Source organism: Schistocerca americana, chromosome 4 (genome assembly GCF_021461395.2).
Source record: "Schistocerca americana isolate TAMUIC-IGC-003095 chromosome 4, iqSchAmer2.1, whole genome shotgun sequence".
Taxonomy (NCBI): domain Eukaryota; kingdom Metazoa; phylum Arthropoda; class Insecta; order Orthoptera; family Acrididae; genus Schistocerca; species Schistocerca americana.
In genome coordinates this window covers 595237330-595309418 of record NC_060122.1, presented here as the reverse complement: position 1 = coordinate 595309418, position 72089 = coordinate 595237330, and positions in this window count along the sequence as shown.

Genomic DNA, 72089 nt, shown 5'->3' with positions numbered 1-72089 from the left:
AAAATTAGAACGTGATCGAGTAAAAGCTGAGAGGGATAGGCAACTGTTATCACAGTTACCTGAGCGAGATGACGAGGTCTCATACTCCAAGGAGTGTAAGGGACGATGCGGGAGACCTGCACCTCTGTACTAGGCGAGGTCCTAGTGGAGGTGGTGTGCCATTGCCTTCCCCCGACCGTAATGGGGACGAAAGTTGATGATGCAGACGACGCAACACCCAGTCATCTCGAGGCAGGAAAATCCCTGACCTCTCCGGGAACTGAACCAGGAATCCCCTGTGCGGGAAGCGAGAATGCTACCACAAGACCACGAGCTGCGGACAACTGAGCGAGAACAGACTAATGAAAACATTTTATCAGATAACCTTGAGAAAATTTCCTCAGAGGTAAATGAATTAAAGAATTCCTATCAGGGGCTGCCTGATTTAGTCAGCAACTTAGCTTTGGAGTTAGAGGAGGTAGTTTGTCACCACTCGCATGGAGCAACTAAAAGTTTCATAGCAAGAGTTTATTGAAAATAACATAGCCGATCAGGCTAACAAATCCAGAAAGAATTCCAGGAATGAGTGGAATCGAAAGAACAAACAATAGTACAACAGGTAGGCGAAAAAGTAAACAGTACGATACAGCGTGTGACTAGGGGCATTGACCTTGCTAACAACAGAGTAACGGAAGCGCCGCTAACGGAAGTCGCACAGGCGCAAATTGAGACTCGTATAGCACGTGTGATGTGACACGACTCTAGAGCGCGACATGCACGTGCCGCACGAGTCGTGCGGGTGCAGCGCATATTGCGACGCGTACACCATACTTCGCACGCGCCGTCTGGCGACGCTCTGCGCTGACAGAACCGAAGCCCGTGAAACCTGTTATCCTCCTCAAACGATTTTACAGAAACTATTCACTGAAAACATATGATTTTTGCCTTACTTGCAGCGTCGTATGTCAGCTTCGTGGCGAAGTGCCCATCACCTCGCTAATGACCATTATTATTGTGATGTACACATTTCAGTAAGACACTACTCAAAACTCAAAAAGTTTGCAACGAAAATTAGGGGTCGCTATGATTTTGCGTTTGGTGCGTATTACACCATATGCTGCCGCGTATGAAATTCAGCTAACATGCTGAATTTTTTATTAGACTTGGGAGGAGGTCTCTGTCTGCCTCCGCTCTCGAGAAAATGGATCCCATGTAGCGCGCTCACTTCCGATCTCACGCCTGCAAGAATGAATACTCGCAACATCTCTTATATCTCCTAAACCACTCGAGACATCGAAACGAAAGTTTGGCGAATGATAGTACACAAGGAGGAGAGTGTTTTGCCAATTCTTAAACATACGGAACTTTCTTATATATGGCGATATATCAGTACTTACACTTCAAAACGTTCAAATGTGTGTGAAATCTAATGGGACTTAACTGCTAAGGTCATCAGTCCCTAAGCTTACACACTACTTAACCTAAATTATTCTAAGGACAAACACACACACCCATGCCCGAGGGAGGATTTGAACCTCCGCCGCGACCAGCCGCAACTTACACTTCCCTTTTTATTTATTTCACTCCAGTGACTGCAATTTTTTAAGAGTTATCGACAGCTAGCAAAACAAGATCTTCCTAGTATGAAAATAAACATGAAATTTCTTCTTTTATGATACTGCAAACCGACACTACGAGGTTTTTCGTAAGCTATTGAGCTCTGTGATTGCCAATTACTTGTTTAATGTCCGCAGCTCATGGTCTTGCGGTAGTGTTGTTGCTTCCCGCGCACGGGGTCCCGGGTTCGTCTCCCGGCGGGTCAGGGATTTTTCTCTGGCTCGTGATGACTGGGTGTTGTGTGTTCTTCATGATCATTGACTCGCAAGTCGCCGAAGTGGCGTTAACTAAAAGGGACTTGCAATACGGCGGCCGAACTTCCCCGCATGGGGCCTCCCGGCCAACAATGCCATTCAATCATTTCATTTCACTTGTTTAATGAGGCTCTCCGTTTCGGAATTCTGTCTCAATAGCTGCTGTGAGATGAGTTTGAAAATTACACTGTGACAAAGGAAGTACAATTAAAGAGAATGTGGCCGTTACTGAAAAACGGTGATGTTTCTTCGAATGACAAAAGGTTAATAACTCGCACAAAAATAGATTGCCAATTCTGTTGAAATTTTGGTGGAATCCCCATAAACCATCGTATTTTTAACACTGAGCGACTGGAACGGAAACTTACCAAATGATTTCATTCCTTCTTTTGATTTGAGCAGTATTAAAATAATGACAAGCGTTCCTTCAGGCGGAATGAAAGGCACATACCAGATACTGGTTACTCACCTACGGCTTGCCAAACAGACAATGTGTGATCACGAATAAAATAGTTGTTATTGAGAAAAATAAACAATTGCTCTGTCGCACAACACAATGGTCATTGTATTTTCAGCAGCGGAGGATAATGCGCGTGACAGGAATGCACAAGCTAGCCATGTGTGCCTTGTGAGGTGGAGTTCGAGAAACATTGTCATGAAAGTAGATCGGCCTTTGTCAGCAGTACATTTCATCAAATTAAATATATCTAATCATAACACTCTTTTAGGATATTCCTACTTTCGTAATAATACCGACCATTTTCTTCATTTGTGTAGCCTGTTGTATAATTAGTTTATTAATGCTGATAATATGCATGCAACAATTGAAATGCTTTTTCTCATCACAGCGAACCAATTAAAACATTGTTATATGTGACTGCTTTTCGAATGTTTCTAGCTTGCAGTGGAAATGTGATGTTCACATGCATGTAGTTCAGTGTGTAGTATTACATTATTACATCCATATCAGAGTATCACAGTGAGACTTCTATAGTTCAGACTCAGACTCTTTTTACCAGGAGCACAAAGAGATCACACCTGTGATTATCCCTTTCTAAATTTTTGTAACAGGTCGTACAGATACGCCAGCGTACTAGGCAGCGAGAAGATAACCTTGTTTTACTTTCCTACCTTGATTCTTAATTACATGATTTTGTAATATTCCTTGCTTCCTTATTCACTACCGTCTGTCAGTTCTTGTGATCTGAAAACATCGCGGAGGCATATGACGCAATTCCAGCGGCCAATGCATGATCAATTACTGAAGCATGCATTTTTCTTGGCAGAAGAAAAACAAAACAAAACTATACAGATATTAATAACAGAAAAGTATAATGTACTAACGAAGAAAGCTGGAACGTTTAAATGGCAATAACGAAACACTACCCAAAGGCAATAAAATTTAGTACACAGTAAGGCAAAAGTTATCGCTTGGGCAATACTACCACTGCTCATATGCGTCGTTCCGATGTGAGCATATGGCCGGGCTACTTTTCCGCCCCCTGCCTCAAATTTCCCACGGTGCTAGAGAGGCACGAGCGACGCGCGGCGCGAGAAACTGTGCCTCAACCACAACGCCGCGCGACCTGGTGCAGGCGCGTTCGCGTCCCAGTCGCGTCGCGTCGCAATTTTGCGCGGCCCCATATGAACTTGCGATGTTACAAAAACGCGCGCTGCGCTGCGTCGCGCCGCACGCGCTATACGCGTCTCAATTTGCGCCTAGCCTAGGCTAGGCCAGGCCGCGCGGCGCGGCGTTGTGGTTGAGGCACAGTTTCTCGCGCCGCGCGTCGCGCGTGCCTCGCTAGCACCGTGGGAGATTTGAGGCGAGGGGCGGAAAAGTAGCCCGGCCATATTCTCACATCGGAACGGCGCATGTGAGCAATGGTAGTATTGCCCAAACGATAAATTTTGCCTTACTGTGTACTAAATGTTATTGCCTTTGGGTAGTGTTTAGTGTTTCGCCATTTAAGCGCTCCAGCTCTCTTCGTTAGTACATTATACTTTTCTGTTATTAATATCTGTATAGTTTTGTTTTGTTTTTTCTTCTGTCAAGAAAAATGCATACTTCAGTAACTGATGATCCATTGGCCGCTGGAATTGCATCATATGCCTCCACGATGTTTTCAGATCGCAAGAACTGACAGACAGTAGTGATAAGGAAGCAAGAAACAGTATAAAATCATGTGATTAAGAATCAAGGTAGGAAAGTAAAACAAGGTTATCTTCTCGCTGCCTAGTACGACCTGTTACAAAAATTTATAAAGGGATAATCACAGGTGTGATCTCTTTGTACTCCTGGTAAAAAGAGTCAGAGTCTGAAGTATAGAAGTCTCACTGTGATTACTCTGATATGGATGTAATAATGTAATACGACACACTGTACTACATGCATGTGAACATCACATTTCCACTGCAAGCTAGAAACAGTCGAAAAGCAGTCACAAATAACAATGCTTTAATTGGTTCGCTGTGATGAGAAAAAGCATTTCAATTGTTGTATGCAGATTATCAGCATTAATAAACTAATTATACAACAGGCTACACAAATGAAGAAAATGGTCGGTATTATTACGAAAGTAGGAATATCCTAAAAGAGTGTTATGATTAGATATATTTAATTTGTTGAAATGTACTGCGGATCTACTTTCATGACAATGTTTTTCGAACTGCACCCCAGAGGGTACACATGGTTAGCTTGTGCATTGCTGTCGCGTGCATTATCCTCCACTACTGTTAATACACTGACCATTGTGTTGTGCGACAGATCAATTGTTTATTTTTCTCAATAACAACTATTTTATTCGTGATCACACATTGTCAGTTTGGCAAGCTGTAGGTGAGTAACCAGTATCTGGCATGTGCCTATCATTCCACCTGAAGGAACGCTTGTCATTATTTTAATACTGCTCAGATCAAGAGAAGGAATAAAATCCTTTGGTAAGTTTCCATTCCAGTCGCTCAGTGTTAAAAATACGATGGGTTACAGGGATTCCACCAAAATTCCAACAGAATTGGCAATCTATTTTTGTGTGAGTTGTTAACCTTTTCTCATTCGAAGAACCATCACCGTTTGTGAGTAGCGGCCACATTTCTCTTGGTGACTGGTTTAGTTGTACTTTCTTTCTCACAGTGTAATTTGCCAAACTCATATCACAGCAGCTATTGAGACAGGATTCCGAAACAGAGTGCCTTATTAAACAAGTTATTGGCAATCACCGAGCTCAACAGCTTATGACAAACCTCATAGTGTCGGTTTGCAGTAACATAAAATAAGAAATTTCATGTTTATTTTCATACGCGGAAGCTCTTGTTTCGCTAGCTGTCGATAACTCTTAAAAAATTAGTCACTGGAGTGAAATAAATAAAAAGCGAAGTATAAGTACTGATATATCGCCATAGAAAAGAAAGTTCCGTGTGATTAATAATTGGCAAAAGACTCTCCTCCTTGTGTACTATCATTCGACAAACTTTCGTTTCGATGTCTCGAGCGGTTTAGGATATACAGGTATGAGATAAGTTACGAGTATTACATTCTCGCGGGCGTGAGATCGGAAGTGAGCGCGCTACGTGGGATCCATTTTCTCGATATCGGACGCAGAGACCTCCTCCCAAGTCTAAACAAAAATTCAGCATGTTAGCTAAATTTCACACGCAGCAACATATGGAGTAATACGCACCAAACGCAAAATCATAGTGACCCCTAATTTTCGTTGCCAACTTTTTGAGTTTTGCGTAGTGTCTTACTAAAATGTGTACATCACAATAAGAATGGTCATTATCGAGGTATGAGCACTTCGCCACGAAGCTGACATACGCTACAAGTAAGGCAAAAATCGTATATTTTCAGTGAATAGTTTCTGTAAATTCGTTTGAGAAAGATAACAGGTTGCGCGCGCTTCGGTTCTGTCAGCGCAGAGCGTCGCCTGTCGGTGCGTGCGAAGTTAAGTTAGGCTAGGCGCAAATTGAGAAGCATATAGCACGTGTGACGTGACACACTACAGCGCGACACGCACGTGCCGCACTGGTCGTGCGGGTCCAGCGCATATTGCGACGCGTACACCATACTTCGCACGCGCCGACTGGCGAAGCTCTGCGCTGACTGAACCGAAGCACGAACAACCTATTATCTTTCTCAAACCATTTTACAGAAAGTATTCTCTGAAAATATATGATTTTGCCTTACTTGTAGCGATATATGTCAGCTTCGTGGCGAAGTGCCCATCACCTCGCTAATGACCATTTTAGTAAGACACTACGCAAAACTCAAAAAGTTTGCAACGAAAATTACGGGTCGCTATGATTTTGCGTTTGGTGCGTATTACTCCATATGTTGCTGCATATGAAATTTAGCTAACATGCTGAATTCTTGATTAGACTTGGGAGGAGATATCTATCTGCCTCCAATCTCAAGAAAATGGGTCCCATGTAGCGCACTCACTTCCGAACTTACGCCCGCGAGAATGACATACTCGCAACATCTCTCGTATCTCCTAAACCGCTCGAGACATCGAAACGAAAGTTTGGCGAATGGAGGAGAGTGTTTTGCCAATTATTAATCACACGGAACTTTCTTTTCTATGGCGATATATCACTACTTATATGGCGATATATCACTACTTATACATCTTTTTTTATTTATTTCACTCCAGTGACTAATTTTTTAAGAGTCATCGACAGCTAGCGAAACAAGAGCTTTCTAGTATGAAAATAAATATGAAATTTCTTCCTTTATGTTACTGCAAACCGACACTATGAGGTTTTTCGTAAGCTATTGAGCTCTGTGGTTGCCAATTACTTGTTTAATGAGGCTCTCCGTTTCGGAATTCTGTCTCAATAGCTGCTGCGAGATGAGTTTCACAAATTACATTGTGACAAAGGAAGTGCAGTTAAACCAGTCACCAAGAGAAATGTGGCCTTTACTCGCAAACGGTGATGGTTCTTCGAATGAGAAAAGGTTAACAACTCACACAAAAATAGATTGCCAATTCTGTTGGAATTTTGGTGGAATCCCTGTAACCCATCGTATTTTTAACGTTGAGCGACTAGAATGGAAAATTACCAAATGACAAGATTTTAAACATGGCTGCAGCAGCAACTGTTAAAATTCTTCACAATAAAGGATGGCAGCCAAAAACAGTTGCAGGGTAGAATTTTTTTATTAAAATTCTTGACCAAGACTCGTGTCTCAACAGTTCATAGGCGAAGTAACATTGTTAAACTGTTCGCTTTGATCCTGTACCCATTACACATGTTGTACAAATGGAGATGATATTTTAATTACTGACGACGCCTTTTGGCATAATTGTTTCATTATTCTCCAGTGCATGATGTAATTTTAGAAATGTACTTCTGATGAAGGTATATTTATATGTACCGAAACCTTGGTCAAGAATTTTAATAAAAAAATTCTACCCTGCAACTGTTTTTGGCTGCCATCCTTTATTGTGAAGAATTACCAAATGATTTTATTCCTTCTCTTGATCTGAACAGTATTAAAATAAAGACGAGCATTCCTTCAGGCGGAATGATAGGCACATGCCAGATACTGGTTACTCACCTAGGGCTTGCCAAACTGACAATGCGTGATCGCGAATAAAATAGTTGTTATTGCGAAAAATAAACAATTGATCTGTCGCACAACACAATGGTCAGTGTATTGTCAGCAGCGAAGGATAATGCGCACGACAGGAATGCACAAGCTAGCCATGTGTGCCTTGTGAGATGGAGTTCGAAAAACATTGTCATGAAAGTAGATCTGCCTTTGTCAGCAGCACATTTCAACAAATTAAATATATCTAATCATAACACTCTTTTAGGATATTCCTACTTTCGTAATAATACCGACCATTTTCTTCATTTGTGTAGCCTGTTGTTGTATAATTAGTTTATTAGTGCTGATAATGTCCATGCAACAATTGAAATGCTTTTTCTCATCACGGCGAACGAATTAAAACACTGTTATTTGTGACTGCTTTTCGACTGTTTCTAGCTGGCAGTGGAAATATGTTGTTCACATGCATGTAGTACAGTGTGTAGTATTACATTATTACATCCATATCAGAGTAATCACAGTGAAACTTCTATACTTCAGATCTTGGACGCTTTTTACCACAAGAACAAAGGGATCACACCTGTGGAGATTATCCCTTTCTAAATTTTTGTAACTGATCATACAGATACACTAGCTTACTAGGCAGTGAGAATATAACCTTGCTTTACTTTCCTGCCTTGATTCTTAATCACATGATTTTATAATATTCCTTGCTTCCTTATTCACTACCCTCTGTCCCTTCTTGCTATCTGAAAACATCGCAAAGGCATATGGTGCAATTCCAGTGGCCAATGGCTCATCAGTTGCTGAAGCATACATTTTTCTTGACAGAAGAAAAACAAAACAAAACTATGCAGATATAAATAACAGAAAAGTATAACGTGCTAACGAAGAAAGCTGGAGCGTTTAAATGGCGAAAAACGAAACACTACCCAATGGCATTAAAATTCAGTACAGAGTATAAGGCAATATTTATCGTATGGGCAGTGTTTTCACTGCTCATATGCGCCGTGCCGAAGTGAGCATATGGTCGGGCTACTTTCTCGCTCCCCGCCTCAAATTTCCCACGGTGCTAGCGAGGCAAGCGTGACGCGCGGCGCGAGAAACTGTGCCTCAACCACAACGCCGCGCGACCTGTCGCAGGCGCGTGTCGAGTCCCAGTCGCGTCGCGTCGCAATTTGCGCGGTCCCATTTGAACCTGTGATGTTACAAAAACGCGCGCTGCGCTGCGTCGCGCCACATGCGCTATACGCGTCTCAATTTGCGCCTAGCCTTACACCCAGATCTGCCACACTGGCAGCGCGAAGTGATAGCGTATTGCCAACGTAGAGCGCGAGGCGTTTGGCTGTCAAAACATTGGAGAAAGTATTATGCCTACTCGTAAAGTGTATGCTAATGCACCGAGTATGGTTACTAATTATGATGAGCCATATGATAATGGCCGTAACAGCCACAGTCCTAATAGTGTACCGACATTGCTACATTTCGGGGCGGCGGTATTGGCAATGAACCTGATGGTAGAAGACAGCCAACTTAAACATAGGCAATTCCAAATTTTTAATAATGAAATGAAATCGGTTCACCCAATCATTTTCATTAAAAATTTTAGGAATATCTTGCCCAGCATGTGGACAGAAAAGCAAAAAGTTCAGTTTATTATATATCATATACTGGACTTTGGGCAAATGAGACAATCGATAGGTGTCACAATACTGAGCAGTTTGAAAAAGCTTTCTTAGGCAAGTACTGGTCACCGAATGTTCAGAAGAGATTAAGAAATGAAGTCTACTGCCCAGAAATGTACAATCCCAGACACGGTAGTCTAAGGAAATATTTTGAGACATACATTAATAAGACCAGTATAACGATATGTTTACGTAATGTGTATACATAAACATACAGTTATAAATGTCCCCGTTCGTAGCCGCTAGTTATAACAATATGTTTACTTTTGTGCTGTAACATATAGCTATAATCAGCGGTGGAAACATATTTGCGAACGCCGACCGTGTGCGGCTGTTTCTTGTTGGATCGTCTGATCAGTCGGAAGTTGCATTGCGGAAGAGAGTAAATGACTATTCAAAATATAATTATTTTTTGATAGCTCAACATGAATTTCCTAAGGGACCGTAGTTTATCATGCATTTACCAATAGAACATGGCGCGGTGAAAATATTTCGCCGCATACAACTTCCGTCCGATTTCGACGAAAGAATTCGTGACTGTGAACTCTCTATTTGGCAGAAACATAAAGAAAATTAAATAACTTCATGAAGGAGTGAGACATAGATTCTATATTAAATAAATAGTCCATACACCAGTTCCATTTAAATCTGAATTTATGGCAATTAATAGACGAACTTACACTGCAATGAAGGATTTAACATGGATGCCGTTTTGACTGGCACTTCTCGTAATGAAAACAATTCCTTCGACGTTTTCACATACACGTCGCACAATAAATCTACTGCTAGGCACTTTTAGTATTACACATTTACTTTACACTAGAACAATATTATTTTTAACAATAATAATACGGCGGCAAGACACGCGCGTCCGACACACGTTACAGGAGACAAGAGAAGAATGAGTAGCTGTTCATCGAGAATATCTCGTACATAAAAAAAAAAAAAAATGTGTAAAAAAGTGTTCTTCTTCTGTCCGTTTTTCGCGCCGCGGTTTTCAAAGTCAATAACTCACAGCATCTCTGACGGCGCTTCCACAATAAACGTCACAGGTCGTTCACCTTTTACATTCTCGCAACATTATTTGCTAACTGTAGCTGTTGCCGAGCGACTGCTCGATTAGTGAATGATTTAAAATGATAAGGCAATCACATAATGTTACACCATTTACTGGGATGAGCCAATGGCTAGTAAAGATGTGATCTGGCTACTTAAGTTATGGCTGCCCAGACATATCAAAGAGAAGTTAATTAATGTTGATGAGGAAGATTTAGACAAATACCTATCAGTATTAGACAAGAATGATTTGGCATTAGAGGAGACGAAGGCAGAAAAAAGTGATACAAATCATTCGCCTTCTCAGAAAATGACAATAGAAGAAACAAACAAGACCACAATAATAACAATGGTAAAGGGTATGATCAGCCAGCCAGTAATGGAAGGCAAGCGAATGGCGAAGATTATCCGCAACTGAATAGAAAAAGAAAGTGGGATAACAAACCCACCACTGGATACCTAAGCAATTCGAAGCGGCGAATAGCAACAGTCACAACCAACATCAGTGGTAGGGTAATTTCTCGTCACAGTGGAATCAAAACAGAGGTCCCCCACCAGGACCGAACAGTCAACAAAGAAATGAAATTCGTGGAGAAAACGTGAATCAACAACATTGGGCAGCACAGCAATCCAATGTTAGGATAGTAGAGGTGTCAGACCTCTCAGAGACAGCAAATTAGTTCCGACCGCAATAAGCTCCCCATTGTTGGTCGACGGGCGAAGTGCGGCACACCAAAACAGACTCGAGCAAACGTTGACCTGCTGCGGTATAATGTCGATATCGCAGTGCAGGATGAATTATTAAATGAACCTAGTAAGTGCAAAAGTAACAATCTACAACAGATACAAGCTGTGATTAAAACACAGATAGAAGACATTCCAGTCGATGCGTACATTGATACTGGCGCGACTAATAGTGCTCAGAGTTTGGAACTGTATAATGCATTATGTAAGACAAATAAAATACCGACTTATCCAGTACAAAACTGTCAGATGTCTGAAGCTATTGGGGCACAGGCACAAATAGTTAAAATCCATGTACAGGTTGACCTGAAATTTAGGGAAGGAGAGATCAAATGCACTTTCCTAGTAGTAAAAGTTTTGTCAGTAGCTTGTATCAAATGGTTCAAATGGCTCTGAGCACTACGGCACTCAACTGCCGTGGTCATCAGTCCCCTAGAACTTAGAATTAATTAAAACTAACCAACCTAAGGACATCACACACATCCATGCCCGAGGCAGGATTCGAACCTGCGACCGTAGCAGCAGCGCGGCTCCGGACTGGAGCGCCTAGAACTGCACGACCACCGCAGCCGGCTACCTTGTATCCTGGGTTGTGAGTTCCTGAGGAGCAGGAAGGTAAATACTGACCTTTCCACAAGGGAAATTAATTTACTGTATGGTGGGAGGAGAATTGTACTGGATATGGTCAGAAAGAAGTAAGTACATGGCAAGTATTGCCAGAGTTTTCAAATCACATGCTGCAGTTTAAAGATTGTAGAAGTTAACTGTGATTTAAAAGGGAAGGAATACCATTATCCTGAACAGGGAATAGAGAACACTACGGAAACACAGGAAATGGTTTACAACAAGGTTTGTTTGAACAGTAGCCAGCAACATAAGCTCACTTGTTTGCTGTCAAATCATTTAAATGTTTTTTCGGAGAAACCTGGAGTAATAAAGGGTTACAAACACAACATAGTGTTGCCCCATGAAACCTTCTGTCACACCAGATCATCAAACTATATAAAATGATTCATAATGACAATGTAGATATAAGAATTTCTTTAGGTTTTTGATGTATTTTTCATGTGTATAGTAGTGTAGAAATGTTTTCCATACTATATTTTTCTGTATTTAGGAAATAGAAAATTTCATCCATGTCAGTGTACTTGACAAAAGAACAATATTACCTGCTTTTCAAAGAGTCATAGGAAAGACATTAGTTACAGAACAGTGTTATGAAGGAACACAAGTTTCTGAAATTGAAGTAGAGTAGTGGATATAAAGTGATACCTGTTTTAATGAACATTTGATTTAATCCCACACTGTAGTGTAAAGGTAAGAGTATCATATCATTGGAAGATTCAGCTTGTGAAAGATTTAGTAGAGATGTAAGTTTAATTTTCTCAAATATATAATACCCATTTATTTGGTAACATTTAAACTACTAGAGTAAGAAGAAAGATGACCATAAATAAAACCCATGTCAAAGAGAAACATCATTGGTTATCAGCAAAGCAGATTTCGAAGAAACAATTTTAGAATCAGCTGAGCAAGAATGTCATGCAATTTTACCGCATGACTTTGCTAGATTTCTGGATCCATAGCTAAGCTTAGATGCGGCTTGAGAAACGCTTAGTAGACACCATGTAACACAGGAAAATGCACGGCAGTCCTGCGGAAATATAAAAATATAACCAGTTTGTTGAGTATAATATGGTAAAACCATTATTATTGTAAAGTCAGGCCAGAGTCCGAGTACAAGCCTTGATGATCTATTGGTCAGACAAACGTGACATGGGGTGCAGGTACCCTAAGGAATGAATTGTGTAATTCACAAATTGTAATAACTGCCTCAAAACGAAAGAATAGATAATGTGACAGTATCTGTGATTAAGTTATTCTGTGGAGAAAATTAGTGTAGTCACAGAGACGATGAAAACCGTAACTTGAACTATATGAAACTGTGTAAGACGCAATCTGTATTATGTGAAAGTGTTAAGTGAACGATCGCCGTACTTTGTACAGACTTTGGCGGACGTCCATAATGAACAAATGTTATTACGTGCACACAGTGTGATGAGTATGGAAAAACTGTAATTTCATCTCGTGCGAACGATGTATTTGGAATAGACAGCGTTTCACGCACGACAACGATCAACATTCCAAAGCGAAACGGACACTTGGTCGGCGAGTGACATGCTGCGCTTGGAGTGATGTTTTTAGAACAGGTTATAAACAGTGAACAGTCATCGTTTCTAACACATGGTGAACTGTAGAACCAAGACCACCTACAATAAATCAGACCTTAAGGCAGGTGTGTGTGTGTGTGTGTGTGCGTGTGTGTGTGTGTGTGTGTGTGTGTGTAAAATTGTGTATGTGACGTTCAAGAGAAGCGAAAGCACTTATTACTAGCTGTTATTTATGCTATGTGCTGTGAATGTGCTATCTAGTATTTATTTTGTAGATTCTGTAGGAAGTTCGGCATAATTTAAAGTGTCAACTGTTCTTGCGATGTCGTAGCTGTTGTGTACCAGGATGTAAATCCAATTACAGCAAAACATACGATACCTCAACATTTAAGTTTCCCAAAGAAACAGCATTGAGGAGCAAATGGATTAAACTAATTCATAGAGATAATTTTGAAGTGAACGATAAAGCTGTGGTATGCATTAAGTATTTTGAACCTAAGTTTGTGGTTAGGGGAGACACTTTTCCTGTGGAAAATAGTGAACGAATACGTATGCCACGAAAAATACCGTAACTAACAAATGATGCAATTCCGACTATCTTTCCTAATCAACCTTCTTATCACACAGTACCAGTTCCTAAGGAAAGGAAGAATCCTGAAGATGGTGTTCAACAGCTACTGGAACGTGATGAATGTAGTTTCAGTAAGTGTTGCGAAATTGACAATATACCCGACTTTTAGCATTTTAAAAGCGAAGTGCAGAAAAGGAATGTTTGTCTGTATACACTTTTAGCAAAGGATGATTACGTATCTTTCATTAAATTAAAGGATAATTCAGTCAGTGATGTGCCATTAGTTTCAGTGTGCTTCAAGATATCAAGTTCCTTGGAAGTAAAAGTGTTTCACAAGAATGTGTGTTTGCCTACAGAAACCTTGAAATGGATGTTACGGTCTGGGCTGGAAGAGAACTTGAAATGTGACAAGTGAACGAAATATGACACTCTAGTGAGTCACCTAAATGGTTTCACCCGATAACTCTATTGGCGCCATTGAAAAGATTGTAATTTTAGTCAATATTCTCAAACAAGCACGGAAAGCTGGTAGTGATTTTGACGCTGAAATAACACATAAAATAGAATTTGTTTTGGAGCAATGTAGATACTCTCCTGAGCTTTTGATATGGGCAGCAACCATTTGCTATTAATTTCCTGGTGCCTACCATCACTTGAGAAAAACAAATGTGTTAACATTACCTCATCCTGTCTATTTAAGGCAGTTTATATGGAAAATGGGTCCAAATAAACCTTGTATCGCCCATCACAGGTAGCTTTTTTGAGGGAAAAAAATAAATTTCTTCAGGAAAGTGACAAAGTAATTTCAGTGATGCTAGATGAAGCTCATGTTAACTCAAAATTCTCGTATAAGGCAGGAAAGATACTTGGTGTTGCTGAGAATACTTCAGGTACAACAACATCAGGTACAATGCAGGTTTTCATGGCATCATCCTTACATTCTGATTATAAAGAAGTAATAGCTCTCTTTCCTGTAAAAAATGTTAATTCTGATACACTGCTGAAAATGGCAATTGATCTATTAAAGTTAATGCATGAGCTTGGATTTGATGTTATATGCCCGGTAACAGATAACCATGGCACTAATAGGAAAATGTATCAGCTTATGTGTGGTGGAACTTCACAGCCGTGTAATACATATCCAGTCGCCCCATCCAAATTTCTCTTTTTCTGTTTGACAGTGTGCGCTTGCTTAAGTGTATCAGAAATATCTGGTTGAATGGAAAAAACGAATCCTTCATAATGCAAAATATTGAGGATACATTTGCTTTCATCAATACCTTTCTACGCAATGATAAGGGAATGCTGCATGTGAATATACTGTCAGTGAAGCAAAGTTTTCAGATTTGAGGAACCTGTTTCATTCTGAGAAAAATAAACTGTTTAAACTTGCCCCAAAGTTAGTCAGAAAGGCAGTATATCCAACTTCTATTGAGAGACAGAATGTTACTCTTTGCCTCAGTGTTTTTGATTCTAAAAATGTGGCAGCACTAGAAATTTTGAAAAGTCAGGGGATTGAGATTTCTTATGGCACTATTCAGTTTTTAAAATTAATCAGTAAATGGTGGACAGTTTCTAATGTGCAGCATCCCGTGAAAGGCAAATACACATCAGATACTTCCTGGCAGAGTAAAACATCTGTAAAGTTTGGAAGGTAGGAGACGAGGTACTGACAGAAGTAAAGCTGCGAGTACCAGGCGTGAGTCGTGCTTCAGTAGCTCAGTTGGTAGAGCACTTGCCCGTGAAAGACAAAGGTCCCGAGTTCGAGTCTCGGTCGGGCACACAGTTTTAATCTGCCAGGAAGTTTCATATCAGCGCACACTCCACTGCAGAGTGAAAATCTCATTCTGGAAACATCCCCCAGGCTGTGGCTAAGCCATGTCTCCGCAATATCCTTTCTTTCAGGAGTGCTAGTTCTGCATGGTTCGCAGGAGAGCTTCTGTAAAGTTTGGAAGGTAGGAGATGAGGTACTGGCAGAAGTAAAGCTGTGAGTACCGGGCGTGAGTCGTGCTTCAGTAGCTCACTTGGTAGAGCACTTGCCCGTGAAAGGCAAAGGTCCCGAGTTCGAGTCTCGGTCGGGCACACAGTTTTATTCTGCCATGAAGTTTAATATCAGTGCACACTCGCTGCAGAGTGAAAATCTCAATCTGGACACATCAGATGATAATTCTAGCCTTATCACTGGACCTACTGACTCCAAACTTCTGTTTCTTGAAAATTTGAAAACATGTCTTGATATGTGCATTGCCTACTCATGGAAAATTAACCAATGAAACATGTACTGCTTTCTCTCACACAATTGCAACAACAGTTCAGTTATGCAGACACATTTTTAACACTTACAACTGGTCCTACATTCTTATAGCAAAATTACACACTGATGCTTTAGAAGCAAGATTTGGAGCTTATACAAGGCTAAGTGGCTGCACATATAATGTTTCAGTCGAGCAAATCTGGGAATCTGAGAGGAAACTCAAAGTAATAAGTCTACTAAGGGTAAGATCTACTAAACATGGTGAATTTACATTAAACGATTTTGCAGCAAAAGTAAATTACAGCGTAAAACACCAAGCGTATGAAAATTTAGATAAATTAGAACCTGCTTAGAGGAACTAGCAAACACTCCAATGATGGATGAAGATTTGAAAGTCTTGGTTTGTATTGCTAGCTTCACCAGCAAAACAGTGCTTGAAAAGCTGAGAAAAGGTGGAAAATGTTCAGGCTGTGAAGAAATGTTACAGACAGAGGATGAAATGTTGTTGCAGTTGAAACCAAAGAACTCCTTTCCTATTTCAACCAACTTAATCTTGGGGGATTGGTGTCTTTCTTCTATAATTTCCTTGTGTTGTAATATGTATAAACTTTTTCAAGTTCCAATTAGCAGCACATATGAACCAGAACTTCTCAAACTTGAAAATCAAAGAGATGCAGTACTTGCCTCATGAACTGAATTGTGTAAAAATGCCGTTAGTAACCTCAGTGATGTGTGCAAATGTGGCATTCCTTTAAAGACAATAATCAAGAAAAGTATTAAAGTGCTTTCAAATATTTTTATTAATAATTACATAAAACTGCCGAATGAAAAGTGTGTTTCAAAGGAAATTGTTCGAACATGAGTCAAACAAAAAAGGGGAACACTCATGAAGACATTGCAGCAAAAATAACAAAACGAAAAGTGGCCAAACTGAGCAGCAAATAAATCCAATAGGTACTCAAAATCAAACCACTTCTAGCATATTACATAATGACAGTGACTAGAATCAACTGCATATTGTTTAATACAATTTTGAGCTTTAGTTACACGCTTCTCTTATTATTGCTATGTAGCTTCTATTTTGCAAATTATTATTAGTGTCCAAATATGACATTTACATGTGTTGTGTAGTAGTTGTTTGGATTTGATTTTGAGTTGCATCTCCAAATTTTACTTCGTCATAGTACTTATTACGTAGTTTGTGACTTTAGTGACAACTTTTTATTTAAGTTTGAATATAGAAAAATACATAACAATACGATATTACTTGCGCAATTTAGAATCTAGTTTCCATGTATGAAGGTTGTAAATAATTCGTATTACGGTACCACTGAAATACTTGGCCTAAGACTGCCGCCATCTTGGTTTCTGTATTGTGGTTTGATGTATTGTAGGTGGTCTTGGTAGAGGGTGTGACGACTTTAGGACGCTTATATACCGCGAAACATTAAGAATATCATAAAGTGAAAAAGGCAGCCATGTTTGCTGGACTATGCAATTACTGGAATTATGCACGTGAGGTGTAATAGATAGTTACAGAGCTGGCCCTGACATATACAATAGCAGTGACTAATAATGTGTGCATTTTTTCCCATAGCGAATTCCCATCTGCGTGTTAAACAAATAATCCTGCATAATCGAACTTGTTTCATGGTCACCCCTTGACATTATGAGCAGTTTGGTGAGACAACGCAGGAGGCGACGCCGATGCAGCCTTTGTGGACGGTAGCGTGATTAAATGTCAACGTGGGGAGTAGTGCCTGCCTCCACGCTGGCGCTACGTACGTTCCCACCGGGTGTATCCATGCTGACTCAGCATCGAGTACGCAACGCCGTACCTGCAACGTCCCACGAACATCGGACGGCCGACGAAGGCTCCTACCAGCTGGCGACACCACCGACCAGCGGCATCGACATACAACTGTCAAATTATCTAAACAGAGAAAGATGGATAGTCTGTTTCGCTCCACCCAGGTTTTCTCCGGCTTCCCTTAGGGCCCTCGGCCGAATGGAGAGCGATAAGTAAATGTCCTCAGCTTCAGTTAATAAGACTCTTTCTGATAAAATATATTGCTTAAATACATGAATATGAACCAAAGATGTTGAAATTTTGTAACCTTATTGAACGATGTAAAGTGTATTGATGTGAAATAAAGGTCTCAGTCATAGAAATCTGACTGGAATTATGTTAAATATTGCGATGCGACGTGAAAACTTTAGTGAAAGTGCTTCATGTGATGTAATGTGGAATGCCATGCCCGGACATCAGAACATGTGACCATGGCATTCCAAGGGGCCTTATGACGTCCCTTGCCCCAGATTAGGCAAACTATAAATCATTAAATATTTTTTCATGATATTGAGCAATTATATTTGTCATGCGTAAAAGAAATTATACTGAAATTCAAGGAATAATGCGATTACAAACATAAACTATTATCTGTAACGTAAGTATTATCTTTCTTGTTAGTATCGGCGTGAAACAAAAAGCGCCACACACTCTTGCTTGTTCTTGTTCGTATAGGACGCCATTGTGCGCAATCTCAATAAGGTGTGTACATGTTTTATTATTTGAGCAGTGAGCTCCAATATACGCATAAAATATCGCACCACATATTCCGTTTGCTCGTGCCATCATTTTTAAAAGAATTTCAGAGGTCGCGCTGGTAGCAAATTGAACATCGCTGGACGGCGACAATTGGCCGCCATTAAGAGGCAGTTTCAATTTATCGTAATTATTATCCCATTCTTTCCACAGCTGACGCTAGAGATCGGCGATTTTATTTCGTTCATGATATATAGGAAACTGACATATCAGAGTACTTATTGAATAATTCAGACGATTTTTGTTACGTGCAATAGGACACAGATTGGCCTGCACTAAGACTTAGATAAATCACATGTAGGTCCTTACGTATTGAAAATGGTGAAACGCACACAAAAAAGTATATAGCCTATAATTAACTGTTTTTGGGCATGGATTCGTCCAAGTAATTTCAATAATTGTACAGGATCCAACGCTACATTTTTGTCAGTAAAATCTAAGAACAATCCGTGCCTTGCATATCTCTGAAGTGGAACCAAAATCAAATTAATAATAAAATATAAATTAAATCAAAATAATAAAACACACATTAATAGGTTATATAGATACGCTACAAGAGCTCTCTGATTTGGAGTGGGAAGTAGCATAGCCCACTACACAGAGTGGGGTGAAACTCATATAAGGACTTCCGGTAACACAACGTTGATTTGCTGCCAGGCCACTTGGCAGTGCAAGTTTAGCAATCAATCATCTCGCTTTCTTATTGGCTGTGTTTTCAGCCTTGAATGCTTGTTTTCTCTCGTAGTTAACGTTGGTGCTACCACATTGTGCTTCCAATTACCTCTCGTGTATATTTCACCCTTTAAATTGTGTTGTATAGGTGTTGCTCGTATTCTGGTTGTGTTCTGCTCAAATATGTAATATTGGGTGGGGTAAATAATTCCATATTTGCTTTTTCCCCCCATATAAAACAGAAGCTGCTTTCATTGTGTGGTGTTCTGTGGACTTACGTATATTTGTTGTTGCTTACGAATATGTCTCTCAACTGCTCAGTGTAAACCCATTGTTATTATATTGCCTTTATTCTGCTTTATTTTTGTATGCATCTGTTTTCCATAGTTCGTCGCATTTAAGGGAGAATTGCACATTAGCAGGTTTTGTCAGTATTGCTATTCAACTTGATTACATCTTTTCACGGAATGAGTATGTAATTCTGCTTTGAATAGTATTGCGTTTTCCTACAGGCTGGGAGTGCCATGCATTTGACAGTGGCTTGCAGAGTATGGATGTATATCAGGAATCGAGCATCAAGATCTAAATGAGTACGCTTTGTAATTTTGGTGACTAGAGCATTCTTCCTTGCAATCCCCCTGCGGGTCCGGGGTAAGAATAGGCCCGAGGTATTCCTGCCTGTCGTAAGATGCGACTAAAAGGAGTTTCAACCATTTCGGCCTCCAATGTGATGGTGCCCATTTGGGTTTGACCTACATTTTTCAAAATTTTACAGAAGTAAGAGACTTTTGGGGAAGGACACCTTATGTGGTGTATCACCGGTCCTCAGTGCACTAAGACCTTGGTACTCATCATCGTAACAGCGTCGTAACTGCACCCACTGTTCATCAATTTGGGCCTAAACACCTGATGGGTTGCACAAGTTCCGCCCATAGTGCGTCCCCATCTGCACCTACGATCATGATGGACTGTCCATGGCACCCGAAATCCAGCACTGTAGCCAGCCCGTTGTGGTGGGGTTGTCATGTACCCTCTAGGTTGTAGGCCCCTGACAACACAGGGAGCGTACTGATGATACCTGAGCTGCACCCTCCCCACGTCAGCCAAGGAGTAGATACCCATCTACCTGGGGCATCAAGACTCCTGGCAACGGTCATCCTGCCAGGTGGCCCTTGCTGAGACTGGGTGGCGCCCATGGGGAGAGCCTTGGTTGGAAAGGGTGGTATCGGGGTGGACGTTTGGCAGATGAAACATCAACATACATCAGGTCGCTCTGCGGCCGCATCTTCTAAGAGGAAAGGTCCTGTCTCTGTCTCTGGTACTTCTGCCATCTCACCCTTGGCCACTCCCTGGGAGGACGGACAGGCCCGCTGGCTTTGGGCGAGATACTTCCCCCATTATTTAGTCTGTTCTCAGACCGATGGGGGGACGTTCGCCACCTCCAAGCCCATGTTTTTTATACAGCATATCGAGGATATCTTCAGAGAAATTGAGGCTCTCAGTAAAATGGGTTCGGGGTCGATTCTCATAAAGACCACCTCCGCTAGACAGTTGGCGACGCTCCAGGCATGCAACCGGCTAGGGGACATCCCAGTGTCCATTGTCCCACATCTGGCGCTCAATAGGATGCAGGTGATTATTTTCCATCTGGACCTCCTGCTGCAATCTGATGAGGAGCTCAGGGCCAACCTGGAGCGCCGTGGCGTGCATTTCGTCCGGCGAGTCCAGCGCAGCCCCAAAGACTGTCGCGTCGACACTGGGGCCTTTATCCTCGCCTTCGAGGGGGATGTTCTCCCAGAGAAGGTAAAGGTGATGTGCTACAGTTGCGACGTGCGACCTTACGTCCCGCCTCCTATGCGATGCTTTCGATGTTTGCACTTCGGGCACATGTTGTCACGGTGTGAAGCTGAGCCCCTTTGTGGCGATTGTGGACGTCCTCTTTGTGAGGGACTTACATGCACCCCACCACCTCAGTGTGTCAATTGTCCTGGCCTCCACTCGCCTAGATCTTTCGACTACCTTGCATACCAGGAGGAGAAGAAGATACAACAAATGAAAACCTTGGACCGTCTGTCTTATTCTGAGGCTAGGAAGAAATATGACCGCCTCCATTCCGTGATGTTGACAATGTCGTTTGCTTCGGTCGTGTCCACTGCTTCTGCAGTATCCTCAACCCTGTCCTGTCCCCTCTCCACCTCCTCACCCCATCCGGGATCTATGCCTCCGCCTCCCAAATCCCTCCCTTCCAAATCCTCCTCCCTCGCGGCCCATGCCCCCTCTGCCCCAGGGGCCACCCTTGCTCCTCCTCCGCTGCCACCTGAGAAGCGATCCTCTTCTCAGGCGTCCATCGGGGAAACGTTATGGACCCCGGCTTCAGAGGTCCGGCGTTCCAAAAAGGACCCCGAGCGTGAGGACTTTCTTCAGGTCCAGCCCCCACAGCCCACCATCCCTGTGACTCATCGGTCTTCCAAGAAGGCCTCAAAGAAGGAATCTTTATTCCCCTCTCCACCCCAGCGCGTTTTGTCTGATGCTCCATCTGACAGTCGCTGCTCCCGGCCATCCTCAGTTTTGCCAGGACGCTCTGCTGCCAGGCGCTCAGCTGACCTGTCGTCGGCGGACGATGCTGCCCCTCCTGGGCAACCCAGGAATGTGGCCACAGCTGGCGACGACTCGATGGAACAGGATCCGCCTCCCGACGGTTGTAGCGATGTTCCCTCAAAACCTGGCCCTCTGCGGCCATCGAGGTGACCAGCTCTTCACCTGTTTCGTTCCCCCTTTCTCTGATTCGCGATGGCTCTGTTACATTGGAACATAAGAGGTATTCGATCTAATCGGGAGGAATTAAAACTGCTCCTCCACCTGCACTGTCAACTTGTCATTGGTCTCCAGGAAACGAAGTTACGCCCAACTGACTGTATTGCTTTTACCCACTATACCTCCAAGCGATCTGACCTAACCCCTGTGGACGGTATTCCAGCTCATGGTGGGGTCATGTTGCTCGTTCAGGACGATGTCTATTACCATCCCATCCCATTGCTCACCCCACTCCAAGCAAGAGCTGTCCGTATTAGTCTTTCTGCCTTTACTTTTTCTGTTTGTACTGTCTACACTCCGTCATCCACAGTTAGTTGAGCTGACATGATGCACCTCATTGCTCAGCTTCCTCCGCCGTTTTTATTGTTTGGCGCCCATCATCCCTTTGGGGTTCTCCTGCATCCTGTCAGAGAGGCTCCCTCTTGGTGGATGTTTTCAACCATCTCAATCTTGTCTGACTCAATACTGGCGCCCTGACTTTCCTCTCAGACTCTACTCGTATCATACCTACTCCCACTTGGACCTCTCGATCTTTTCTACCACTCGTGCCCGTCGGTTCGAGTGGTATGTCCTTTTTGACACCTATTCGAGCGACTATTTCCCCTGTGTCGTTCGTCTCCTGCACCACACCCCATCCCCACGTCCCTCGAGCTGGAACATACCGAAAGCTGACTAGGGACTTTACTCCTCCCTGGCGACCTTTCCGGACCAAGATTTTCTCAGCTGTGACAGTCAGGTCGGATAACCCACGGCTGTTATCATCAATGCTGCCAAACGTTCCATTCCTCATACTACCTCTTCTTCACATCGCGTTTCAGTCCCCTGGTGGGATGAGGTTTGCAGAGACGCTATCAGTGCTCGACGACGCGCTTTACACACCTTTCGCCGCCATCCTACACTGGCGAATCGTATTGATTACAAACGACTCCGAACGCAATGTCGTCGAGTCATCAAAGACAGCAAAAAAGCTTGTTGGGCCTCTTTCACAAGCTCCTTTAACAGTTTTACTCCCTCTTGTGTCGTGGGGTGGCCTGCGCTGGCTGTTGGGCATTAAGGCCCACTCCTTGATACCTGGCCTGACTTCAGGTAATGAGGTACTTGTGGATCCTGTGGATGTCTCCAACGCCTTCGGCCGCTTTTTCGCGGAGGTTTCAAGCTCCGCCCATTACCACCGTGCCTTCCTTCCCAGAAAAGAGGCAGAAGAGGCTCGGCGACCTTCCTTCCACTCGCTGAATCTGGAAGATTATAATGCCCCCTTTACCACGCAGGAACTGGAACGTGCACTTGCACTGTCCCGGTCCTCTGCTCCAGGGCCAGATGTCATTCACGTTCAGATGCTGACACACCTTTCTCCGGCAGGCAAATGCTTTCTTCTTTGTACCTATAATCATGCCTGGACCGAAGGTCAGGTCCCCATGCGTTGGCGTGAGGCAGTCGTTGTTCTCATACCCAAACCCAGGAAGGATAGACACCTTCCTTCTAGTTAATGCCCAATTTCTCTTACAATCTGTGTCTGTAAGGTGATGGAACGCATGGTTAACACTTGGTTGGTTTGGATTCTTGAATCTCGACAGTTACTTACCAATGTTCAATGCGGCTTTCGTCGACGCCGCTCCGCTGTTGACCACCTTGTGACCTTCTCGACATTCATCATGAACAACTTTTTGCGAAAGCGCCAAACAGTAGCTGTGTTCTTTGATTTGGAGAAGGCTTAAGATACCTGTTGGAGAGGAGGTATCCTCCGCACTATGCATAGGTGGGGCCTACGTGGTCGCCTGCCCCTTTTTATTGATTCATTTTTAAGAGATCGAATGTTCAGGGTAGGTGTGGGTTCCATATTGTCAGACGTCTTCCCCCAGGAGAACGGAGTGCCTCAGGGCTCCATTTTGAGCGTAGCCCTTTTTGCCATAGCGATCAATCCAATTATGGATTGCATTCCACCTAACGTCTCAGGCTCTCTTTTCGTCGATGACTTCGCAATCTACTGCAGTGCCCAGAGAATACGCCTCCTGGAGCGGTGCCTTCAGCGTTGTCTTGACAGCCTACACTCATGGAGTGTGGCTAATGGCTTCCGGTTCTCTGAAGAGAAGACGGTTTGCATCAACTTTTGGTGATTAAAGCATTCCTTCCACCATCCTTACATCTCGGTCCCGTTGTTCTCCCATTCATGGAGACAACGAAGTTTCTAGGGCTCACACTGGACAGGAAACTTTGTGGGTCTTCACATGTCTCTTATTTGGTGGCCCGTTGTATACGTTCCCTTAATGTCCTCCGTGTTCTTAGCGGTTAATCTTGGGGAGTGTATCGCACTGTCCTGCTTCGCTTATATCGGTCCATAGTCCAATCAAAGCTGGATTATGGGAGCCTCGTGTGCTCGGCCGTCCCTCTTACGCCGTCTCAACTCCATCCATCATCGGGGGTTACGTCTTGCGACTGGAGCATTCTATACTAGTCCCGTCGAGAGTCTTTATGCTGAAGCTTCCGAATTACCATTGACCTACCGGCGCGATGTACTGCTTTGTTGGTATGCCTGCCGGCTGTTGTAAATGTCTGACCACCCCTCTTATCAGTCCTTCTTCGCCGATTCTCTCGACCATCAGTATGGGTTGTGTGTGTCTGCCCTGCTGCCCCCTGGAGTCCGCTTTCGTCGCCTGCTTCTACAATTGGATTTTGCCCTCCCTACCACCTTCAGAGATGGTGAGATCCCGACACCACCTTGGCTCCAGGCTCTGGTTCACATTCATCTTTACCTCAGCTCGCTCCCGTAGGAGGGTACTCCGGATGCAGTGTATTGCTCACGATTTGTCGAACTTCGTGCGCGACTTGCCAGTAACACCTTTATTTACACTGATGGCTCCAAAACTGACGATGGTGTCGGCTGTGCCTTTGTCGTTGGGGATGTCACCTTTAAATACTGGCTCCTCGACCAGTGTTCATCTTTACCTCAGCTCGCTCCCGTAGGAGGGTACTCCGGATGCAGTGTATTGCTCACGATTTGTCGAACTTCGTGCGCGACTTGCCAGTAACACCTTTATTTACACTGATGGCTCCAAAACTGACGATGGTGTCGGCTGTGCCTTTGTCGTTGGGGATGTCACCTTTAAATACTGGCTCCTCGACCAGTGTTCCAGCTTTATGGCCGAGCTTTTTCCTCTCAATCAGGCCGTTCAGTATGTCCGCCGCCACCGCCATTCTCTGTATGTACTCTGCTCTGATTCACTCAGTGATCTCCAGAGCCTTGGAGCTCCATATCCGGTCCATCCCTTGGTGTAACGAATCCAGCAATCCCCCCATTCTTTTGCTGATGATGGCTCTCCTGTTAGCTTTATGTGGGTTCCAGGCCATGTAGGAGTGCCTGGGAATGATGCTGCTGATGCTGTGGCCAAGGCTGCAGTCCTCCTGCCTCAGCCAGCCTCCCTTTGTGTCCCATCATCTGACATTAGTGGGGTTCTTTGTAAGAGGCTTGTGTCATTATGGTGGGTCACTTCAAGAAAATGAGCTCCAGGCCATAAAACCGTTCCCAACAGCTTAGACAACCTCCTCTCGACCATCTCGGTGAGAGGAGGTCCTTTTGGCCAGGTTGCGGATTGGGCATTGCCAGTTTAGCCACTGCTACCTGCTATCCGGTGACCCCACACCGCAGTTCCCTTGTGGTCAGTGTTGACAGTGCGCCATGTTTTACTGTCGTTGTTGTTGTTGTTGTGGTCTTCAGTCCTGAGACTGGTTTGATGCAGCTCTCCATGCTACTCTACCCTGTGCAAGCTTCTTCATCTGCCAGTACCTACTGCAACCTACATCCTTCTGAATCTGCTTAGTGTATTGATCTCTTGATCTCCCTCTACTATTTTTACCCTCCACGCTGCCCTCCAATGCCAAATTTGTGATCCCTTGATGCCTCAAAACATGTCCTACCAACCGATCCCTTCTTCTAGTCAAGTTGTGCCACAAACCTCTCTTCTCCCCAATCCTATTCAATACCTCCTCATTAGTTACGTGATCTACCCACCTTATCTTCACCATTCTTCTGTAGCACCACATTTCGAAAGCTTTGTTGTCGTGTCCCCGTTTTAATCAATCTCGTGTTGTCCTGTCTCTGCCATCTGTTTTCCAGGAAATTTTAGCTGATGACGCTCGAGCAGCTGCTCGTGTTCTTCGTTTTATTACTTCGCAGGTTACTTTCTGGTGGCGATTCCAACACAGCCACCTGTGGTAGAACAGAGCTCCCAGAATGCCTAGGCATTTGAAACATACTCGTTGCCATGCTCTGAAGTGAGTTAGTAGAGTCTTTGATGTTATCCGTTGGCTTGTCCGGAGCAGTGGTAGCTGTGTTACCACTGTTTGCTACTCTTCTTCTTCAGCCTGTGGGCATAGTAGTGCTGGTTCTGTCCGGTCCTCTTGAACTATTTCATTGTCTCGTGTTGGGATAAAAACAGGTTTTATTCATTCGATGGATACCATCTGCTGCTTGCCATTACATTGTATGCACATGGTTTTTTCATTCTGTTGTAACACTTTGTATGGTCCAATGTACAGTGCTTGCAAAGGGGGACGTATCACTTTGGCCCTTGACATTGTGTGTCAGCATGTTCACAAGTTCTTGCATATGAAAATATTGTGATCCCCATACCATCATGCTGGAGTTGGTCATAGCTTCACAACTCCCAATTGCTGAATCAGTCTGGGTCATGTCAAATAGCTCTGATGGTAGGCATAAATTGTGTCCATATACCACTTGTGCTATGAAAACCCTGATGTTTGGTTTGTAGATGGTTCAGAGGCCCAATAAAAGCAACAGCACACTTCCAGGTCCAACTGTTTAAATGGCACGTGAACATGGCCTCTAATGTTCTGTCCCAACACTTCACATGATGGGTGGTAGCTAGTGGTATGCTTGGGTCGAAACCTGCACAGATTGGCAACTCAGGGAATGAGACTGAGACAAAATGCCAGCCTTGATCTGTGGCGCTGAACGATGGGCAGTGGAACTGTGCTAACAAAATTGACAAAAAGGTTATTGCTGCTATTTCCGCTGATATGTCTGCAATCAGAGAGCGGGTATGTCTGTTGGTGGCAGTTATTACAATATAAAAACTAAACAGTAACTCATATGACTCCATTAAAAAGCAACAGAATATAACATGCATAAAAACAAAGAGAAAACGTAAGTCACTGACTGTACCAAAGATAATAATTAAAAATGGTTCTAACTTTCAACTAGCATTACACAACACGTGACACTGCACTTCACCGCTACCCCCTTATTGTCACATTATTTTCTGTTGAATCGGACTTGTCATGTGGACCAGGTAACAATGGACTGTGCACAGGCTGCTGATGACACATTATAGGTTGCCTCCGATTTCGAGTGTGGGCTGATCCGTAATCGGCAGCAGAGTGGCTGGAGTATTTTTCGAGTTCTTGGTGTATGAAGGTGAGTCATACCAATATAGGGTGTGCAGAAAGCTGGTTTAAGCCAGTCAACAGTGAAGGTGATTAGCATATCCATCACATCAACTTTGAATGTCTCATCTTCCCTATTGATGGCACAGTGAGGTCAATCGTAGGATGGCTGCAGTGGCTTGCATATTGTGTCATGCCATATGAAGACATGATGGTACTTCCATAGCTCATAAAAAATAAAACGGCAATGACTCTGCTGCTCATTTGGAGCAATGGCGCAGAGTTACCAGATTTGTGACCATAACGTCTGCACAAAATCTAATGGATCTGGCACATTGGCAAAGAACTTGTCAGGTAATCATATTGGCGGGCCATAAACAAGTTCTGCAGTCATGGCTTTCAGGTCTTCTGTCAGTGACACACAGAGACTCATGATGCCGATGGGCAATGTCTCTGTCCACTGCTCTGAGTCGTGACATCAAAGCAACACTTCCAGTTGGCAGTGCATGCGTTCAACTAAATCATTCGCTGTCAGGTGGTACGCTGTAGTTCTAATCCGCCTTGTGCCTATTAAGATGGTGAGTGCTTTGAACAAATACGACTCAAATTGTCTTTGCAGGTGCCTGGAAGAACGCAGTCACAACAGTTTCGGAGGTAATGTCTCCAATCGGGAACACCTCGTGCCAGCGTGTAAAATAAGATGGCTATAAGGCGGTTGGTGTACCCTTCTGTTGGTGAGAGGTCGTACGAGGTCAAGGTGGACATGTTTAAATAGATGGTTCAGAGGAAGAAACATGCCAAGAGTGACCTAATGTGCCAGCTGCATTTATTTCGGCGACAGGCCACACAGTGTCGCACGTATTGCTTGCAATCTTTGCCCATGTGTAGCCAAACAAAAGCTCACTTCACCGTGTTGGTAGTGGTTCACACTCCTTGATGCGACATGTTGGCGAAAGTCACATTGTCGAAGTTTGTTAGTGGCAATGTCACAATGTATGCAGCGTGGTTGACGTTGGCAGCGTAATAGAACGGAGTTGTAGGCTTTATGGGCTAACAAATCTCGTCAACTCACTATCTGATTGTTGCTCTGCGTCGAGAACTTCAAACTCGACTACACCAGTGATCGCTTCAATCCAAGAGAGAGCGTCAGTTGGCACATTTAGTTATCTAATAACGTGAATATCATGGGTAGTGAACTGACTGGTATAGTCGAGATGTCACATCTGACCAAGTGACGCTTTCTTAGGATGCTGGCAGAAAGCATATGGTAGTAGCGGAAAAGCATCCGGACCAGACGAGATACCCTTAAGATTCTACAGTGATTATGCTAAAGAACTTGCCCCCTTTCTATCAGCAATTTATCGTAGATCGCTGGAAGAACGTAAAGTACCTAGCGACTGGAAGAAAGCGCAGGTCGTTCCCATTTTCAAGAAGGGTCATAAATCAGATGCGAATAATTATAGGCCTATTTCGCTTACGTCAATCTGTTGTAGAATAATGGAACAAGTTTTGTGTTCTCGTATTATGACGTTCTTAGATAATACAAATCTCCTTCAACATAACCAACATGGATTCCGCAAACAGAGATCATGTGAAACTCAGCTCGCCCTATTTGCCCAAGAAATTCACAGTGCCGTAGACACTGGCGAGCAGATTGATGCCGTATTCCTGGACTTCAGGAAGGCATTTGATACGGTTCCGCACTTACGTTTAGTGAAAAAAATACGAGCTTACGGAATATCGGACCAGGTTTGTGACTGGATTCAGGATTTCCTAGAAAAAAGAACACAACATGTCATTCTTAACGGTTCAAAATCTGCAGATGTAGAGGTAATTTCGGGAGTACCGCAGGGAAGCGTGATAGGACCTTTATTGTTTACAATATACATAAATGACTTAGTTGACAACATCGGTAGCTCCGTGGGGCTATTTGCAGATGACACGGTTGTCTACAAGAAAGTAGCAACATCAGAAGACTCGTACGTACTCCAGGAGGACCTGCAGAGGATTAATGCATGGTGCGACAGCTGGCAGCTTTCCCTAAACGTAGATAAATGTAATATAATACGCATACATAGGGGCAGAAATCCATTCCAGTACGATTATGCCATAGGTGGTAAATCATTGGAAGCGGTAACGACCGTAAAATACTTAGGAGTTACTATCCGGAGCGATCTGAAGTGGAATGATCACATAAAACAAATAGTGGGAAAAGCAGGCGCCAGGTTGAGATTCATAGGAAGAATTCTAAGAAAATGTGACTCATCGACGAAAGAAGTAGCTTACAAAACGCTTGTTCGTCCGATTCTTGAGTATTGCTCATCAGTATGGGACCCTTACCAGGTTGGATTAATAGAAGAGATAGACATGATCCAGCGAAAAGCAGCGCGATTCGTCATGGGGACATTTAGTCAGCGCGAGAGCGTTACGGAGATGCTGAACAAGCTCCAGTGGCGGACACTTCAAGAAAGGCGTTACGCAATACGGAGAGGTTTATTATCGAAATTACGAGAGAGCACATTCCGGGAAGAGATGGGCAACATATTACTACCGCCCACATATATCTCGCGTAATGATCACAACGAAAAGATCCGAGAAATTAGAGCAAATACGGAGACTTACAAGCAGTCGTTCTTTCCACGCACAATTCGTGAATGGAACAGGGAAGGGGGGATCAGATAGTGGTACAATAAGTACCCTCCGCCACACACCGTAAGGTGGCTCGCGGAGTATAGATGTAGATGTAGTGGCTTGTGATCTGTGGTGAGTGAATTGCTGTCCCTCCAACATGTGACGAAATTTCTTGATAGCAACATAGGCAGCATGTAGTTCACAATCGTATGTGGACTACCTCTGTTGATATGGCAATAACATTTCACTGGAAAAGGCTAAGGGATGCCAGTGCTCATCTATTTGCTGTTGCAGTGCAGCACCAATTGCAGTGACACACACATCATCCATCTGGGCGAGATGTGCCTGTGGAACTGCGTGTGCTAACAGTGTAGCTGTTGCGATGGCAGTTTATAGCTTGGTAAATGCCATCTCGGTCTCATTATTCCACTGGAGTTTGTCCTTTGGCTTTGGTGAACGATACAAGAATTTATTCATTGGTGCATCTAGGAGGGCGCGAACAAACCGACGGTAAAAATTAGTTACACCAAGAAATCGTCGTAATTCTTTAACTGTCATAAGCTGTGGAAATTAGTTATAGCTTCTATTTTCCATTGCGTTGTTTGTATTCCTTGCATGTTTATAGTGTAGCCTAGGAAATGTACTTCAGCTGTCCCACAGACACACTTCCATATGATGAGTAGGTCAAATGCACATAGACGAGTGAATATCTGTTGTAAGTCTGACATGTTTTGCCTCTGAGTTTGACTTGATCAGGACATCGATATATACATAACAAATATCTAAGATACGTCTGACTTCATCCATGAACGTTGAAATGTTTGGGCAACATTACTAAGTCCGAAAGGTATCCAGGTAAACTCAAATAGTCTGAGCAGAGTGCAGATGGCGATCTTACCAACGTCGTCCGGTGCCATAGGTATCTGGTAGTATGCACGAACTAAGTCCAACATAGAAAAGATATGCTTGCCATGGACATTGGACACAAAATCTTCGATATGTGGTGCTGGATATTGATCTGGAATGGTTCTAGCATTCAGCTGTCTATAACCGCCACATGCACCCAATCCACTGTTCTTTTATGTGACCATGTGAAGTGAAGATGACCAACTACTGCTTGATGGCCAACAGATTCCTTGTGTAAGTATTGACGAGAATTCCTGTTAGACTGTCTTCAGTTTCTGGGTGTCAAGCGGCGCGCTCGAGCATAAGGTGGTGGTCCAGATGTAGTCAACATATAGTGCACCGTCTGCCACACAGGTTCCAGTATGGGAGTCTGGCATGTGATCACCAGTTCCTGTCTGAGGGCATCTATTAATGGAGAATCACCAGTAATCATCCGTACAGCTGTGTGTTCCACACGACACACTCTACCTTGGCTAAATAGGTTGGTAGTAGTGTCGAGGAGAAGTCAGTGACTGAGGTGTAGGAGGAGTCCATTGAATGATAAAAAGTCCACTCCAAGTATGGTGTGCGTCACATCTGCTGCAACTAACTGTCGTTCAAATTTGCTCCATGGGTCTAAGTTCAACACTAATCTGACACAACCATGTGTTGCGATTGTAGAACCATTGACGGTGAAAAGGTGGCAGTCATCACAGCTGCGACGTGTTAGACAGGCAGATGGATAGACTAACCTGACCTGTGTCTACCAAAAACCATACCTTTGTGCCATGTTCCATTGCAAACAGCTGCCATCAGGAGAGCCAATGATCATCTTCACTGACTTCCTGCTGAGATTCCCTATTCGCAGAGTGGGCTACACTTCTGTGCCTCACAACTATACCATCAGTGGTTCCAACAAACTCTTTCTGACGAAGATGAGTGGCTGCACTTTCCCGGTGAGTGGTGGTCATGAGATCGGCGAATGGCTGCAGAAACTTGCATGGTGAGCACAGCGTTTGTGTTACCTACCTGAGGCTGTAGGCAAACAGTTGCTACACATGTGGATGGATTCATTTCTGCTCCAAACCGAGGTTTGTGCAAATGCATCTAAAGTCTATTCACAGAGAGCTGGGACGAAACATAGTGTCACATGAGCGACTACGCTCGTTTCCAGAGAAAGCATTCGGTGTTCACGTGATACGTAGGGGTGTGGAAAAACCTTGGCGCACGCTTTGCAACTGGGGGTGTTCGGCTGGCTACCGAGCTGTCACAGCGGACCGTGAGAAAACTGGGCAACAATGTACGAAATAAATTTAACAATGTTAAACTGAGTGGATTCTGTAGAAGCAGATTTATTTTCATTCCGGCTGCTAACAAAACGCTCCATTCAAACACAATTGTTAATTTTAATAACAATACCAGTAATAATAATGATAAAGGACGAAACAAGGTTCACTCTGTTGAACTTGAACTGTTTTCATTGAGGTTTATAACAAACCGCTCCTCTCTCTCCTCTATAATGCAGTCTAATTTCCACATTTGAATTTCCACTTTTTCTTCGACATGGAAGACGCAGTCACTGTTGTTACTGCTTCTTCTAGCAGTACTTTAAGTTCCGGCATTTTGTATGTTTTGTTTTTCGCTGTAACATAGCCTTTGATTCTGGCCCACACTAACTCTATGGCGTTTAATTCAGTGGTACGGAGGAATTCTGAGAACAGTTTTCTCTGCATTCTTCGCCATTTCGTCTATTGCGTATTCGTTATGCGCTTTTCTGTGATTTTTAACTATATCTTAAAGTTCTTTCTTCAATATACTGTCTTCGAAATCGATGTTTTTTGATTTTAGCCACTCTGATATTTCGTGCTTATTGGAATTCGCATTGGGAACTTTTCTTTTCTCCGAGAATGGTGCGGCTCGTTATCAAGAACAATAACTGCATTTTCCTGAAGCCGAGGAAGAACATCTTGAAACCACTTCTCGAAGGTTTTGGCGTACATTTCACGATAATCTCCACTTGTCTTGGATTCGAAAGTCCATAAGCATCCTTCAATGAACCCTGCTTTGCTGCCAATGTGTGCGATAATCAGACGTTTCCCTTTACCCGATGGGCCCTTGCTTCCGGTGGATAATCCGGACAGAAACGCTTGTTTTGAGGAATTTAGAGTGTCATCTACCCAGACGTAACTTCAGGTATGTCCTGCGTTCACCCACGTCTCGTCGAAATAGTAAATGGGTCTGCCTTCATCTCTCAACCATTTAATGGTTCGAAGATAACGCTGCCTCCATAAAATGTCATCCCTGTCTATTAGCATGCTATCGCGCCCACGCCGGACATATTTGAAATTCATTTCCGTCAATAACTTATAAAATGTAGTTCTCCGAAAACTGCCCAGATCTGCATCTTGGTTCACGACTGTAAGCACTTTGTCAATCGTTGGCAATTCGTTACGAAAAAAAAAATCGTGTACTTTCCTTCGTATCGCATTTCTATCGAAGTCATCAACACTTTCAGAAAGTTTCTGACGTAATTTTCCTTTCTTGGGAGACTTCAAAGAGTGTGTGGCCTTGTACTCACTTATCACACAATACACTGAAGAACGTCTAACACCTGTAGCTGCAGCTGTTTTCGAAACAATGTCACTCATCGACTGCTCTGGATGTAACAGTTCCGTTTTATACACATTAAGCACCATGTGCTTCTCAGAAGAACTTAATGATTTCTTCTTTGCTCACTTCTTTGGTGGACTCAGAACTGACACGTTGACTTCGCTTGCTGAATCTGTGGATGACATAATGAGGACAGCCGTATGTGATGCTAATGAAATAAGTGAATATATAAAATAAGGAACCATGCGATGCTATTGGATGTGCACATAAAAAGTGAATGCTCATCGTGACTACAAACACATATACTTACTCTATAAATCAACAACGAGTCTTTCAAGCGTCTTTACAGACGAACTTAAGATATCCTGAAATCGCCGCTGTACAACACCCACTAACGAGCTCACACCTGCAACTGAGAAGGCCACACTGACTGAGAGCCACGCCTGCGAACCACACAATGCATCGCTCATAAAGGACAAACGGTTGCACTCATCGCATTCGAACAAACTACAAAATTAAATTCAAACCTTTCTGAAACGTTTCTCGCTTACACTCCCACAAAAAAATTTAAAGGGGAAAAGTTTGTCTCTTACTATATTTCGGACGATGATTTGGTAAAAGTTCTGCATCAGACGTGAGATTTTAATTTATTACTCACTATTATGACTCTATTGGGCAGAAAATTTGCAGACGTCATCAACATATAGTACTGAAGGCAATTATAAAATTATTTTGCTGTGTGACACACAGTTTAGGAGATATGGCGTGATAAACATAGAGTAACGCGAAAAAACAACTTTTCCTGAAAGCTTACATATTTCTCTTTTTCACTGACAATAAATTTTAATGTAATGTAAATAAAGGTGTCGGAATGTAGTTCTCGGATCACTTTATCATGTTCAGGTGCCAAATTATAAAAAGCATGACTTTCATTTTCAATTTCTGACGCCCCTGCCTTGTACACCCCTCGACGGCAGCGCTGTGGTCACGCGCCTTGCCGTGTTTACAGTACGCCTCTTGTTCCGGTGAATGGCTTATAGATCCATGGAGGAGTTGTCATGACGTCTCAAACTTGAAGCTGATCCAAGTGAAGATCCGCCATGTTAGCTACCCCAAAACATTCGCTTCTGGTCGTTTGATTCCGTGTAGTCGTGAAGTGTTTTGATAAAAAGTGCTGGCTTCCATCGCTTACGGGTGCACTAATCATTCTGATTGTAGTCTAAAGTTTAAAAAAATCACATTTCATTCGTAAGTGGACTTATTTAAGCGCTATTTTCTTATATATAATTGAAATTCTGATGCACTGTAAAGTTTTACAGTATGGTTTTATTTCTGTGATTTGACGTTAGATTTCCTATCAATCCAATGCGAAGAGCTATCTGGAGGTGAGCAATACACTTGGTTTTCCTTGTTTGGTTATTCACAAGTAACTGAAACGTCCTGGCAAGAAATATCCTGGAAATGGGGACTAATGTTCTAAGATGCAATAATTTAGTATAAAAGTAAGGTAACTACTTGTAGTTAATTAAATCTTCAATAAAATGTGTGGAACACTTCTTATAGTGGCTAAATTATAAGTACTTAAAGGGTTACATATTTGTTAAAGCAAAGTTCTGTATCTAAGTAAAGGCTATTTAGATCATTACATTAATCACTGTGTTCTCGTGTTACCCTGTAAATTGCTGTTATCTCCCACACTGAATGTCACTTGGTAGGTACAATTTAAAAACAAAGCAGATGTGTAAACTACAATGGGTCTGACAATCTTAAATTCACTTCTTTTCCTTCGTAATTTAAAGAATCTTTCACTTTGTTGACGTGACAGTTGACTTGTTTATATCATCCCTGCATACATCTATGGGACACCAAAGGAAATCAGGTAAGTTTCTTGCAAACTTGAACATTTAAAATTTACATTTGACTTGAAAATGCAACGAATACAAATCAGTGCCTCTAAACTATGTATCATTGCTCTTGGAGTTCTGGCTTTATCAATTATCGACACAAACACAGTGAAAGTGAATAGAAATGGATTACGAAAGCACGCTTTTCATAGCACATACTTCTGTTCTCGATTATTCGAAGTGTATAAAGAAAAAAGCGTTACAGTACTGAGGCCAGAAGCGTCATATTTTCGTGTCGTATTACTGTATCGAATATGCATTTAAGACCAGAAAAACGTTTGAAGTTGCGTTCCTTATGCTGTGTTTTTCACTAAAACAGTGTAACATTTACTATATAAAACAAATATCGCATGCACGCGACAGAAGTAACGAACAAGAAGCAATTTTTAACACTTGTCTCCTAATGTTTTCGGGAATCCAAGATGGCGGCAGGCCCCGCCCACTAGCTTCAAAACAACGTACAGCGGAAGTCTGTAGCTCCATCTCCCCTTATTCTACCTCCATGTATAGATCGCAGGCCCACACTGTCAATATCTTCTGGACATCGGGTGGCAGGCGGAGTAACCAAATATTCCGCACAATGTCGTCATTGATTGTCTTACTCGATAACGTTCAGTCAGCGTAAAGGCTGTGATGGATGCAATCGCGTAGCTCTTTGGTGCGAAGTAGTTTCTCCAATCTCTTCGCCCTAGACTGCGAGAGCTGGATAATCAGGACGTTCTCGATGTTTAAGTAACGATCACTATTCGGTGGTGGCGGCAGAAGGTCTTGCACATCTGTGACCACATTGTCACTGAGCTCAGCAACTACACAACTGTACTTTGTGTCGTCTGCAGTTACATGTGCTAGCACAAACTGACGTTCTAGTTCCGCAAACTGCAGCAAGGGATTCTTTTGCCAAAACAGTGGTGGATTTACTGTCACGTGATTGATTTCTGCACCAGTAGACATGTGTACAGTTGGTAGTGGGTCTGACATAGTGGAGTTACAGTGAACTAGGCGGCAGAAGTTGAGCGACGTGGGTGACGCAGATGATCGTACTTAGCACGGTGTGCCAGGATGCGAAGCATTAGTGATTATCGAATTTCGCGTCAGTGACCGTCAGAGAACGGGTCACCAACTATTGCAGAACTGGGTAATTAGCTTTATTGCAACATAAAAACTAAGCCATAACTCATGTGACTAGTTAAAAAGCACATGCAACAACAGAATAGAACACATACCAAACCAAGAGAAAATGTTAATCAATGACCACATCAAAAATAATCATTAAAAACGATTACTACTCGTGCAACGCATTACACAGAACATAGCGATGCCCTTAAGATCCAAACGAAAGCAAAGTCAATATCTTGGTAAAAGAAATGAAGAGTGGCTTACAGAAGGTTTTATTAAAAGTTTTACAGACTTGTGAGAAAACGAAATGTGTGAAGTGACATGTAGCGCTATACTGTAATCAACAATTTTCTGTGTTTCTATAGAATATCAGTGGAAGGCATTCTGAAAATTCAAAGTAGTGTAAAGATTGACAGTTGTATGTGTGTTGAAGTATGTGTTGGCAATAATATTGTTAAGTACTCATGATATGCAACGGATAGAGCCTCTAAACTTGAAAATAACTATGTCACATCTAGAGAACATTCTGCAATAGAAGTTGTGCATTATTGTGTCACAAAACTAAAAATCTGTGTTGCATATTTGGAGGAAACTTTTACTGAAGACAATGGAAATAGCACTTGTGTCAGTCTCTTGTATGAACAGATTGTGTTATGTAGAATGAAAAAGAAAAGGTATTTCATCAATATGTTGCTATATTTTTTTCTTAATATTTCAACAGTATGGTGCAGTATACACTGCTCTTCGTTCAAAGTGTCTTCGATATGTACCACAACCAAAGGAAATACGAAAACTTATTGCTTCCTTAAACATTTCAGTACAAAATAAGTCAAGTAAATGTCATTTTATTATTACTGTGGTAGTCATATTGTCTTAAGAGGAAATAATATGTATTTTACAGTAGGATGAGATTTGTATTAATTCAAAATATCAGTTCAAAGGAAGTGTTGGTGAGAATTCATTAAGAACTTAAGTCACAGCAGTACAGCTTTTTTATATCATCTGCATTTTCCAGCCATGAAGGGAACTGTTTCATTACATCCAATGAAAAACATCCTATTGCAGGAATCACATGAAAAAACACTAAGTTTTACAACTTACAATGTCTTGTGGACTTAAAGTCAAAACTATAATTTGTGACAATCGTACAGTAAATAGAAACTTGTTTATAAAATTGACAGAAAACTGTGAAAGCAGTGATTACTTCTATTTTTCATGTAAAGGTAACAAGACATTTACATTCCCTTCATTTGACAGGAATTGTGATAAGGTTTTAAAAACTATGTTTTGTGATGTGGTGAAATTATACAGGGCAGAATGTAGATACACCCCTATTATAAAAGGAGCTCACAAACTCAATTACAAAAGTGTATATCCCATTGTCATTCAGCATCAAAATGTAAACTTGTCAAACAATGTTCTTCATAACAGCTGTTCCTGATCTGATATGTTTCAAAGTGCACAGTGAGATACATCTCAGCTTGTACAAATAATTATAGGTTGGAGGAAGACGGTGAATTCGAGAAAACCAGTTCACACATCTGTTTGTAATGATTCTAGGCTACAGTTTCTGGAAAGTTCTAAATATTTGTTAAACAGGTCGCAGTTGTTAAATGTAAAGAGTATTATCCCTTTCAAAAGAAATACACAAAGTTTTGTGCAAACAGACCCCTCATGCAGCACATGAGGCATGCCAGCACACCAGCTGACACAGCTACAATAATGCAATACACATACTCGATATTGTAAAGTACACCTTAGCTCTAGCAGATTAGGGACTCTTGATGTCTACTTCATGTTCAGCCCTGGTCACGATTCATTTGATCCGTAGACTTATATGACAATTTTAATTTCATAAAGCAGATTTATTGTTGATTAGGAAGAGTAAACTCTATCATGAATGAACAGTAAGAAAACTGTTAGGTCACTCCATTCCTTTTCCCTTGCTTTAAAAACATTTGTCAACCAATTAAATTCATTTTTGTTCTTTAATAATTCTTCCATATATTTATCATCAGTCAGCAGTGCCACTGAAACGTGTTCAATGCACCCCTTTTTGGTTTGTTCAAAATAAATGAAATTCATTAAATATAGTACCTTCCCTTCAAGTAACTATTGCCAGCCATCATTTATATCTGTATGTGATTCTTAAGGGTGAGAGAGTCATTAATTCAATTTCATGTAATTATTTTGGTTAGTTGCATAATTTTTTAGTAAGTATGAAGGAAGAGATTATTCATATTTCAAAATTCCCAACCGTCAGGGGTAATTTATTTCCCTTGTTATCCAGTATCCTTTGTATAATTTTGTTAGGCATTTAACTTGTTGTAGTGTGGTATTTCACATACACTCATAGAATCCGAAAAAAACTCGAATAAAGTACACTCATGGGATCATGCATAAAAATGACGACCCAGTCAGGATTCGAAATCTCATAGATCTCCTGAAAAACCGTCTCCAAAATTAGCTTTGAATATGCATTCAGATTTGAAATATAAATCTTCAAAATTAACTTCAGTTTCACAACCTTAGTAATGGAGTTATTGCGCATTTGCTTATCATTTGTGTTCTTTTCAGCTTGGTTTTGTAGATTCTGTCCTAGATCCTCTTGTATGTAATTCTTCATTGTAAACTGTTGGTGACAAATATTTGTATAACATGTAAGATAGAAGGGATTTCGGTACAATATGAAATAGTTGTAACCTCCCCACCGTAATTTTTAAAGAAATGAAAGTGACAATACTTAATACAAATGGGAGCCAAGTGTAACCTCCCCACAAAATTTTTAAAGAAAAAGGACGATACTAATTAGAAATGCTGATGGACATGGCTCTATGCGTAACCTGCCCACAATGAAATGTACTGACAATGGCAACAAAAATGTGAAATTCGCAATCTGACTCAAATATAAATCCTTCAAAAAATTAAAGTCCATTCAGTGACAAGAAAATTCAATAAAACCGAAATATCGGTCTTTGGCCCTGTGTAAAACAATCAGAATTAAAGTCTTACCTCAGAATAAATGGATGTCACATATCTGCTCTTGTTGTTGCGCACCGCTTGGAGGAACTGCATTGCAAATAATAATATTCTCTTTTTTTTGTGATTTTAGTGGAATTTTTCTTCAAAAGAAGTGGAATGAAATGGGAAGTGCAACGAAATCTTGAGTTCAATAAAAATTAAATTTTTGAGAAAATGCTTTTGAAATAAAAAAATTATTATTGGGAGACTTGTTGGAGAATAATTACAATAAATAAAATTTTTCATTATCTAATGATTATATTAATTAACAGTATACCTTATTCCTCATCTTGACCATTGTTGCCGACCGCCTACATCACACAACCGCACTGGGCTGCTACTACTGACCGACCGCTCTGCATGACGACTACAGACTGAGTACTGCTCTCAACTAAACAGAGCTACAGACTCGCAACGACAGACTGACTGCTACTCTGCATAGCGACAACTAACTCGCAAAGACCACTACTGACTGAGAACCGCTCGCAACACTCGCGCGGTCAAGCGCATAGTCTCTGGTCACAGATGCTACAATGCCTCGCCATCGCTGCTGCGTTACATACGTGTTTCATAACCCTCCACTCGGGGGGCAAAAATTTGGCAGCGATGGTGAGTCATTTGGACTTGCCAAGCGCGGCAAAATTTTTCTTTAATTAACAAAATCCTACAACTTACAGAATATTTAAATGTTGTGCACACGCACTAAGTACAAAATATATCAGACAAGGACAAAATGTGAATACTAAACATAGTAGCAAATCGGAAAAAAGTATATACAAACTTTTTGACAGATAAAGTGCACAGGCACTGAAAATTCTTTAGCATATGCAGAACAAATAAACAGACTGGCAAGAATAATTAGATGTAGTACATAAAGTAAATGTTGTGCACACGCACTAAGTACAAAATATATCAGACAAAGACAAAATGTGAATACTAAACATAGTAGCAAATCAGAAAAAAGTATATACAAACTTTTTGACAGATAAAGTGCACAGGCACTGAAAATTCTTTAGCATATGCAGAACAAATAAACAGACTGGCAAGAATAATTAGATGTAGTACATAAAGTAAATGTTGTGCACACGCACTAAGTACAAAATATATCAGACAAAGACAAAATGTGAGTACAAAACATAGTAGCAAATCAGAAAAGTATATACAAACTTTTTGACAGATAAAGTGCACAGGCACTGAAAAAATTCTTTAGCATATGCAGAACAAATAAACAGACTGGCAAGAATAATTAGATGTAGTACATAAAGTAAATGTTGTGCACACGCACTAAGTACAAAATATATCAGACAAAGACAAAATGTGAGTACAAAACATAGTAGCAAATCAGAAAAGTATATACAAATTATTTGACAGATAACAAAGTGCACAGGCACTGAAAAAATTCTTTAGCATATTCAGAACAAATAAACAGACTGGCAAAAAATATTATGTTGACAAGTGTACATGTACTGAAAAATGTCTTTAGCATTTTCACAACAAATAAACATAATGGCAAAAAAAAAATTCATGTCCAAAGTGCACATGCACTGAAAAATGTCTTTAGTATTTTCACAACAAATAAACATAATGGCAAACATCATGTCGACCAGTGACATAAGTGTACTCACACTGGAGTTTAGCGAATCGAAAAATGTATAACCTATGAACATAAATGATGTTACCAAAAAAATTTTTTCTTTATGTGACAAGAATCAGGATAGGAAAGGGAAGGATTGCATCATGGTTGTAGCACTTTAGATTGCACACAGCTGCTCTGAAAGTCCATATCTTTCCACAGTAGTACAACACCAAGTGACACAACTTGAAGTTCTTTTCCCATCAGAATTTATCAGTGTAGCCAAGACACTGAACTGTCGTAGTAATGTTCCATGTTTTCATTTTGGCAGTACATTAGGTACACCAAACAGTGGGACCATAATAATGTCTTCATCGCTCATGGTGGTGGACAGCATGTCGTGTCAACACCACACTCTTACAAGGCACACCAACGTAGAATTAGTGCAAAACCAAATATAGTGCTCCATGATCACTGGGATAAACAGGACAAATGGACATTGCAGTAATTCAGGGTAGTCAGCTTATGAGGTGAAGGACATCAAGTCACATAATATTGACAATTACAGTCTTCATTGATAGTTCGTGGCATTCATAGCCCAGTTATTGAACATTTCTGTACCAAGTATGTAGTATTACAGAAAAATGTTCATTAATTGTTTTACATAGAATCAGTAGCCTTCTTTTCCTGGTTACAAAATATTATGAAATAATCGCATTCTTTTCAGTTACAGAGTATAATCAAGAATCATTAACCTTCTCCTAATTACAGTTAATTAATCATTTGTCTTTAATTAATCATTTGTCTAATTACAGTTAATTAATCATTTGTATAATTACAGTTAATTAATCATTTGTCGTTAATTAATCATTTGTCTAATTACAGTTAATTAATTAATCATTTGTCATTTCAATATACTAAGAATTATTAGCCTTAATTAATTACAAAGCATTATTAAACAGTACCATAGTTAACTAATTATGTGTCATTCCAATCTATTAAGAATCATTAGTCTTTTCCTAATTACAAAGCATTATGAAACAGTCACATTCATTTCCAACAACAAAGTATCAACATTGGAAACAAGAGCTAATCAATGGCATAATTAATAACAATTCGTGGAGTGACATTAATTATTGGCACTCAGTGGCCATCAAGTATTGAATAGAATAAAACATAGTTCATCATTCAGTATTATTCAGATCATTACAAAGTCATTATTAAAAATCAGTTAATTACAGTCAAATCATTAGTAATCACAGGCATTACAATAAACAGTGGCAGTTATTAGCTAGTGACAAAGCATTATTTTGAATATAGTCTCATTAAGAGGTCATTACTCGAGTGACATGCTATTCAGAGTTGATCAGTATTATTCAGAATTATCATAAACTAGTGACATTATGTGGGACTGGTAATACATTTTTTTGGTAGCAATGCATTGCGTTGGGATCGATAATTAATTGCCGAGGCATAATACTTTTTGCTTTTGACCTATTGCTGCAAATGAGGATAGGTAACGTCATTCGTCATGAGTCAGCTGTAGCAAGATTATGTAACAAGGCAGTACATGTGATCACATTTATAAATGATAAACACAAATGGGTAAAAAATATAAAAATGCAAGTACTAGAACAGGTATAATAAGTAACAGGTTTAGTAAGTGTCATGAAAAACTTCTCCTGGAAAAAATACAAAAACGGATTATTGACCTGAAAGAAGAAACTCACACTATGCTGAAAAGTAGTGAACGTCGAATTAACAAGTAGTGAAATGTGTATAAAATGTGTTCCATAGCTGTCCTTTCCAAAACTTTCCGTCATCCTACTATGCAATGTAACACCTGCTGTCAAAGCAAACCGCAACAAATACTTAAATAACTACGTAGCATAAAGAAAAAAAAAAACTTCATTATCCATATCATCATAACTTCACCATTATCATCACCTGTAGAGAAAAACTTCATTATTCATAATACCATTTCCTTCATCATTATTCATCAGTATTCACTATCATCTGCAAAAAATCACTTCATTACTCATTACCTAACTATTCCTTATCTCTAGCATATTTCATCACTAAAATAAGATGTGTAGTTCTCTCTGACAGCCTGCATCAATCACCTTGTATTCTGAAAGAAAAAATTAGTTAAGACTGCTATTCTTCGATGAGTATAGTATATTCTTGTTAATGTTTGTTAATCCTGATCCCTTTACTCTTCCTCATAAAGTTATTGCATCTCCTTTCATTTATTCCGTAGGTGAAATTCCCATTTATGTTAAATTTATTTCTTAGAATCATCATTCCTTTCTGAAATTGATGAACAAAGATTAATGTCTTGCATTTAAATCCTATACCCACTAAATAATGACTGGTTTATGGTGACACAATTAACCATACAGCATAACATGACAGAAAACGTAATATGTCCAAGACATTGACAGTGTTCGGATGCGAAAAAATGTACACAGAATAATACAATGCAGTAGCAAAAAAAAATGTGAAACAGTCACGATGTTGAGATGTCATAAGGCAAAAAAAAAATGTCAAAGTCGACTGGTGTGTGTTATATCTTAACTATTTCATAGTGCATACAAACAAAACTGGAGTACAGTCATATACACAAAAAAAATGGAAAATGTGCACGGTCTGATGTGTAACGACAAGAAAAGCGACCTGCTAACCTTACCTTGCCGGGCACTTGCCAAGAAAAAAATACGATAATCATCAATAAGTAGTCACATAAATATAATTGCAGAAATAGTCGTAAATGTGTAAATTCATCTGGAAAAATATGCACGGTCTGATGTGTGACGACAAGAAAAGCGACCTGCTAACCTTACCTTGCCGGGCACTTGCCAAGAAAAAAAAATACGATAATCATCAATAATTAGTCAGGTGAATTAATTGCATTAGTAAATGGCATCATAGTGTGTTGAATCATACAGTGGTTTCACTCAATAAACGGTTTAATGTTTGAGATATGGTGATTGCCTTTCGATTTTCTGGTTCTCAAAGTTTCGACGTGTACAACATTGGGGTGAGGGATGCTGCGAATCCGATACGGACCTGCGTATAGAAGTTCAAATTTACTGCACTTACCTTTTAATTTGCTGGATAAATAGTGTGTACGTACTAATATCTTCTGTCCAACGTGAAAGTCGCGGCGTGTACAAACCTGTTTTTGCTGTCTTCTCCGGCGCTCTGCGGCACGTTTGATGTTGTTCAGCGCAATGTCAATTATTTCGTGGTGTCGTAGGCGACGATTTTTGGGGAATTCTATTAATTCTTTAATTTTGTTCGGTGGTTCAACGTTTTTCAGTATAACAGTCGGAGATAGCATAGTGGATTCATTTGGAATGGAATTAATTACATCTTGGAATGAGAGTATGTGTGTATCCCAATCAATATGTCTTTTGTGGCAGTATATTCTGCACAGCTTACCAATTTCCTTCATTAATCTTTCACAAGGGTTCGAAGAAGCGTGGTACTTGGATATATAGATCGGAGAAATGTTTCTAGCTCGTAACATGCGTGTCCATACACTACTACGAAATTGAGATCCATTATCAGAAATTACTTTCATTACATGCCCTACATGAAATAGAAAATGTTTTACAAATGCTTTCGAAACAGTTTTAGCAGTAGCTTTGCGTAACGGAGTGAAAGTAACAAATTTTGAAGTGAGCTCAACAGCGACAAAAATGTAGCAAAAACCTCTGTTAGTTCTCGGAATCGGACCAAAAATATCTACTGCGGCCATGTGTCTTAATTTAACAGGTATAATGGGATATAAAGGAGGAATATGTGAAGTGGTGTCTGATTTAGCTTTCTGGCAAATTTTACAAGACGCTAAAACTCGTCGTATACGTTTTTCCATGTTGGTAAAATAACAGTTCTGTCTCAGTATAAGAAAACATTTTCGTGCTCCGTAATGTGCGTAACTTAAATGAGTGTACCAAATTAGTTTGTTAACCAGTTCGTCAGGAATGCATAATAACCAATTGTTGCTGTCAGGATGAGAGCGGCGAAACAGAATGTCATTGCGTACAGTGTAGTGGTTTCTAATCGTAACATTTTTCCTATCTTGCCAAAGGTGTTTAATTTCTTTCCACACATTGTCCTTATTTTGTTCTTGTGCTATGTCCTGTAATGACGATGAAATAAAATTTTCAAATGCAACCTGCTGAATGTACATGACACTGAAATTTGCTTTGCAGAAGTTGGTTGCTACGTCTTGCTGATTGTTACTGAGAGAACGCGATAGTGCGTCTGCTATAACATTTTGCGTACTGGGAATGTGAACTATTGTAAAATTAAATTCCTGTAAATATAGTTTCCATCTGCTTAACCTGTCGTGAGTGAATTTAGCTGAAAGTAAAAATTGTATCGCTCTATGGTCTGTGTAGACGGTGGTATGTCTGCCGTAAAGAAAGTGCCTAAATCTCGTGAAAGCCCATACAACACATAATGTTTCAAGTTCTGTGACGGAATAATTTCGTTCAGCAGGTGACAAAATGCGACTTGCAAATGCGATGTTTTTAATTACTATAGAGCCATCTTCTTCTATTTCCTGGAAAACGTGTACGCCTAAAGCGGTGTTAGAACTGTCGGTGGCAATGGAAAAATTTTTAGTAAGATCTGGGTGCGATAAAAGTGGTGCATTCAACAAAGCATTTTTCAAATAACATTCTCGTGAGCAAAATTCTGCGTGTCAAAAGTAATGTTTGCGTTACTGTAATATGCAATCTGTGCTCTATCTGGTTAAAATTTATCGTACGTGTTATTATTTACGGGAGAATGTTGAGGCATATCCACTATATGAACTGTTCTGTTATTTCTTACTGACATGTTACGCTATGGATGACACCTATTGTCTGTTTCATTCCTGATTATTTGTTGTTGCTGATGTTGTTGCTGCTCATAAGATCGACTGTTATTAAAATGTACGCTGAAAATTGTGCTCGTTATTTTTACGTCTGTCATGATAGTAATTTCTATACGGCGCATTGCGATAGGAATTGAAATGGTGTGTCGTCTGTACGTAGTTATTTCTTTGCTGCCATGCGTTACTATTTGTTGGAGCTGGGACTATACGTGCACGCGGCGGAACATTAAAGTTTGGTTGACCTTGTAGACTGCATTGTTGGTTAGGTATGCTAAGCGGCTGACTTTCATGCTGTTGTGGTGGAAAACGTCTATTGTTACCAAAAAATGCGTTTGCTGTTAATTTTACACATACTGATGATTACGATTTTATCTGTAATTAAAATTACGGCGGTAGTTGTCATTACGGGAGTGCCTACTGAAAATTGTCACATTCGGTAAAAGTTTGTCACGTCGGATATTCATTACATGTTTCTTAATACTACAAAGAGCAATAGTTAAAGAGCAGTTTGGATAGATATAAAGGATAGTAGAAGAGAAGGCAGCAGTGCAGAAAACTAAAGATGAAACAGCACTACTACAGCTCGGGGCCCTATGCTCGCTACGGCACATATTCATTAAAGCGTAATGAATCCCCTGAGGTCATTTACGCACTGCAAATAAACTTTAGCTTTTGTGTTACAGGCAATAGCGGTAAAATTTCAAAGGCAAATTGTTGTATTCGTGCTAATTCAAATTTCTTCATTACAGGCAATGCTGTTGTAAATACAAAAATAAATTGTCGCATCTGGTTCAAAGCTAGTTTCTCCATTACCGATAATAGCGGTGAATGTACAAAGATAAATTGTCGTATACAGTGCAAATCGTGTATCTGTGTTCTGTCATTATTAAATTCCTTACATTTTCTTACAAATGCAAACTGCTTATTATCAACGTTCTCGTCACTGAATTTGAGAACACGTTCAGGTTTGTGTGAAAGTCTATTCGTCTGTGTCGTTTCGTACTTCAAGTTACGTAGCTTTTCAGATTTTAAGTCGCGTGGCTTTTCGGATTTTACGTCTCGTAGTCTCTGTAAATTACTCACATTATACGCGCTGCGTGACTCTGACACATGTTCATAAAGTGGCGTCTGTTGTGGTATGTTATTAACTGACATGTTTTTCATCTCTGTTACTTCTTGTTGTAAATTTGATAACTTCCGACGTAACGTGTTGTTAGATGAATCGATTTCATTAATTGTCAGCTGTAAATTTTGAAATTCAGGTGTTTGGATAAAAGAAACCGGTGCAGTATCGTCTGATTTATTGTCATTAGTATTTTCGATAACATCAATACGACTGGCCAATTCATCACATTTTTCAGTCAGTATTTTAACCTGATCATCGGTTTTAGAATCAGACGCATTAATCTGTTTTTGCAACTTGCGCGTAGTTTCGCTCAGTTTTTTAACATCAGCTTTGATGACATCGCAATCCTGTGTTAGATCTAGTTGTTCGAATCTATCTGTCACTGTTTGAATATTTACTGTGTGTGTATCCGTTTTTGCTTTAAGATCAGAAATTTCATCCCGTAATTCCGCGTTCAATTGTTCTATGGTATTAATTTTGTCGGACACTGTAGTAATATTATTGTCTACATACGTCTTCGCTTTCGCGAACATTTTACGTTTGTCCTCTTGTCTTTGTGCAGTGATTGTTTCCATAACCTGACGTTTGACTTTATTTTGATCTTGAATAAATTTGCGGAAACGCGTATCACTGTTCTGTATGTGCTGACTAAAGCGCTCGTTAATCTGAGTGTTCTGCTGTTCGAATTTCGCGTCTATCTTTGCGTCCATAGTGCGCGACAGTTCTACCGTCATTGTTCTAAACTCGTCCCGTAGTTGTGCAGCTTTTTCAGAGCATTGTTTAGCGACTCTGCTAATTTCGTCTCTGAGTGTATCTGTCGCGGCTGTTTGCATTTCCCTTAATTCTTGCGCAACAGACTTTATTTCTTCGCTATTTTTTTGTGAACAAGCCTCAATTTCCACGCGCAACTGTTCCTTAGTGTCATGGCACTGCGCGGCAACGGCTGTAATTTGTTCACTAAGTTGTTTGAAATTTTCGTCATTATTGTCAAGTTTTTCATTAATTTTATTAAATTTTTTATCCTGTTCACTAAATTGTTGATTGGAATGTGCAGTAAGGTCGTTCTTAAACTGTAGCATTATTGCCATAAATTGATTCACATCACAAGTAGCAGTTGCATTCTCAGTGCTCTGTGATGGAGTACATGCAATTGTCACGTTCTGTGTGACCATTTGGTCATTCCGTAACTTACAAAAAGGATTATCAGTCGGACCTACACTGTCACTCACTATTTCGGAATTAAATAAATCCGTCGTACTTTGTGTATCCTGTTCATTTTCATTAGACAAATTTGTCTGTACATTACTTGGATTTTCTGAATCGGGTGTGTTAAGCTCGACAGCGCTCATTACTATAGACCGCTCTGCGTCATCAATTGTCGTCAAGTTAATAGACGAGACAATTGAGTTCGTTTGTTCATCATTAAGGTGAAAGTCATCATTAGTGGTTGTAATGCACTGATTGTTAGTGGACGCAGGATTGTCATCATTACACTGCGTGTCACATGTCCTATCGATAAAGTTGTTTGAGTCGGTAATTTCATTCAAAATACCTCGCGATACACTATTCACAGTCTTTCGCGGCATATTTACAATAGTCACAATTTTTCAGAAAAATAAATAAGCACAATGCAAAAGCAACACACAAATACAACAAAGCAACAAATTGCCGTTGACCTGTAGAGAGAAAGTCACAATATTATTAAAAGCGTTGCGCTAAATCCTAATTATATCTAAGCAAACAAGAGCAGATGTCTGACTGTTGCTCAAAAGACTCTCAACGAAATACGATCCTGGACTGGGTGTCGCCAAGTGTAACCTCCCCACCGTAATTTTTAAAGAAATGAAAGTGACAATACTTAATACAAATGGGAGCCAAGTGTAACCTCCCCACAAAATTTTTAAAGAAAAAGGACGATACTAATTAGAAATGCTGATGGACATGGCTCTATGCGTAACCTGCCCACAATGAAATGTACTGACAATGGCAACAAAAATGTGAAATTCGCAATCTGACTCAAATATAAATCCTTCAAAAAATTAAAGTCCATTCAGTGACAAGAAAATTCAATAAAACCGAAATATCGGTCTTTGGCCCTGTGTAAAACAATCAGAATTAAAGTCTTACCTCAGAATAAATGGATGTCACATATCTGCTCTTGTTGTTGCGCACCGCTTGGAGGAACTGCATTGCAAATAATAATATTCTCTTTTTTTTGTGATTTTAGTGGAATTTTTCTTCAAAAGAAGTGGAATGAAATGGGAAGTGCAACGAAATCTTGAGTTCAATAAAAATTAAATTTTTGAGAAAATGCTTTTGAAATAAAAAAATTATTATTGGGAGACTTGTTGGAGAATAATTACAATAAATAAAATTTTTCATTATCTAATGATTATATTAATTAACAGTATACCTTATTCCTCATCTTGACCATTGTTGCCGACCGCCTACATCACACAACCGCACTGGGCTGCTACTACTGACCGACCGCTCTGCATGACGACTACAGACTGAGTACTGCTCTCAACTAAACAGAGCTACAGACTCGCAACGACAGACTGACTGCTACTCTGCATAGCGACAACTAACTCGCAAAGACCACTACTGACTGAGAACCGCTCGCAACACTCGCGCGGTCAAGCGCATACTCTCTGGTCACAGATGCTACAATGCCTCGCCATCGCTGCTGCGTTACATACGTGTTTCATAGTCATAACAGTTTTTGTGTCAATGCAGAGTGAAATACTGAACAGCTATTTTTACATTTTTAAGTTTGTCATAAATTGATTGTTAACTCGAAGTAAGACAAGGCTCCAGAAAGCTAAATGAGTTGATAGTTCAGAAAACGTCTTGGAACAATCTCTAGACAATGCAGAAATTTAAATGAGAGAGCAGAAATTACTTGTCCCAGCAGACCAGCCAAATTCTAGGGCTTTAGAAATGGGAACATCTCATGTCAAAATGTTGGAAGTAGAAAATGCGAATTGTGTGGACAGTTCTAAATCCATGAATACAATTCCACCACTTGATGATGCGATAGTAACAATCCAAAATTTCAGGGGTGATGAAGCTAAAAGGGTAGCCACATAAATGTTCATAAAGGGTGACAATTATTGAACTATATGAGAACAACATAAATTAGTTACAAACTATGGCGTGCACACACTTCATTCAACATATAAACAAATGCCACTACAGATATTCAGATTTATGTTATGAGATGTTCGATATGCCTGCCATCATTGGCGATTATGTAGCGCAGACGAATAGTGAAATTCTGCATGACCCGGTAAAGTGTCGGGATGTCGATGACTTCCTGAATTGCTGTTTTCAGCTCGTCAATGGTTTTGGGCTTATTGTTGTACACCTTGTCTTTAATATATCCTCACCAAAAAGGAGTCGCATGTGTTCAGATTGGGAGAATATGGCGGCCAGTCAAGGCTCATGTCAAACCTGCACGCACCGTTTGGTACTCACTCTGCCATCAAGGAATATTCCGTGACTGAACATTGCACACCGCCCAGTCACCCGTTAAGAGACTTCTCGATCGCGAAACACGGATTCTCAGTCCCCCAAAGGGCACCAATTTTTGTTTATTGAGGAACCCATCCAAATGAAAGTGGACTTCGTCACTAAACCAAACCATAAATGTGCATACTAATTCCAATCGTGCTTTGCGGCCCAGCATGCAGTTTGAACGTCCTAACGCAAACCGTTCGGAAGTTATGACGATTTTATTTCATATACGAGTAGTTCAATAATTGTCACCCTGTATGACCTCATATGGCTTTTCACCAGTCAAGAGGACTGGTAGTGCACTAAATGAGAACAATATATTCCAAACGTTTTTTGATTTCATGAAACACTCCATTAAGGACCTCAGTGAACAGAACAAATATGTAACCAGTCAAATCGAATGCATAAACACGAAAATAGTAAAGGATCTAGGAGAGCAGATAAAAGATGTAAAGGAGATACGCAGGAATGGGTGAAAAGTATTTCGATGAACAAAAAAGAAAAGCAGTAATAAATGTGGTACAAATAGTAAGAACATCAGACATTTAACCAACACAATGTCTGCAGTGGAATTACAGACAGATTGGATTCCAGCGGTCAAGAAGGCCGGTAGTCAGTTACAGGAAGGGCAGCCATGTCACGAACAACACATTAACGCAAAGGAAAATAAAATTTACCAGACTGAAGAACACACTGAAACCAGAATATGTGGGGCAACAGAACAGTCAACATTAAACAATCGTTGTATTTTGGAGCGAGGGTTTTGCAAGGTGCCAGAAGGCTCAGATATCACTAATCCACTACCGGTAGGCGAAACAGAAGAAGACCAAGATCTGAGGGCATTTAAAATATTAGGGAAAGTGCATAGTAAATGACAAGAAGAATTTATAAAATGTTTCGAGGAACGCATAGCAAACTTGCAGGCCAGGAGTCCTCAAGTGAGGGGCAAGAGTGTAGAAGAATGCATGGCAAACAACTGTACACCATTGCAAAGGTCTGCTGGCGGAATACAAACAGCTTTTGAATTAAATGAGTCATGGAGTTCTGATTCTGTAGTACGACTAGGCGCAAATAATTAAAGACGCAGCGCTGCAACGAAACAAACAGGGGACTTCGACTTAAGACATTTCGTGCCAGTGCAAAACATCCAAAATTACAAAGGCTGTGGAAATGCACTGCATCCGAAGGTTTGTTCTATAATGAACATACCAAGCTCAACGAATATCACTGTTTATGCCTTATTCAGATCCCCTGTTGGATTGATAGGTACAATGCGTGAAGATGTGGAAGAAAACAACTTCTTCTACCCGCGAGAGGTGGCATTTGAAAACTTTATAACAGGCTCTATCCGAGCCGTAGCAAAGGAAGACCGAGATCCAGTCTTATGCTCACACAAGCAAAAGTGGAATGACGGAAGTGAAGTGATGACTCAGCAATTTTTATCCTGTACGAAGAAAAATTTTATTTTACAACAGGAATGCAGAAGACTCTGTATGGGTCTTCTACATCCATGAAGATCTGATAAACTCATATGATACATTAATTTGAGTTAGGCACATTTTGACCCACGAAAGCGTTTCTTAAAATAAAAACGTTATACCAGTTTAAAAATATGTAAAGGAGCATCACGAACGTCCTTTCCATCTGTACGACTTGCCAAAAGACGAAACACAACAATCAAAACTATCACGGGCCTCTTTTCTGAGCATCCCACTTAAATTGAAACAGCTAGGAGATCCCATTTCCAGGACAAGGAGAGGGTACAGCAATGTTCTCAAAGCTATCGAACAAACACCTAAATTTGTGACATCAACAACGTTGTGGAAAGATATAGCACTGTCAGTATCCATGCACCCTGCAAGGACTTTTTGGTGCAAGTAGAGCGCGTTGAGAGTATATTTACTGACAATGGTCTGCACTTCCTCTCTCAGAGATTGGTAGCTACTTCGAAGAGACCTAAGGTTAAACCTATCTTCGTTTCTTCAGTTAATCTTGCGTCGAATCCCGCAGCATGGGCTATGAAGGATCTAGGCAACTTAAGCAGAGTGTATTGTGCAAACCAGCACTTGAACTGGGACATCTTTCTGTCTGATTACCAGCAATCAATGAATGAGTTGTCATATGGCGCAACCAAGCTTCCACCAATTACAGTGTTAAGAAATAGACCACATAAGGATGAGATCAGGGGTGAATCACCATTCTTGACCAGAAATTCTTTAGGTATCATCTCTGCTCTTTTGCTTATATAGTCTTAATGAAATAATGTTCCTAAGCCCAAGAACTTCCCTTGATTTTGGATTGAGTAAGTGATATGCATTAGGATATTCCACAGTCTTGAAAGGGCCGGAGAATATATCAAAGAACTTTTTTAGTTTACTAGATAATAGTTCTGACTTTTCATGTGATTTGATCAGAGTGTACTCTCTGATTTTAAATTTTGTTGTTTTGAACATAGTATTATGCCTCATCTTCCTCAGTCCCCCTGTTGCTTCATCGTATCTTTGACACTTGTTTCACATTCTTGTGCTAGCTTTCCATAGTGGAAATTCTGCTAGTTCAGATATTAAATTTTCTGGTCTTTGGTGAAAACCAATCTCGAAAGGTGAAAACCCTGTAGGGCTGTGTTGCAGACTGTTCATCATGTCTTCAAAATTCTGTATCCTGACATGCCATGTAAGATGCTTATGACTAGAATATATGTGACATAAACGACGAATTTCACGCAGTATCTTTGTGCCAGATTTGATAATGGATTGTATACAGATATTTCTGTGAATAATTTCCAGTTTTTAGACAGAAACTGTGAGCCATTGTCTGATAAAGATAGCTTTTGGTTTCCCAACATGCTTCAAATAATCCTTTTAAATTTTTGAAATAATTTCTTTACTTGTGGCTTTCCTGAGTGGATACAATTTAATCAATTAAGAGAAAACGTCAATCATGAGAAAAATAAAGCAGTGTCCACCTCTACTTTTCGGCAAAGAACCACAAAAATCAACAGTGACCAAGTCCATAGGTTGCTCAAGAATAATGTTTTGCATTTCATCTTGATATGATCTGTTATTTAGCTTGACTTTCTGACATTTATCATAGGCTGACAACTTTTTCTTACTTCCTTGGTCATATCGCAAAGACAGACATATTCCTGTAATTTAGAATGCTTTTTTGGATACAACAATTACCATAACTCTTGTGTATGTACGTAAAACGGAGCAAGTCATTTAGACTTGATTTTGTTTCACTTTAAGATCATAATCAGGTTATCGCACGCTATTATGGGATAAGTTAATACAGTAATTAATTGTGCTACACCATTAAGTGCATATCTTCAACGTTAATGACGATGGTTGATTTGTGGATTTGATTGTGAATGAAGATGAAATCGTTTGCTGGGATTAGCAGTGGGACAAATATAGGTATTTTGCCTCAACAGGGCGAGAAAAGCATTTACAACCCCTAATGGCGCTACTGTAGCCAGGTACCAGAATGCCACCGGCTGCACACATTCTAAAAGCAACAGGGGTTCACTGGACGGAGGGGTGCGAGCAGGCGTTGCGTCTAGCACATTATGAGGTTTGCAATAATGTGGCGCCTTTCAGGCAGGTACTGCAATGCGAAGTTATTCTGTTGTGTTGGGCGGATTTTATCAAACGTAGCCTGGGACACCGGTAGAGAGCCGCCAGCAAAATTTTAAGCGGTTAATACAGGGCTATTACAAATGATTGAAGCGATTTCATAAATTCACTGTAGCTCCATTCATTGACATATGGTCACGACACACTACAGATACGTAGAAAAACTCATAAAGTTTTGTTCGGCTGAAGCCGCACTTCAGGTTTCTGCCCCCAGAGCGCTCGAGAGTGCAGTGAGACAAAATGGCGACAGGAGCCGAGAAAGCGTATGTCGTGCTTGAAATGCACTCACATCAGTCAGTCATAACAGTGCAACGACACTTCAGGACGAAGTTCAACAAAGATCCACCAACTGCTAACTCCATTCGGCGATGGTATGCGCAGTTTAAAGCTTCTGGATGCCTCTGTAAGGGGAAATCAACAGGTCGGCCTGCAGTGAGCGAAGAAACGGTTGAATGCGTGCGGGCAAGTTTCACGCGTAGCTCGCGGAAGTCGACGAATAAAGCAAGCAGGGAGCTAAACATACCACAGGATGGTGCTCCACCGCACTTCCATTATGATGTTTGGCATTTCTTAAACAGGAGATTGGAAAACCGATGGATCGGTCGTGGTGGAGATCATGATCAGCAATTCATGTCATGGCCTCCACGCTCTCCCGACTTAACCCCATGCGATTTCTTTCTGTGGGGTTATGTGAAAGATTCAGTGTTTAAACCTCCTCTACCAAGAAACGTGCCAGAACTGCGAGCTCGCATCAACGATGCGGGATGGGGACATGCTGCGCCGAGTGTGGGAGGAACTTGATTATCGGCTTGATGTCTGCCGAATCACTAAAGGGGCACATATCGAACATTTGTGAATGCCTAAAAAAACTTTTTGAGTTTTTGTATGTGTGTGCAAAGCATTGTGAAAATATCTCAAATAATAAAGTTATTGCAGAGCTGTGAAATCGCTTCAATCATTTGTAATAACCCTGTACATGACGATCCGCTGCAGCAGTAGAACGGGTGAAACTATGAAAATTGGCAGAATAGAGCGGTTCTAAACTGTCGTCAATCCACGCTTGCGCAATAGGCAGCGATAACTTGCGCATGCGTAGAAGGGTGTACTACAGTGCTTTTTGCTTGTTGTTTGGGTGGGTATTGTTAGACGTTTAACCTAACCTAACCAGTGGCTAATTTCATATTTTCGTGTTGAGGATTTTTCGCGTTGGGGATCTTCTGCATTTTTTTTTCAGTAAGCAGATCTCATAAATGCAGCAAAGAAACTTTTTTGTAGTAGACTCTTTTATACTAGCTGTTTGTGAAAGGATTTTTTTTCTGTTGATAGCTTCATATTCTAGAAACGAAATGGAGCAATGAGGCGTTAAGCGTCTTAATTCAGGCATAGAGCAGGGAAAGGCGTACATGTGACTCGCTGTATCATAATCGTCGGCAATCGTTTCTTTCTGAGTGATATGCATATAACGCCACACGGTGATTTTCGATATGTATCGTAATGCCTTAGCTTACGAAAGTTCATGTTTGTTTTGATTGCATCTCTCATTTATTTCAGGATGCCAGAAAAGAGAAACTGGCAGTGATTGGCGACAAAGTCCGTACAGTTTCACCTACTGCGGTAGTCTATATTCAAAACTTGGAGAAATAACACAAGTACACCTTTAAGTATTGGTCCTTTCAAGTGCTGCAAATGGTAGTGCATACTTACACAACAACTTTTGAAATGGTGGGCTGTGCTATCCTGTGGCTAAAAGCCAGACTCTGAAAAATTTCCCCATTCGCCAGGAAACGTAATGTTAACAACCAGCCTGCAACATAACAGGGCGTTCATCAGTGATCTTCGCTGGTATGGTCACAAAACGTGTGAACACAAAATTCTTACTTTCGCGAAGGTTAGATAGCCTCCCTCATGACTGTGTCACACTTGCCGATTCCATCTTCTTATCATAGACAGCAGCTTCTCGAAACAGGCCATGTCCATCCTAACAAAGTTCCGAAATTCTTGCGGATCTACGGGCCTCAGTTCTTTCATTGACAGTGATTATATTCCTCTGCCTTCGCCCCTTCTTTTCAGCCACGGTTGAACCCAACAACGTCTGACTTTTGCTTTTCGTCGCCGTACTGTCCTAATCCGAAGATATACTGTCACTGCCAGGGCAATAGCTACGAAAGAAGTGGATTCTCCATGTGCAATATGCTGTGTAAATGTAAATTTCGATATACATGTACCTGTGTAACCAAGTGTCGTAATATAAAATTGTTGAGTCTGTAATTCAGAACAGTACTAACCTATATACGAGAAAAAGAGTTACTTAATAAATAATGGTAAAAAACTATTTCTTATTAAATAGGAAACTTGAGCTCACAGAAATAATTTGAACGTATGACGTTTAGTATATCATACAGTCGCCCTTGAGTTGTGTACGGTAGAATGAACGACTTTACAAGACATCAGACATGTTTTTTCTGTTTTTTGGTTTTTTTTCCTGCCCGTATCGTATGCTGCTGCGCATGTGCGCTAGGTATATCCTGCGTGGGTGGTGTAATAGGTCGGAAGTGAACCAGTCTGTAGTTACAGGTATGCACGTTAGGGGCGCTGGAGCATAGGTGTACGGGCTTTATGGTCTGAACAGAGGGTGAACATTCCTAAAGTGAAACGACGACGCCACATCCTGTTCCGTTAGCTGCGCAACTGCTCACGACAAGAAACACTGTTAAAAGGGAAGTGAATGCAGGTTAGAGAGGTGTGAGGCGCTCTGTGGCGTCCGCCGCGCGAATTGCCGGCTAGAAGAATTTTTATGACAGTGTCGGCTCTCGCCAGCGTTCCTCTCGGACTATGCTATGTTAGAAGACATGCTTCTGAATTGTACACTTGGGGATTTTCTGATGCTAGAACGCATGCAATTTGAGCAGAGACGCGGAACAACATTCGCATTGGTGTTCTAACATATTCTTCAGACTGCTCCACATGCAGTAGTGTCGAAATTTTATGGAGCGAACATAGAGTCGTCGTTACTCGGTCGTACACACTCTCTCATTCATTGTCCACCTATCTCAGTATGGCTTCCTTGACTCTGCAGTAGTAGATACTCACTAGGCCGCGTAAAGCAGCGTTGATGAAACCACGACCTAATACCTACCACACTGGGGCCGCGTAAATCAAGTTGCGAATCAGTTCCTGTAAGTTAATTTTAACAGATTCCGGGTGGTGGGTAAATGCAGTTTCCCTGCAGTAAGCCTTCGGAAATTTTAGTAAACTGGTTTTTATTCTTAAGGAAGCACATAAAATTGTTATAAAATCAGAATTTACTAGTTTTAACTGCTGTACTATTCTCATCGCACAGTCAGTACAAAATGTTCTCGCACGAAAAAAAGCAGCCAGAATATCTACCAGTCCGACCCGATTAATGTTCGATCCGACAGTTACTGACCCACTACCATAGCGAGTTGAAATTTCTGTCGTATCAGTGGTCTTCAAAGTTAGAAATGCTCGCCCAAGTATTCCATAAAGTATACGGAATATGCCACGCGGAATTTCACTAAGGACGAAATATCACACGCTCATAAAACATCAATTAATCAATCAAATTGTCCTCACACTGTTCGTAACTTAAACTGCCTAAGTCACGACACATCCTCAACAGCAATGAACTGAACAGTTCTTCATTTTACGAGTAATTTTCTCGGGGACATTTAGCATGATGTTACACGTACGAAGGTTGACTAGCGACTCTCTTGATGCCACCCCAATCTAAGCCTATCTTAACTTTCTGCGCGCGGGAACAGCTTAATTCTGATTGGCTAATGGTCTGAATGACCAATCAGAATGATCCTTCTAGATCGTTCTCGCGGCAAAACTTGCTTGAGCCAATCACTAATCAGAAAATCATTTACGTCATTTACCCTTCCAATTTCTAATACAATATTTAATAAAGTAGACCGAAATGTAAAGTAATCTTTAAATTAATTTAGAAACTTATTCCACTTCCGACATCTATTCGAGCTGCTCTCTTACAAAAGCAAGCACACATCGGCATACATCAGCTTCGTGGTTGCAAATGGAAATTTGTGGTAAGGACTATGGGACCAAACTGCTGAGGTCATCGGTCCGACACTACTTAATGTAACTTAAACTAACTTACGCTAAGGACAACACACACACCCATGCCCGAGGGAGGACTCGAAACTCCGATGGGGGGAGCCACGCGAACCATGACAAGACGCCATAGACCGCACGGCTACCTCGCGCGGCTTTCGTAGTTGCACCACAATTTTCCCACGATTCAATTTCATAAGTTTTTACATAAAATAGTATTAAGTTTTTATGTATGTCCCCCAGACACTCTCTCATTCACTCCTATGTATACACACAACAAAATAATAAGCAAATAATAATTTTAAATGATTTTTACACTACGAAATTGCAGCGTAATTAAAGTTTTGAAAAGACAATTCCAATTAAATGATTTTATACACTGAGAAATCTGTTTAGGACTTTAGATGATGATAAAAGACAAACTGCTGTTGTTCCTAACTGAGTTTTGAAACACAAGTGTCGGTTTTTGGACTAAGTAATTTTCTCAGTCTCCGGAACTATATAAGATAAAAATCTGAAATTTTGACAGGATTCTTTTCTTAACATCAAAAGATGGTATACCAAGTTTGAACAAAATCGGTAGATAATTACTATGGTTTATTTAGATTCGTAGGAGGCATGAATTTACGTTCCTACTAGATGGCACTTGAGACCGTTCTCACGGCTAGAAGTGTCAGCTGTGCTGTGAGTCATACCGAAGAGACAACCCTGCAGGCACCGGGTTACACGGCTTCATGTTTTACTGCAATGAACATTATCCCATAATAACTTGCTACTTTACAACTTCATCTGTGGACGACATGCAGTGAACATACTACGGCGATGGGAGTCAGAGAGTAAGGACTTCGCCTGTGGACGCTGTAGAAATGGAGACTTCAGCCAGTAGAGCTGTTCATCAAAGACACTGGCTATAGGAGCCTATTTGGACAAGTTCCAGAGCAGACGAGAATCTATTCAAGGTTACTTCTGAACCAACGCACTGAACATTGTATCAACTATCTTACAGCTTGTGTTGGGTGCAGGTAAAAATGGTTCAAATGGCTCTGAGCACTATGGGACTTAACTTCTGAGGTCATCAGTCCCCTAGAACTTAGAACTACTTAAACCTAACTAACCTAAGGACATCACACACATCCACGCCCGAGACGGGATTCGAACCTGCGACCGTAGCGTCGCGCGGTTCCGGACTGACGCCCCTAGAACCGGTCGGCCACCCCGGCCGGCGGGTGCGGGTAATATCGTCACTCCATAGGCACAGTAATTTCACACTGGAGTTTGTTTACACATAAAGTTGAGCCGTTTTTAACAGCGAGAGTCATGGTACTTGCAAGTTTAGTGGGCCACCAACCAGTGAGGTTCAGCCATTTACTTTTGTATTGATTTGTTAGATTCCATTAATCTTTCATTTCATCACGAGGAAAGTCGTGGATATCTTTCCTCCACTTCGCCAATCCTAATTAATTATACTCAGTGTATGCTAGTTAAGTTTATCAATCAATGTACTTATCAATTTCCAAACTTGTCTTTGATTGGAAATAAACATTTTCATGATCCTTAGTATGTTTTATAAATCAAGTAGATGATATCCTGATATCATTGTTTTTGTGATGTAATGTTATTGTGGGAAATAATTTGATCAATTTGATAATCAGACAGAGAGATATGAAGAACTCCAATCAGTGAGCCTGGTCATATAACAATTTGCATGCACATAGATTATATGTCGTTGTTTGGTGGGTGTTTTTCTGTGCCTATGCAAATTTTGGGACAGAAATTTATGGTAGGCACTCCTCACGCCACTTCATAAACACCGCACTTCCTATAAATTGACGACACTGCTACGATTTAGAGCCTTAGAATCTTTCAAGGCGACGCCAGACATTATTTTTAATCTATTCTAGAATTTTGTGTCGCATTTCTTAACATGTGTAAATTTGTTTTCAGCTTTAGTTGAAAGTGTTTGGGTCTGTGGTTACTGTGACACTCTTGATTAATGTGTTCACTTCATTGCTAATAGCACTGATCATTTTGGTTGGGCTACTGATATTTTGTGTTGTTATTGAAGTTTTAGAATGTTTTGTATAGATTAACAAGTGATTACTGTATGATTTTAGTTGTTGCATGTATTTGAATGAATATTAACAGGGAGTCAGGCACGCTTCGCATGGGAACGGCGTGACAATAGAGTCGTTCTCGAAATAAATCAAGATTCGATTAGCAAGTTTAACATGACTGACAACGAAATTAATTTGCGACGAAAACGGTCAAGGAGTCTGATTCAGAGGAAGAAGAACCAGCGAGGCAGATGGTTACGAGTACTGATGATAAAGCGCCAGCTTCCAAACATGTAGATGCTGTAGTTCACGTCAGAAATATTTCCGACGAAGACAATGACAAGTTCCACAACACCAAAGATGCAGTATGCAAAGTTCTCGTGCTGGGACACAGCTGGGGATACAGTTAATAACAGAAGGATACATACAGGTTCGAAGTAGTAGTTGTTAGCTGGGGATGAGAAAAGGGAGATATAGGAAAAAAGGAATGCTAAATGTGAAAAAGAAAGGAAGAAATTTGAAGAATCGATAATAGAAAATATTAACAAGATTATGGATGAGATCGCAAAATGATTTCGTGCGACCCGGAAGTTGTAGCGAAAGAGGCGAGTAAAGAGGCAAGATTAGCTAGAAAGGAAGCGGCAAGTGCAATAAAGGAGAGGAACTTGTAGCGAAGAGGCAGGCTAAAATAGCCAGGTGTGCCGTGACACAAACAAAAAAGGTTTTAGTGACTCCATGAGCATGGAAAGAAGATCCTACTGGAAATGGAGAAAAAAATTTCGCGAATTCAGAAAGGATAGTGTTTGGAAGAGGAACGGGAAAACCAGACACAATTAACCGGAGACCAGACGTGCATTATTGCTCAAAACTTAGAGAATCTCAAAGATATCAGATCGACAGAAGAACGTATCAAGAGCATTAAAATCCAATATGGTAGACCGAAACATACGGATGAGGAAGTACAAACTAGAGGAGTATATTTGGACGTGATGGAGCCTTTAAAGACACATTTGCAGGATGGGTATTGATATATTACAAAAAACGTAGATATAAGTAAAGAATATAAATAAAAAACTACTTAAGATATTAAGTACTAGAAGCAGTTGTATCGATTGTGGTGTGCAACTGCTGAAACATTAGAATAATTAGGCGTTTAGTTGTCTTGTCCAGAATACGGCACCTTTTCTGTTCCTTCAGCGGCCCAGATTGGACGCATATCTGCCATCGCTGCAGATTATTATTTGGCACACCGCCATTATTCTATTTCATTGAGACGCAGTCTCACTAGACGTACACGTAGATACACATAGCAACAGAATTAATGTAAGTATCTATGTAATTTAATGTAGTGTAATATTTTGTGAATACAGTGACATTATTTAATCTTTTGTTTCATTTACGAGGGGCGTTTGAAAAGTCCTTGCAAAAACAAAAACAACTTACGTGTGTGTGGGTAAACTTTTTTTATTTTCAGACATAGTCTCCTTTTATACTTATACAGTTCGTCCAAAGCTGTTCTAATTTGTTGATCCCTTCCCAATAACAGGAATTGTCCAAGTCTGCAAAATAGCTATTAGTTGCTGCAATCACCTCCGCGTTTGAAGAAAATCTTTGTCCCATCAGCCACTTCTTCAAATTGGGGAACAAATAGCAGTCCAAGGGAGCCAACTCTGGAGAATAGGGGGGATGTGAAACGAGCTGGAATCCTATTTCCATTAATTTTGCGACCGCAACTGCTGAGGTGTGTGCTGCTGTATTGTCGTGATGGAAAAGGACTTTTTGCGGTCCAATCGACGGCGTTTTTCTTGCAGCTCGGTTTTCAAACGGTCCATCAAAGATGAATAATATGCACCTGTAATAGCTTTACCCTTTTCCAGATAGTCGATTAGGATTATCTCTTGCGAAGAGGTGGAATGGTCTTCGCCTTTTTTGGTGCAGATTCTCCCTCGGTAACCCATTGCGTTAGATTGTTCTTTGGTCTCAGGAGTATAGTGATGTATCCATGTTTCTCCACAGTGATGAAACGATGCTTAAAGTCATGCAGATTCTTCCTGAACAGCTGCAAACCATCCTTGCAACACTTCACACGATTCTGTTTTTGGTCAAGCGTGGGCAATTGCGGAACCCATCTTGCGGATAGTGCTCTCATGTCCAAATGTTTATGCAAAATATTATGTACCCATTCATTTGAGATGCCCACAGCACTAGCAATCTCACTCACCTTAATTCTTCCGTCAGCCATCACCGTATCATGGATTTTATCAATGATTTCTGGAGTCATTACCTCCACAGGGCGTCCAGAACGTTCAGCATCATTTGTGCCCATATGTGCACTCCGAAAATTTTGAAACCACATATAAACTGTTCTAATCGAAAGTGCAGAGTCACCGTAATGTTTATCAAGCTTCTCTTTAGTCTCCTGAGGCGTTTTGCCTTTCATAAAATAATGCTTAATCACCACACGAAATTCTTTTTCGTCCATTTTTAGACAATCACTCGACTTTCTTGATTCACACGAATGTCAAACACAAAGAAATTGACCAATATGGCTGAAACTTGGTGTGTGTTCATTCCAAAGATGCCACTAACTAAACATGAACTTGATATGTGCCGGTGGTGCCATCTCTCAGACTTTTCAAATGGCCCTCGTATGTTTCAGGCTGTTGTTCCAATTAAACGGCGTTCTGGCGTGGCTAAAGGTTCCATATTAAATACCTTATGAGCGGTCCAGCACAAGCCAAAACTCTGGATTCATTCAATCTACGAAGTCCGATAAAGTAATATTTTGAGCCCCTCACTGTTAAACTTAAAATGAACAGACCTTACGCAAAAATCCACTGTCAAGGGCCCAAAGTTTATATTACCCACCATTAGAAATCTATACTCTGATCACATACTATTATCATTATTTATTATTATTTGTTTGTTGTCTGATATACTCAAACCAGATCGGAAATGTCGATAAATCAAACTGGCTACTTTGTGTCTGGACTTTTTATTTTGTTCCCTACAATGTTTTCTTTGTTGCACGGATAATGGAATCATGTCTGATGAGCCATTGCCATTGAATATTTGTAATGACCAAAAAAAAAGAGGAACCACTGGAATTGTTAATGAAAGCTGGAATATACGCTGCATACTTGGATCGAAGGTAAGACATCGCATTTTTACATTAGCACGCTAGTTCAAGCGCTTTCAGTAATTTTAGCTTGCTTCCCAGCTTTGTCAAAATTTTTCGTAACCGAGGCAGTCATTTTTGCGCAAAATCGCGTGTTCCAAATTATTTATAACATACAATTTATTACAACAATACAGTCATACCATTCCACAAAATGGCCGAATTGCGTCATGTGTGACGTAAATTGGGAAGCAGCCATTAATGTTAATTATTTCACCATTAATTGGAATTCTTACTCAGTTAAGCCAACATTGTTGCCAGTCGAAATGAATTTCATGAATTCATTCTCAAACAAGTTTCAAGATTTTTCTTACAATACACATTACATGTAGCATGGTGGTAACACATAAACAATTAGCAAAAATGGAACACGACAGACAACAAATGCAATCTGAATTTGACATTGAACAAAACATTGACAATGACTTCAGAGTTGACTCCAATAGTAACGATCAGTCAGCAGTTAACAAGCGTAGTGACGGAAATTTCGTAAATAGTCCGATCACTAGTCAAATAGCTAAATCCAGCTCAGAGCCCATTCTTGTCCGTGATGTCATGTCAAACGACGTGGTGGGGGCAGAGCAGTTTCAGTTGGCAAATCCTGCCAGAACATTTGACGCTATTATGAATCAAATGACTGAAAACAAAAATTACATGTCATCAATACAAAAATCAGATGATTGAAAACAAAAAAGACATTGACGAACACATGACAGTTTTAAAACGTGACATGACGAGATTAAGGATGAATTAAGAGCACTAAAAACTTGTAAATACACTTTGTGTGAAAGATTATACGAGATTAACACGAGACTGAGCGGCCAAGTGTCCAAACTTGACTCAAAATTTCCGGAATTGAACTTACAGCAGGAAAAAACCACAAAAGACGTAAAAGATATTCAAATTTAAGTCATACATTTAAACGGCACATGCGAAGCTGTTGCCACTCAAGTCAAATCTTATCCGTCAGTTCATGACTCAATAAAAACACGCGTTACTTTAATTGAAGGCAAAGTTAACACTACGCATAAACAACTTACAAACTGCAATTACATACTGACAACCATTTAGCCTACATAAATAACAATTTTATGACTGGGTTGATCAGAAAAATAAATCTTTTGACCAATGTATAGAGGAAAAATTACCGACGGTTATGCACGACACCGAAGCCGAATTTGTCAAAAATAATAAACATGCCATAGCTGAGGCAGCTCAATGCAACACAGCACAACAGAAACAGCTAAACGATGGCATACGACTGAAGTGTTGTTGTTGTTGTTGTTGTTGTGGTCTTCAGTCCTGAGACTGGTTTGATGCAGCTCTCCATGCTACTCTATCCTGTGCAAGCTTCTTCATCTCCCAGTACCTACTGCAACCTACATCCTTCTGAATCTGCTTAGTGTATTCATCTCTTGGTCTCCCCCTATGATTTTTACCCTCCACACTGCCCTCCAATACTAAATTGGTGATCCCTTGATGCCTCAGAACATGTCCTACCAACCGATCCCTTCTTCTGGTCAAGTTGTGCCACAAACTTCTCTTCTCCCCAATCCTATTCAATACTTTCTCATTAGTTATGTGATCTACCCATTTAATCTTCAGCATTCTTCTGTAGCACCACATTTCGAAAGCTTCTATTCTCTTCTTGTCCAAACTATTTACCGTCCATGTTTCACTTCCATACATGGCTACACTCCATACAAATACTTTCAGAAATAACTTCCTGACACTTAAATCTATACTCGATGTTAACAAATTTCTCTTCTTCAGAAACGCTTTCCTTGCCATTGCCAGTCTACATTTTATATCCTCTCTACTTCGTCCATCATCAGTTATTTTGCTCCCCAAATAGCAAAACTCCTTAACTACTTTAAGTGTCTCATTTCCTAATCTAATACCCTCAGCATCACCCGACTTAACTCGAATACATTCCATTATCCTCGTTTTGCTTTTGTTGATGTTCATCTTATATCCTCCCTTCAAGACACCATCCATTCCGTTCAACTACTCTTCCAAGTCCTTTGCTGTCTCTGACAGAATCACAATGTCATCGGCGAACCTCAAAGTTTTTATTTCTTCTCCATGGATTTTAATACCTACTCCAAATTTTTCTTTTGTTTCCTTTACTGCTTGCTCAATATAGAGATTGAATAACATCGGAGAGAGGCTACAACCCTGCCTTACTCCCTTCCCAACCACTGCTTGCCTTTCATGTCCCTCAACTCTTATAACTGCCATCTGGTTTCTGTACAAGTTGTAAATAGCCTTTCGCTCCCTGTATTTTACCCCTGCCACCTTTAGAATTTGAAAGAGAGTATTCCAGTCAACAACGTCAAAAGCTTTCTCTAGGTCTACAAATGCTAGAAACTTAGGTTTGCCTTTCCTTAATCTTTCTTCTAAGATAAGTCGTAAGGTCAGTATTGCCTCACGTGTTCCAGTATTTCTACGGAATCCAAACTGATCTTCCCCGAGGTCGGCTTCTACTAGTTTTTCCATTCGTCTGTAAAGAATTCGTGTTAGTACTTTGCAGCTGTGGCTTATTAAACTGATTGTTCAGTAATTTTCACATCTGTCAGCACCTGCTTTCTTTGGGATTGGAATTATTATATTCTTCTTGAAGTCTGAGGGTATTTCGCCTGTTTCATACATCTTGCTCACCAGATGGTAGAGTTTTGTCAGGACTGGCTCTCCCAAGGCCGTCAGTAGTTCCAATGGAATGTTGTCTACTCCGGGGGCCTTGTTTCGACTCAGGTCTTTCAGTGCTCTGTCAAACTCTTCACGCAGTATCGTATCTCCCATTTCATCTTCATCTACATCCTCTTCCATTTCCATAATATTGTCCTCAAGTGCATCGCCCTTGTATAGACTCTCTATATACTCCTTCCACCTTTCTGCTTTCCCTTCTTTGCTTAGAACTGGGTTTCCATCTGAGCTCTTGGTGTTCATACATGTGGTTCTCTTATCTCCAAAGGTCTCTTTAATTTTCCTGTAGGCAGTATCTATCTTACCCCTAGTGAGATAAGCCTCTACATCCTTACATTTGTCCTCTAGCCATCCCTGCTTAGCCATTTTGCACTTCCTGTCGATTTCATTTTTGAGACGTTTGTATTCCTTTTTGCCTGCTTCATTTACTGCATTTTTATATTTTCTCCTTTCATCAATTAAATTCAATATTTCTTCTGTTACCCAAGGATTTCTACTAACCCTCTTCTTTTTACCTACTTGATCGTCTGCTGCCTTCACTACTTCATCCCTCAGAGCTACCCATTCTTCTTCTACTGTATTTCTTTCCCCCATTCCTTTCAATTGTTCCCTTATGCTCTCCCTGAAACTCTGTACAACCTCTGGTTCTTTCAGTTTATCCAGGTCCCATCTCCTTAAATTCCCACCTTTTTGCAGTTTCTTCAGTTTTAATCTACAGGTCATAACCAATAGATTGTGGTCAGAGTCCACATCTGCCCCTGGAAATGTCTTACAATTTAAAACCTGGTTCCTAAATCTCTGTCTTACCATTATATAATCTATCTGATACCTTTTAGTATCTGTAGTGTAGTAATGCTAATAATCAAAATGCTCGCTTTGGTAATGAAAACAGATACATTCATGGTACGTACCCTCAATACACAACACACACCTCACAACATAACAGTACACACCCGTACACATGACACCTCATTACAATCGTGACATTTATGGGCAGTACATTCCCTTCCATTCACCAGCCGCTCACTACAATAATTACAGTAAAAGTAACAGACATTACAGTGCCAAAGACGAAGGAAGTCTGAATAAACGACGGCAATTTCAATCTTTCGTCCCAGAAAAACGTACTGTACATCCTGTGATTTTTCTGAAAGCGTTTAGAAATGTGTTCCCAAGAGCACGGAGTGACCAAAAGATAATTTCGTACATTGTAGGTTACATCCAAAGTGACGCCGCTGTCTGAGCATATAATGAAGTCGACAGGTGCGTGACATATGAGCAATTCGAAAGAGCTTTCTTGGCCAAATTTTGGTAGCAGTCGGTACAAGAACGTCTTAGGAAACAGATTGCGGACCACAACCTTTCAACGCTAAAAATGGCAATTTGCGCCAGTATTTTCAGAAAATTTTGTATATGGGACACCTTATTGATGAACCTGCAGCTCCGCGCGATATACTCCGCGCACTGAAAGCCCGATTGCCTTTTAATATTAAAGGGAAGTTACTACACATTCCAGACAATGATGCAGAATATTTTCTGACTGTGCTTGATTCCGTTGGTATGTTATATGAGGATCAACGTTCCACACGAAAAAAAAAAAAAACTACCACAATGTTTACGTCAGTGGCATGCAAAATGTGCAGGCTAGCCAACTTAATCTTGGCGTGCCAGCCGCTGTCGGTTAGTTAGTGCAACAGAATCAACAGCGTCCTTCTGCAAACCAATACACGTTGCAAAATCAGCAGACACACCCCAGTGCGAACAATAATCATATCATACAAAAAACTCAGAAACCAACACAAGAGGGCCGGCCGCGGTGGTCTAGCGGTTCTAGGCGCTCAGTCCGGAGCCGCGCGACTGCTACGGTCGCAGGTTCGAATCCTGCCTCGGACATGGATGTGTGTGATGTCCTTAGGTTAGTTAGGTTTAAGTAGTTCTAAGTTCTAGGGGACTGATGACCATAGATGTTAAGTCCCATAGTGCTCAGAGCCATTTGAACCAACACAAGAGGCGCCGCAACAACAATAATGGAAATAACAGAAACGGAAACAACAAGAACCGGAAGAAAAACAGAAACAATTATCAACTGTACAAAATAAACAGCAAAACTAGAACAATAACTACGGTAATGCGTGCCAAAATACTGGTCCACCACCTCAGTACATCATCAATACAGGTCCGTGGCAAATGCCGCCACAGCTTATACAAAATCAAAATTGGACTTTACCCACCAATCAGCAGGTAAATCAAGGTGCTCAAGCACAAAAGCCACAATAGACTGGAGAGTGGGATACACATTACCCCAATGTAAACATAACAGAAGTGTCAAGTGAAACTCCGCCTCCGCCTGCACCATTTACAGCAACGCCAAACTAAAGACAGCCACTTGTGTGCCCCAGGTCGTGGCTGAAGAAGGTTTATGGGGCGAGTTCAACATCAAATCACTGTTTGATACCCCCGCTGATGAAAAACACAATGATTTTGTAGCTAATAGTTTTAAGCAGTAACTACTGTTGTTTATACGCTACATTTATGATGAGAGCTTATCTAATGAGCTATTGCAGGCAACTACACAATTTCATTCATCTAGCAATGAAATAGGTTTAGCTACAACTATTGCTATAGTAGGAGGTATTCCAACCAGTATTGTTTTGGACATGGGAGCAGCTGTGAATGTTTTGTTGTATAATTTCTATAAGAAAATGACCGAATTTGAACCTGTACCAGAGTTTCCAGTTGAAAAGTGCAAGATTTTCACTGCCATAGGTAGTAAGTCTAGTAGAGTTACGAAACAGGCATTGTGACTATTACGATAGTAATGGATTGATGTAATGGCCATTCCTCGTGGTCCAGAATCTAGTTACTAATTGTATTATAGGTTTAGATATGTTGTGTGAGGACAGTATTATTGACTTCCCGAAAATTAAGATCAGATTAGATTAGTACTTGTTTCATACATAATGAATACTCCACTTCGTAATGATGTGGAACGTGTCAGGTTACTAAAAGGTGTCTATACAACTTATTACATTACATTACACTTAATTTCTTTTTGGGTGGGGGGTGGGGAAATTACCCACTTACTATATCCAAAAATTCATCTAATGAGTAGAAGGAGTTGCCATTCAGAAATTCTTTTGATTTCCTTTTAAATACTACATGGCTGTCTGTCACACTTTTGATGCTACTAGATTAGTGACCAAAGACTTTCGTGGCAGCATAATTTACCCCTTTTTGAGCCGAAGTTAGATTTAACTTTGAGTAGTGAAGATAACCGCCCCCCCCCCCATGAACCGCTACAGTCGCAGGTTCGAATCCTGCCTCGGGCATGGATGTGTGTGATGTCCTTAGGTTAGTTAGGTATAAGTAGTTCTAAGTTCTAGCGGACTGATGACCACAGCTGTTAAGTCCCATAGTGCTCAGAGCCATTTGAACCATTTGAACCCCCATGAACCATGGAACTTGCCGCTGGTGGGGAGGCTTGAGTGCCTCAGCGATACAGATAGCCACACCGTAGGTGCAACCACAATGAAGGGGTATCTGTTGAGAGGCTAGACAAACGTGTAATTCCTGAAGAGGGGCAGCAGCCTTTTCAGTAGTTGCAGAGGCAACAGTCTGGATGATTGACTGATATGGCCTTGTAACACTAACCAAAACAGCCTTGCTGTGCAAGGCTGAAAGCAAGGGAAAACTACAGCCGTAACTGTTCCCCAAGGGCATGCAGCTTTATTGTATGGTTAAATGATGATGGCGTCCTCTTGGGTTAAATATTCCGTAGGTAAAATAGTCCCCAATTCATATCACCGGGTGGGGACTACTCAGGAGAACGTTGTTATCAGGAAAAAGAAAACTGGTGTTCTACGGATTGGAGTGTGGAATGTCAGATCCCTTAATTGGGTAGGTAGGTTAGAAAAATAAAAAAGGGAATTGGATAGGTTAAAGTTAGATATAGTGGGAATTAGTGAAGTTCGGTGGCAGGAGGAACAATACTTCTGGTCAGGTGAATACAGGGTTATAAATACAAAATCAAATAGGGGTAATACAGGAGTAGGTTTAATAATGAATAGGAAAATAGGAATGTGGGTAAGCTACTACAAACAGATCAAAGAAATTACTCAGATAGTGAAGGGAGACGAAAATTTAATAGTCATGGGTGACTGGCACTCGATAGTAGGAAAAGGAAGAGAAGGAAGTGTAGTAGGTGAATATGGAATGGGAGTAAGGAATGAAAAAGGAAGTCCCCCAGGGGGTCCTCAACTCTTTTGTGGATACGTGCGTAGCGAGCACGGGACCACGAGCTAATGTGGCCCTCCTTCCTTTCGAGGCTGCATACCTTCCTTTTCCTCATCCTTCCCTATCCCCCATCTTCGCCCCCCCCCTCCCCTCACCTCTGGCTCTTTCCTTCCCTTTCTCCCCCTCTGGGAGTATGGTTTGTGCCTACATCCGGAGACGGACGCTCGTAAATGTAACACATTCTTCACATTCTCTGCTTGCACGTCTTCATCCTTCCTTTGTCCTTCTCTTTTCCTTACCTCTTCTCTTTACTTTTTTCTCCGCTACGGCGTTTGAGACCTCTCTTTTTTCCTTTCCCTTTCTTTGTTTTTTCCTTTCTCTTTTTTCCTCCCTGTGCGCGTCTGCAGGCCGACCCACGCATTTTCATGCGTAGCCGGTGACGGGGTAACGCGCAATTCCCCACCCTGGGTAGACAGGTAGGACACGTACGTACCCCCTGGTAACGGCCAGGCCCAGGGAGAGGTGATTACCCGAGCTCTTACCTTCCGAAAGTGCCGATTGGTCCCTCCGTCCGTTTCTCGGGAGGTGTGACCTGAGGTGTGAGCAATCACCTAAGGCGGGAGTGCCCTCAGAGAGGGCCCCCACAAGGGAGGAGCGCGCCATCGGAGACGCCGGTAATCATGGGGGATTCTTCCACAATGGTTTCCTCATTTTCCACTATGTCTGCTCACAAGCGTAAGTTCACTGAGTCTCAGCCACAGACAGTTCTTCCATCGTTGCCACAGTTCCTTGTTGTTTCTCGGTCTGACGAAGGTCACGACTTCTCCACGGTCAACCCTCTCATTATTTAGAAAGGTGTCGACGCGATTGCTGGTCCTGTAAAGTCTTGTTCCAGATTACGGAATGGCACCTTGTTGTTAGAAACAGTCAGTGCCCTCCAGGCACAAAAATTGCTGCGTACTTCCCTGCTCCACACCTTGACACGGAAATCGTTCCAACCCGTACTGTCTTCTTGACATTTGATAGAGTTGAACTCCCATCGAAAATAAAAGCAGGCTATGAGATAATTTCCATTCACCCTACATCCCAAACCCTACTCATTGCTATCGGTGCCAGCGGTTCAATCATACCAGCCAGTCCTGTTCCAACCCGGCCAAATGTGTTACGTGGGGCAAGGATGCCCATGAGGGTGCTTGTCCACCTCCATCCCCTCGTTGCATCAGCCGTATGGGTGACCACGCTGCCTCCTCTCGAGATTGCCCCATTTTTAAAGACTAAAAGCTCATTCAGGAAATCAGAGTGAAGGAAAAGGTGTCGACCTTCGCTGCTCGAAAATTATTCGCCAGTCGAAAGACCACTGTGCCTCAGACAGGAAAATACAGCACTGTCCTTGCCTCTCCTCGGCCAACAAAGGTTCACCTTTAGTGACACGGTCGTCAGATCGGCCAGCGCAAAGATCGCCCGTTCAACCTCCCCACTTTCACCTGCTCACTCTATGGCTCACCCTTCATCGGGTTCTGCTAAATCTCGATCCCAAAGTCAGACACC